Below are 72,089 nucleotides of genomic sequence, written 5' to 3' on the forward strand. Positions count from 1 at the left end.
GAACCTGTTTTATCATTGTCTTGCTGCTATGTCCTAGCTTTGAACCTTACGAAACATATCCATCAGACCTCTTTTTGTTGCTGATGTACTATCTTGGGGCTCTGATACTGGATCAAGAAATCTGACTCATGTTTAGAGTTTGGGGAACTCGATATAGTGAAATTCCATTTCTTAGGTAAAGGACCATTGGGATTGTAGAAAGCAAAATGGACCATACCAGAGATGGCGTGTATTCCTTAGAACATTGAAGTCCTCTAGGTAATTCATTTTATAACACATCAAAGACCAGGTATTATTCTTTTGTCACAGGATATTTTGCCTCAAGGAAGTACTTCCATTTTGGAAATAATATGTTTTCCCAGCTCTCAAGTGACACTATAATATTACAGAGAAAATGTGTTTCTTTTCCCAGGTAGTAGGATTATTGAGGTATACAGCATGGTCTAGAATGTACTTGAATGAATGTCACAGAATCCAGTGTAGTGAGTTTGTGTGGTATAGAGGTTATAGTTTAGGATTAGAATCTAGGAGACCAGAGTTCAAATCCCCACTCAGCCATGAAAGCTTGTTGGGTGACCTTGGGCCAGTCGCAGGGTTGTTGTCAGGATAAAATGGGAAAGGCAGAATTTGGAGTTCCTTGGAGGAATGTACTAGATAGACAGGAACAGTTTGCATAATTCTAGAACGTTTTCATAGTCACCTCTAGGTGCAAAATATCCAAAAATGTTGACATGATATATGCAATACTTACTTTCTTATCAAACCTAATTGTGGTATTTGGCATATTTATGAAATTTAAAATTTCAGCAAGCAAACTTGCAATTGTAGTCAATACGAATGATAGAGCACTGCAGTGCTGCCCCCAATGCTACCTTAAGCACTTGCATTTTAATTTTTGCCATCAGAGAGGCAGGCAAAATTAAAGTTGAAAACATAGAGCACACATTTTGTAGTAAACAAAAGAAAGTGAATTATTTGGTCAGAAATAGTGTCACACAATTGCAGTAGGATCACCACCTTATTTGGATGTAGAGGTAAACTTTATAGCATTGGAATCACCCAGTTCGTCAGTTGTATATTTTCTTCTTACACACTATAGCATATTAAGTGTGGGCAAGATTAGGAACATTTAAACAATAAGCATATCCTTGAAAATATGTTGTATATGTCTGCAGTATACAATGGAATTATCATTCTCTGTTGTTGATAGTCTTACATAAAAGTCTTCATGCTATACATTTTGAGTAACACCTTGTCTTAAAAGCGAAAATATTCCATTGGGGTTTTCCCCCCAGTGCTCCCCAAAATTGCCATTTTTTTCTGTTGGAACATTGGGGGGAGTCCTTGGGAAATATGAGAAAAAACTCCCCCTCCCCTGAATTCTTCTGCCCTCCCTCGCCAACTTTCTATGTTTTGTGCTATGGAATACCCTCTCCCTGGAGGTCTTTTGACCATGGCCTTTGCCTATCAGAAGACCAGTAAAAATACTCCTGTCTGGCCTTTGGTTGTGGAGCCTATGCTGGTTTATTGTTGTATTCTGCTGGTTGAAATAGTTGATATATTTTGACTAGATTTTATTGTTTTAATATTGTTCTTATGTTTTGGTCCTAGACTATAAATTGCTTTATAAAAGTTCTGTAAAAAAAATTCTGAACGAATATTGAGTGGCAGGCTCTACTCTGGAGAACCGTGTTTGATTCTTCACCCCTCCACATGAAGCCTGCTGGGTGACCTTGGGCTAGTTACAGTTCTGTCCAAACTCTCTCAGCCCCACCTACCTCACAAGGTGGCTGTTGTGGGGTTCGGGGGGGAAGGGGAGGTGGTTGTAAGCCACTTTGAGAGCTCTTTGGGTAGAGAAAAGTGGGGTATAAAAACCAACTCTTCTTCTTTGTCTTTTCTGTAATCATTTCAAAAAGGGTATAATGTATGGTAGAAGATGAAGAAGAGTTGGTTTTTATATGCTGACTTTCACTACCACTTAAGGGAAACTCAAACCGTCTTACAATCTCCTTCCTTTCCCCACAACAGACACTCTGTGAGGTAGGTGGGGCAAAGAGAGTGTGACTAGCCCAACGTCACCCAGCAGGCTTTGAGTGTAGGAGTGGGGAAACCAATCCAATTCACTAGATTAGCATCTGCTGCTCATGTGGAGGAGTAGGGAATCAAACCCGGTTCTCCAGATCAGAGTCCACCACTCCAAACCACCGCTCTTAACCAGTACACCACTCTGTACTAGTGTACAGCACCCTTTTGTACTGATGAACACATTAGCCCATAGATGGCTCAAAGAAATCAGCACTGTAAATGATCGGGGGGGAAGGGTGGACGTAAACTTTTGACACTTCTTAAAATTGTACAATTTGGCAAAGTTGGTGTTTCAAATGGCAAAGGGGACACTGAAATTAGTAATGAGTTTTTTTGTTTGTTAAGCGGCAATCAAAAGGAAGGTATTAGCAAGGTGTAATCTTCAACTGCACTTAGCAGACAAAGATTAACTGATTAATAGTGCTTTAGGCCAAAGTACTATTGTAATGGTGCTGGCGGCATATCAGACACTGACATTGTACTGGCACTGGGGAAAAAGTGATCCTGTTGCTCAGTAGGTTTTTTTTAAAAAAAAAAAACACCAGAAAAAGCCCAATTTGGATTGGAATTACAGTGCTATGGGAAGGAGTTTAGCCCTTTCTTCTATGCTATTTTTCTTGAAATCACTCGGGCCCCTAAATACCATTAGTTCAGGTGGGGCAGGGGCATTAGGGTTGCTTCTCAATAATTAGTATTACTGACAGTAGATCAAGGAAACCTGCTTTTTGTTTGGAAAATGGCATGAGAAGAACAGTTCACATGCACACATACATGCGGTGCTGTGGCCCTGATACAAATGCCCCCCACAGTTTGTTTGTTTTTCAGGTTAAGAAACACATTGGAATCGTGAATAATCTCTCACACAGTGTGGAGTTTGTCCTTAAGACTTTATCATCACTGTAATGTAGTAGGTGGAGGGGAGGGGAAATAAACATGCAACACCACGGCACCTAATAAAACCAGGGGAATAGAATTCTAGATGTAATTAAGCCTTGCTAGCCCAGCTCATCCCTAGCTGTACATCAAGCCAGGTGTGTGGAAATTTGCTTCTGCTTTATTTACTTCATTCCTTGCTCCTCCATTAAAGAACCTGCAGGCACATTTGAGCTGTACCAACAAGTCAGTAAATTTAACCAGTAATAATAAGCGGTCCAGGTGTTTCACTAGTGCTCAAATATATCTCAAAATATTTGAGAACCTATTTCTGGTTTATCTTCACGTATCCATACATTATTTATGTCCCACTGCAAGGGGACTAACACCTTCTCACAAAAACTATCAAGTACAGACCATTAGAATCTGCAACAATAGAACAGCAACAATTGAACAAAAGGTTCATAAAATGGGGCAACTGAACCCAGCAGCCACAGCTCAAAAACTGACCAAAAAAATAAAGAGTACTGTTTCTGCTTTACAAACTTTAAAAAATACTATCTGAGGTCCTTGCACATATCCAGTCTGGCAATTCTGAAACATTCACTCCTGGCTTTGTTAGGATTAATTGCAGGTAAGTTGCTGAAGCATGCTTTTATCTCTTTGCTGTGGCTTCCTGGGATGTGCGAGCTTCATTAGCTCAGAGTTACCAGAGCCTTCAGTTAAGTAATGAATGAGCTCCTGGGAGATACGTAAAGTTAAAGGAGCAAACAGAATGCTGAGAGAACAGGTAGATCATGCTTTCTCCCCCAGGGTGTTGGGAAGTGCAGTCTGAGGATCAGGATTTACATCTACCAATACTCTTGCCTCATAAATATATGAATAAGTAAACACAGACATTTCCCGGGGCAATCTTGATGCAAACTAGCCTTTGTTCTTTTATGCACAATGCAAGGAAGCCAAAGAGAAGTAGGTGTAGTAGTAATATGGTTTGCATGCATCATGCAAAAATGTTTTGTAAACAATACTAATAACCCTTCCATAGTGTGTATTGTCCTTTTTGTACAGCTGCCATGTTCATACTGTCTGGGATAGAAATGATTTTTCTAGTTCCTTGTCGAATTGTTCAGTTAATGGAAACTTGCCATGCAGGGTATTCCATACAGGACAGATGACTGTTTTTCAAGCCCCGTGTGATGCCGCTCCATTCCTCATTCACAGAGAACAACTGAGTGGGTGGATTTAGAATATGAAATTATGGTGCGTATATGCAGCTTGTTTATGCAGCCATCATTTATATAGGGACTGGAGATGGGAGATGGGGAAGGAAACCCACAAAATGTGTTTGCTATGAATATACGCAGTAAATCAAGGAGGCGATTCCAAAATATTCCACTCATCTTGTTTCCGTTTTAAAAAAAAAATCAGTTTAACCTTGTGCACAAGGCAATACAGTGAAAGAATTATTGCTCTGAAATTGCACCAGGATTTCCTAACTGTTGGCTGCCAGTTTAGATGAGTTTTCGGACATACAGAAGGCTGTACCTCTCTCAGTGGAAAAGCAAAAGCTGCTTTATCGTTTCTTTTTCAAATTAATTAATGGTTCCAATTCATATATATTTTATCATTTTTTTATCCCACTCTTCCTCCAAGGAGCAAAACCAGCATGTACAAGATTATAATTTTATTCTCCCAACCATCCAGCAATCCTAAACAGGTCTACTCAGAATCCTACTCAGAATCCTACTCAGAATCCTACTCAGAATCTACTCAGAATCCTACTCAGAATCTACTCCTAGGAAAGTGTTCTTAAGATTGCACTGTAAGTTGTGAAATAGTGATGACCTAACCCATGGACAGTTACAGTGTAGTCCTAAACAGAGTTACACCCTTCAAAATCCATTGGATTTAGTAATCTTACAGCTGAGCTTCATAGCTGAGTGTGGACTTACCTTTTTTTTTTTTTTTTTTTTTGCCGACAGGTCATAGCTGATTTATGGTGACCCCCATAGGGTTTTCAAGGAAAGAGACGTTCAGAGGTGGTTTGCCATTGCCTGCCTGTGTGTAGCGACCCTGGCATTCCTTGGTGGTCTCCCATCTAAATACTAACCACTTCTGAGGTCTGATGAAATCAGGCTAGCCTGGGCTATCCAGGTCAGGGCTAGTTACTCACATGGAAATCCACTATTCTACACAATAGATTGCATTGACCAAAGAAGAGTATGTTTGATTTTTACCATTACCCTTTCCCGATTCGTATTTAACATCAGAGTTCTGTAAACGGAAAATACCAATCTGTATTCAAAGGGAAATTGTGCAAATTGAAATTTGCATCTGTTTGCAAGGTAGTACCATCACAACAGCAGATGAAGATAATAGCCATTCATGGTGCTCTTTGGCCTTGTTCGGCTTTAGATGAATGTTTGCTTTGGTTAATGGGACTGGGTTAGGGATGCTTTTCACTTCAACACACAACTCAAACATGCACAATCAGAAAGATAGCCCCTGAAATGTAAGTGAAAACATCACTTGCACAGTCTAGCCTGAATGGATTATTTCTTATTATAAGAAATTTAAAAACCATGTCCTTTCTTTAGTTTTGCTCACTTGCACATGTCTTTTTTACAATACACTTTTAATTCTGGATTTTAAACATTACTTGAAGTCAGACTTTGCAAGGCTTACCCCACTTTCTTGTCTGTGGCTGTCCACACTCAGATTTCCTTGTGCTTATACTGGATGACTCGGGCTAGCCCAATCTGGTCAGATGTCAGAAGCCAAGCCGGGTCAGCCCTGGTTAGTACTCAGATGGGAGAACACCAGGGAAGTCTAGGGTTGCTAAGCAATGGCAGGCAATGGCAAACCACCTCAGAATGTCTATTGCCTTGAAATCCCTATGGGGCATCCATACGTTGGCTGCAACTTAACAGTATTGGTACTGACATGGCTAGTGATTGTTGTAGTGTACAACAACAGGTACAATCACCAAAGTACAAATGGATGGTGGAGGGGCGAGGCGCGGTCCCTCGGCACTCGGCAGCCGGCAGGACTGGCCTTCCTGCCAGCGTAAATACGTGTAATCACAGTTTTACATGCACTTACGCTGGCGGCGGGGTCACGCCACCTCCTGAGAGGTTTTGGGGGGTCCTTTCAGGAATGCACAGTTAGAGTACTTTCCCTCTTTCGCTCTATGATGATGTTTGTTTGTTTGTTTGCTGCTTTAGGTGCTCATGTTCTTTTATTTTGCTCATGCCCATAGCAATATTGCTTCTTATACATGTAATGATGATACATTACCATTCTTATCAAGAACAGCATGGTGCTAAGAGACAGAGGATGTAAAAGAACCAATGTATTTAATGGAGGAAATGCTGCATATGAGTTCTGCTTTGGGGAAATCCAGAACTTTTCAAAATGACCTAAAATGAATCTGTGAAGGAAAACACTTAATGAAAGAAGGGATCTTTTCACTTCATTATTATGTATTCTAACAATCCAGTAATGTCTGTTGAATAATAAAGAATGTGCTTTCAAAAATTCCATTTTTCTGTAATTAAATTTGCAAGGAATATATAGTCTATAATTGCACTGTATGAGTTACAACTGTTATCAGCTTTGCAATAAAAATTATTATTAAATCACCAGTTGTCTTTCTGTATAAAATGAAGGCATTAAAAAAAGTGCCTACTGGTACAATTAAAATTACCTATCATAAAAGTTAAATGCATACACTGTTTTCAGTAAGAATGAGAGGTGGGGTTGAAGAGCTGATCAAGTTTTGATGTGGATTTTCGCATTCTTTTACTGAGACAAAAATGTAATAACATAAAAAGAGCCCTGCTGGATCAAACCAATGGTCCATCTAGTTCAGCATCCTCCACAGTGGCTAACAAGACACCCAAGAAGGACCACAAACCAGCAGCACAGAGGCCAAAGTTGTTGCCACCAAGCAATTGACATTCAGAGGTATATTTCCTCTGATCATGGAGGCTCTATTGTGCCATCGTGCCTCCATCAATGTATCTAATTCCCTGTTAAAGCCATGTGAGGTAGCAACCATCACTATTTCCTGTGACAGGAAGTTTCTCAAGTTAATTATTAGCAAGTTTAAAATACTGTGGGTCAGTCGTTCCTTTATTGTTGATGTGATTTGCTTCAAACAGGGAATCAGTCAAGTGATGGACGTCTGGAAATTCTTCCTTCTTTTCCACCCAGGTACTTGAGAGTCTCCCTGTGCCCCCAAGGTTCTGGGGACCATGTGATCTAAGTCTTGAGATCCTTATGGGATGATCTTAGATAGATAGATAGATAGATAGATAGATAGATAGATAGATAGATAGATAGATAATTTATTTGCGGCATTTAGCCAGTCAAAACATGATAAAACGGAAAGCATGGACTAATAGATTCTTACAATCATAGAATTACAGTCCGAGTCTTAAATTTTTTTAAAAACATTTAAAAAGGAATTACAGCTGGGACACATCTGTCAATTGCGCTGTTCTAAGGCGACGAATTTTCATTGCTGCTAAACAAAATTTCGCAACCTGAAGAGTGGTTGAAGGATTTCCCCCTTGTAGGAGCATCTCAAACCTTTCACCTGCCTTGTCAGGTCTCAATCTCGATAAGAGAGGCTCAATAAACTTCGAACGGGGTAATGTATAGAAATTGCAGTTCAGGAGGGCATGCTCAACAGTTTCTAAGTCCCCTGATTTGCAGGGGCAGAGTCTCTCTTCCCAGGGTGTCTTCTTATATGGGATGATCTTGAGTAAAGATGGATCTGCCTCTCCATAGTTGACAGGGGACTGATTCCTAGCACAGCTGCAGCAGCATCTCAAAGCATAGGCTGTACAGATGCATATAATAATCAGCAGCAAAGTCAAGAGCCCAAACACTGTAGTGTTTAGAAGTCTTCTGCAAGTCGCCATTTTTGATGAGACACATTGTTGCCCACTCACCCAATTTATGGAGATCCTTCTGGAGCTTTTCACAGTCATCTGTGGTTTTCACCATCCTGAATAATTTAATGTCATCTGCAGACCTGGTCACTCCATTGCTCAGCCCTAGTTCCAGATCATTTATGAACAAATTAAATAGTACTGGCCCCACTACTGATCCTTGTGGGACACCACTGCTTGCTTCCCTCGATTGCGAGAACTTTCCATTTATTCCTACTAGGAAAGCATTTTATCTGAGTGTCAATTAGTGTGGTTGTAAATAGTGTCTGAGCATGCTCTAGGGATTTGACTTTCTTGTGTTCCTTTTCAGCTTCCTTCTAACTATTCCAGTTTTGGACTTTAGGGATAACTTTCCATTGTGTGACTGCTGAACTTAATAGCACTGTGGTCACTGTTCCCAACTGGTTCAACAACATCTACACCTCTCACCAGCCCTGCCTTACAATGGCTCCACCCACTTTCTGATAACCAGTAGGCACCAAAGGAAGTACAGGCAGGAACAGTGTTGGGTAACCCTGTAGTAAGATATTTAACAAAGGAGCTTTGGATTATGCTTCTTGCACTGTTACAAAGACTTAGGGGGGAGGGGTGTTGTGTATGTACATAGTTGGCAGACAGGCAGGGGAACGGAGGAGCTTGAGTCTTGGACAAAGGATCCTAACCCCTGCACATGCGATTGGCCCCCTGCCGGCGAACGCCATTGGTCCTAAGCCGGCACGTGCCATTGGTACCCCGGGGTTGTTACCCCCTATCACGGATCGGGGGGGAGTGGCCGCGGGCGGCCAGGGTAGCATATAAGCGGGGCCATTTCCACTGTATGCCCAGTTCTGTTCTTCACTACAATAAAGTGTTGTTGTTGGAACTCCGTCTCGACCTCGTGTGTCCTCCCCACACGGACTTAACAAACCTGCTGAAGCTAATTGAATATACACACGCCATTGTGCTGTAGGCCTTTCTTTACAGCAAGTGCCCCCAATGTGATGCCTACGAAATGCTTTTAGAAAGTGGGTGGGGCTAGGTGGGGCTTTTGCTCAGCAGAGCTTCTGATTTGCTGTGCAGATGAAAAGGCATCCTGCTAAACAGAGCTTCAACATTTTAGTCAGAAGAGGTACTAGCAGAGTTATATATAACCTTGCTCCCTGACATTTTGTTGTTGGTTCCGCCTCCTGTGGCAGCCATTTTGTGATTGTGCCCATCACCCTGTGTCATAATCCCAAAGGTGCCTGCAGGCTCAAAAAGTTTCAGGACCCCTGGTTTATACAATGGTGGGGTGACAGCAGCCTCTACCTGCTATGCACTACTGCATGTCAATCTTCCTGGGTTACAAGCATAATAGCTCCTATTTCCCATACTCCTAATACTGCCTGTCTTCCTGGGGGTTCCTAGTGCCTACTCTGTTGTACTCCTTGCTCTCTTAGCGGTGCCATACACAAGTCACTGCCTGCTCTGTGACTCTCCCTGCTATTTTGAGATGACCAAACATCTCTCACTGCTTGTGTTAATTCTTCATACTTTCTGAGGGTGCCAAATATGTACCTCTGCCTGTTCAACCATGAGAGAGTACTCTTGGGAATATAGATGTCTTCCCACATTTCATGATAATTAGCTCTCTATATGCTGTTTTTAATAGCTTTTTTGTTGTTTAAGAATTTGATTTAATTGTAAATCTGAGATTCTTTATCCTATTTCTCCTGCATTTAGTAGAAATAATCCCTTGTGTATGTGGTTCAGCCTCTGTAAATCCTGTCCAAATCAGATGGAAAACAAAGCCATGAATGTATTTTCCATTGAGAAAAAAATCCCAACCAGAAACTAAATAAATGTAATAATCAAAGTAGTTGTGTGTAATAAATTCAATGAAAACAAATGACACATTTAAAATAAGAATAAAAGCTACACATCCTTAGTTGAGTGAGGGAGCCATTACTTGTAGAAGAGGGTAGTCCCAGACCTGTCTGATTCTCTAGCTAGATCCTCTAGTATCTTCCTTGAAGTTGCACCTATTCAGATTTGATGCTAGGTTAAAGAAACTGTGTCCTATAGAAACTGCTCTTTTAGGATCCACTATTATGACAAGTAGAGGGGTCTCCATTTATTTGGAAGAATTAGCTATGGAGACAATATGAGCTTAGTGAGAGGTTGGTGCTTGGGACCTTTGAACCTATTTTTATGAGGATGAGCACACCAGTGGACTCTCAATAAAGAAGCATTGTGTAAAGTTTAAGGGTTTTTATTAAAAATACTCAAATTGCATATACACTCGGCAAAACACACAAACCCGATACTTTCAAGAACTAGGATATAAAAGGAAGGAGGGGGTGGACACAAGGATGTGAGGTTCCCAGAGGAAATATGTTTACCAATCAGATGAGCGATGTCCAAAGATGGCAGCTGTGTGAAGCGAAGAATGGCCAGTTTCTCAGGAGAAAGCAAGAAACGCTGCACTGACAGCCCGGGGTGTGTGTTTTGGATCCAGAAAAATTGATACACTTAGCCATTGTTAGAGGAGAGATACTTATACCCAAAATTATACTGGTCTACGACCGTAACAACAATAAACTAAACTAAACCCTAAATGTATCCTGAGGTGACACGACTTCACCAGCAACACTGCCAGGGAAAAAGGCTTGATTACTCCATGATTATTTTAACTGCTTTAATATGAATGAATAGGAGGTAGAGGCCAGTGAAGAAGAATACCTAGATTTGCTTGATTAAGTACCAGTACAGATTTTTAGATGTGAGAAGATTTCAGGAACCCTCCCAGGAAGGAGATGAGATGACAATTTAGGTAGTTTTGCAAGTACGATGTAGCTAGAGGGTAATTTAGATTTGCAGAACAGGCTAGTTGGTATTAGAAGAATAGGTTCTGATTGCAGGCAGGATTAAGTTGCTGATTATAGGAGTGCTAAGTGTCTCCTCTAGGGCTCTTCATTACCTATGCAAGAAAGGCTGGATTCTTCTTATTGTCTTGTAATCTGTTGCACCTTGAAGGCCAGGAGAAATGCAAAAATTGCCCCTCCTGTTTGACAGCAATCAAAGCTTTGCCACAGGTCCCAAAATGGTTTCCCAGAGCCCTGGAAACTCTGGTTCATTTTGAGAAAGCAGTGCCTTGCTCTTTCCTGTTATGCCCTTATGACATACTGGAGTGCTGAGACAGATACGGGGCCTAACACCACAATCCCTACACTTGTTGTTTCACCTCTCAATATATTCTCAAACTGTTTGCATGTTAGATCACAATGGGTAGCAATATTAGTCTGTTTGTATCAGACTAACTGCCAGAAATTTTATTAGTAGGGTTGCCAGGTCCCTCTTCGCCACTGATGGGAGGTTTTGGGGGCGGAGCCTGAGGAGGGTGGGGTTTGTGGAGGGACTTCAATGCCATAGAGCCCAATTGCCAAAGCTTTCATTTTCTCCAGGTGAACTGATCTCTATTGGCTGGAGATCAGTTGTAATAGCAGGAGATCTGCCACCACGTGGAGGTTGGCAACCCTATTTATTAGTCTTTAAGGTGCTACTGGACTCTTGCTCTTTTCTACTGTTCATGTAATAAATAAGGTTCCAACTCACAGAATCCTGTGTTTGCCTGTCTCTGTCTATTGTTGTCTTCCACCATCAAGTGAATACTTTTGGTGTCCCCCCCTCACTGTTATTGGCCCTCTTCCCTGGTTGTGTTGTTTTGTGTGTTTGTGTGTTTATATGTTTTATTGAATATGTTTAAATATTTTATATATACTTTATGTTAAATGCTGCTTTAATGTCTCAAATGTTTTGTGTTGAAATGTTTTAATGTTTTGATGTTCACTGCCATGGGGACTCTATCTGGGTGGAAAGGCAGCATGGATTTTTTTAAAGATAAATAAATAATTGAATAAATATATAACGAACTTGCTTGTCAGAAAACAATATCACACCAAGCTTAGAAACAGGCATGTATATCAGTTAAACATGCAAGGATTGGGGAAACAATTAGTATGAATAAGGAAGCAGAAATGGGATGGGAGAAACCATTATCTGGATCTGAATGTCACAATGCAACATTTGTATGCTGCTGGTGGAAGTGAAGATGCAAAACAACCAGCTCTATCATAGCTTAAAGATCTCTTGTTAATTCAAAATTCAGTAAATAGTAATGCCAGGATGTTCTCCATGTTGTACGAATGAAACAGGCTTTAAGAAAACTTGAAGCATCTTCGTTTCCAGGATAAGAAATAACATTCCCCCCCCCTTCCTCCTGTCCACAAATTAGACCTCATCTTTTCTGGAAGAAAAGCTTGCTGTTCTTATTCCTAATTTACTTCTGCCTGAAGCACTAGCAGCTTCATTCTATAATTTGGCAACTCATAGAAAGCACAAAGCAAAGAAATACATTAAAAGGCTTGAACCAGCCAACAGTGTAACTCCTATGCCGCCAGGCAAATGCCACAGTAGGATGTATTGACAGAAGTATTACGGCCCAGGATAAAATTGCTCTGCTCTATTCAGAGCTCAGCTAAACTCTTCCATAGCACAGACATTTGTAAAACCAGAGCCAAACTAGAGAAGCTGGGGCAGGAGAGTTAATAGTGATAACAAAGGGGTTACATGAAAAATCTAAGAGAACAAAAAGAAGAAAGATATGTAAGCTGAGCATTAGAAATGCACAACCTGCTCTATGAGGGTGGGACTAGCTATTACCTGCAACACATGACTGCCACCCAAAATGGGAGCCCTGTGTCTAGTTAGGCATACTTAACCATGGTGTGATTTCAGCACATTATTTCTCATCACCCGCTATATGTCACTTAGGCATTTGGAAAGTGACGCATCAAAATCCAGCCCATTATTTACCATAGTTATAATAGCTAATCCTAATAAGAACATTAACCATAATTTGAACCAGTGGCTTGGATCCTAACGTTGCCACTCTGTCAGTGCGTCAGCAGTTCCCCCAACATCTGTCTTTGGAGGAGAGGAAGGAGATTTTTGCTGATTTCCTCCTGCTGCTGCAAACTCCCAACTTGCTCCCCACACAGTTCTTTCAGTTCCACTGACCTACAGGAGCACAATTTTAAGGTGCAAAGAAGGCTACAGTAGGAGGGGGAACATTGTGTCCCTCTGTCGTGACTCTGTTTAAGCCAGTGAGGGAAAGTAATTAATCCTCTGCCTTTTCTAGTGCTTTGCTGACACTGTTTCAGTTACACGAGGCCGGAAGAGGAGAGAGGAAAAGTGTGACTCAGCAAATATGTGCTTGACAGGAACATTGTATTTGCCAGCGTTCCTACCAAACAGGATCATTCTGATAGGGATTTCTGTACACAGACTTCCTACTTTTCACCAAGCATTCCACCATCTCATTGCAATGGCCTGGGAAAAGCTCTCTGATTTGTGTGTGTGTCGGGGGGGCTGTTTGGATGAGCTATTTCATTACTGGGGACTGTGCTTGCTACTGGGTAGGGGACCAGGAGCAAAGCTTTTTGTGTACCCACTGGATGGCAGGCAAGGCTGCACAAACTGTTGAGAGGACAGAGGCCCAGACTTTTTCCTCCAAACAACAAACACATCCACACCAAACTCAAGAGATCATTGATTTATTGTGTTTATTACAGTCCAATTTGGGTTATAACTGAGTTTCTTCATTAAGAAATGAAGAAAGGAAGATAAGAAGAGAAAGAAAGAAGACAGGACAAGAAATGTTGAAAACATCCAATATTTTTAGTAGGTAGTTTTTAATGTTATAGTGAGTTTATCATAACATATTCTGGGTGCCAAGGAAGAAAGGAGAAAAGAGTGTATTGTATGTAATTCCTCGTTGCCTTTTCCTGATTTCCCACCTTCCCCTTTCTTTCTTTTTTTTTTTTTTTAAAAACTATTAAAAAAGATCACTGATGAGGAAGGATCTCTGTGTGACAGAGAACCACTAATTTAGGATCGGAGACATCATCCACCTGTTTAATTTCATATGAAAATAGCTGTATGCTCCCCTCTGCCCATGTGGTGGAAAGGACAGCCCCCTGTTCACACGCAAATAAATTAGGGAGTTTATTTTTAAATAAAACTGCGTGGTACAGGAGGGAAACTAAACCTTGCCCTGTGCCATGCCTGTGCAGGTGATTGAATCATCTTTCTCCCTGCTGGCTCTGATGCCAAAAGCCAGCTGTGTTAGGAGTAAAATGCTGAAAACAACTAAGCAAAGCAAGGTAAAGAGGTTGGGGGGAGTGGGGGAGGGATTTAGCTCCTTTTGCCTGCACACTCCATTGAAAAAACATACTCATACACATTTTGGGAAAGGAGGAAAAACATACTCAGATGACAATGCTGTTGTGCCTGCCTGTGTCAACTGTGCAAGTAAGATTTCCTATAAAACGGGAATACTTTCTCACGTGTGCCTGAAATACTGCACAAAGGATCCAGTGGCTGAGCCGTAAAAGCTTGATAATTTCATTCCAGTTGGGTGGAAAACAAACACAAAAGTTATGCAGAAGAATGTGTTTCCCACCGAGCAAACAGAGAAAAAAAGAATCTGGACATGTACGATAATGATAATGAAGAGACTGAATAAAAATATAAAAGGACAAACTGGTTCAAATTTCTGGACATATCTCGAATGTCATTGTCTTCCACTGGCAGGATGGGGAAATGACCCAGGTAAATTGGTTCTTGTAGGTTATCCGGGCTGTGTAACCGTGGTCTTGGAATTTTCTTTCCTGACATTTCGCCAGCAACTGTGGCAGGCATCTTCAGAGGAGTAACACTGAAGGACAGTGTCTCTGAAGATGCCTGCCACAGTTGCTGGCGAAACGTCAGGAAAGAAAATTCCAAGACCACTGTCACACAGCCCGGATAACCTACAAGAACCAATGAACTCTGACCGTGAAAGCCTTCGACAACACAGGTAAATGTTCCTAAACATTTCAGGAAGGGAGGAAAGTAATGTTATTTAAATCAATGAGCTTACTTCCAAGCAAATGACAACAGGTCCAGGCTGCAATAAGGGAGTCAGCCTAAAAGCAGTCAGCTTTTGGTTCCATCCCTGTTGCTATTGGCACCTGACAACTGGCTATAATTTCATTTCATCTTATGGCTGTCTCATAACTATATTCAGAAAGGCTTTTTATCTCAGTCATAAATCTGTGACTAATTGAGACACTGGAAAATGGGAACCCGGATTTAATTATTTAACTTTTAGGATTTTTTCCCTTCCCTTTATCAACATCAGCCTCCCCCTCTGTTCTGCCGGGCATACTCTGTCAAATCAGATGGTAAGAATAAAACCCAATGTGGAAGGGGTAGACAAACCAAAGAGCGGAGGCACAAGCAGGACAGAGACAGCACAAGAGCACGAGGCTGTGCCAGGGTGCCCAGAATGCTTCTTCCCGTGGGGAGGATGATGAAATCGTGCATTGCAATGAACCCAGATGACTGGGACGCACACCTGCAACACCTACTGTTTGCCTACAGAGAAGTCCCGCAGGAGAGCACTGGGTTCATCCCCTTTGAACTCTTGAATGGTCAGTGTGTGTGAAGACCTCTTGACATCATCAGAGACACATGGGAAGGATCAGTGTCAGTTCCAGGCAAGGCTGGTGGCTGGCGACCTTGTGACACACATATGACACCCATGAAGCTGCCTTATACTGAATCAGACCCTTGGTCCATCCAACTCAGTATTGTCTACTCAGACTGGCAACAGCTTTCCAGTGTCTCAGGCAGAGGTCTTTCACATCACCTCCTACCTGACCCTTTTAAACTGGAAATGCCAGGGATTGAACCTGGGACCTTCTGCATGCCGTTCAGATGCTCTACCACTGAGCCACAGCCCCTCATAGAAGCCTCTCTGGAGTTAGGTCTGAGGAAAGGGGGGGAGAACTGTCTGTCTTGGCAGTTATCTCTGTATGAAGTGGAGGAGAGGAGAATGATAGATACCATCTTGGGTTCCCATTGGGGAGAAAGGATGAGTATAAATGAAAGAAACAGGAAATCTGTTGTGAAGCATTCAGTCCCCACTGGCAGTGTGAAGTGGTAGAGCCCAAGCAGAAATTTATCACCTCAGTCAGGCAGAACTAGACCTCAGTCTGGTGTTCCAAGCCTGCTTGTCATTCTCATTTTAAATGAGGTTCACTGAGGCGAACAAGGACTATATGAGGACAGAGCCTCTGAAAGTTGAATACACTCTGTAAAGCCAAAATTGAATCCAGCTCGTTCTTAGCCTTATTGGTTCAATAGGTCTAGCAAAGGCTAAAAAACACTAAATACCAGCGGGAGGGTGTTTGAAAAGGGTACATGGAAATATATACAAGGAATGCATCTCTTATGTAAGAAGGGTTATCTGTTTCCTTTCAGAGAAGAGATGGTTTTTAAAATATGGTGTGAGGATTTTATTCATTTAGCAGCAGTGTCCTAAAGGCCCTTTCCCTGGATTATTTCAACAGCATATGCAGCAGTTTTATAACTGAGGGCTAAACTAGACAATTAAGCAGCATGTATGTTTTATTTCACATGTCTACCCCTAAAGAAGGGGTGTGTGGGAAAGTCACTCTCTGGCTACATGTGAAAGAAGCCCTCCCACTCCCATGCATGACCACCAATGTTGAAGCTAGGAAGGAGGGAAAGGGCTTAACTATGGTGAGATAAAGCATAGGGAAAAGTCCACAATCTTCTTCAAAAGGCATTTTTTGCTGCCAGACATTTCCAGACTCCCACTTCATATGCAAACAGAGCAGTTATAAGAGTAACAGCCTCAGAGTCTAGATCTGTACTGTCTGCTCTGACTGGGAGTAGCTATCAAGAGTGTACACAGCCTTTCCCAGCTGTATTGCCTCAGATCGCTGGCGTGGAGATGCTGGTGTTTGAACCCAGATACATGCACAGCATGTGGCCGGCTACTAACTTATGGCTCCTGCTCTTCATTGAAAGTCAAGATACATAGTCCAGAGAAGATTATTAAATATAATGATTTTTCCTTTGCCCGCCTAGGGTTGCCAACCTCAAGGGGGGGGGGGGGCTGGATAAGATTGCCAGTTACCTGCAGTAGAAGGCAGATCTCCCACCCCCAGCTCCTGTTGCCTACTGCAGCTCTAGCAGCTGCCAGGCAAAAATAAATAACACATTTGACACAATGGCATTACAACATTTCTGACAAAAACCCAGAAGTGATATCATGCCTTTCTAGGAACTGCCTGAAACCCTGTGGTAAAGCCATAGAGTTGCTGGTGATGTCTAGAGAGGCATGACATCACTTCAAAGTTTTCCCCAGAAGTGATGTACCAGCAGTGCACCAATGGCGCCCTGATGTGCCTGTCTCCCAAATTCCTCCCAACTGTCACTGGTTGGCAACCCCAGACCTGGAGTTCTCCTGGGATCACAACTGATCACCAGACCACAGAGATCATGGAGAAAAGGGCAGCTTTTCCCATGGAGAAAAGGGCAGCTTTGGATGGTGGATTCTACAGCATCACATCTGCGCTGAGCTCCCTTGCCTCCCCAAACTCTGCCCTCCACAGGCAATGCCCACAAATCTCCAGGAATGTCCCGAGCCATAGTTAGCCTCAAAGCCCTGCTTACTTGAGCACTGGGGACAAAGCACTCTGTACATGCTCGAAGTATTATACTTTCCTTCATATCTTTTTTTAAGGGACATTATTTCCTGCAGTTGGTACGGGGACATAGATAAAGGAAGAGAAGGAGGAATACAGTGCTCGCAATATTGGTGATTTAAAAAAAAAATGTTTTCAAATAATGTACAGCTCATATGCATTTATGTCATTCATCAATTTAATATTCTGCTCTGTCCTCCAAGGAGCCCATAGTGGCATAGCAGTTGTTATATCCTCACAGCAGCTCTTCAAAGGAGTTGATCTGAGAAACAGTTATTTATTTCAGGCTACCCAGTGGGTTTCATGGACCCAGCTGACCCCAGACCAAGCCCTTTCTCCACTATACCACATCCTCTTGGATGGCACGGGGAAAGTAACAGCCTCTAAAAACAATGTTTAAAACAGCACTGTCTATGAAACTAAACTAATATAGAGTATATTTACACTAGTTTTATTATTGGTTCACACATAATCGGCAGTAATCGTTTGTAGCTGTTTCCCTGGCATGCTTTAAAAAGCCAGTTATAGAAAAGAGGGTAGCTGCTACTGCTGTACTGCTGAGCAGAAATAGCTGTCTAGAGTGCCCTTTTCCAGGTAGCAACATCCAGGATCCCTCGCTCAGAGTAAAGGAATATGTCAGAGGCGCTGCTTTTCATCTCAGCATCGCAGCACAACAATGCACAACAGTGATATCACCTCCAGTGAAGTAGCAGCATCATAAACAGAAGAACCCAGCGTAGTTAAATTGGAATGTCTTGTATACATCCCAAACGTCTTGCTTCTAAAAGACGTTTGTATGTATTGACCCCTGTCAGTAATTAAACATAGTTCCTATTTTGCCTTTTGGGGGAAGATGTGTGCATTAGAGTTCTTTGGGTTTTGCTCCATCCCTCTTCTTATTCTCCAGAAGTCAAATATCTAAGTAACAGTGTGAAATTCCTGGGGATCTGGAGGTTGTTCCGGGGGAGGGCAGAGTTTGGAGAGGGAGGGAGCTCAATGGGGTTCTCATGCCATAAATTCTGCCCTCTGAAGCTGCCATGTTCCCCAGAGGAACTGATCTCTGTAGTGTGGAGATAAGTCTGGAGAGACTACTCTCTGTAGTCTGGGAGACCTCCCGGCCCCACCTGATGGTTGGCAACCCTAGGTCACATGCATGTAAATAGATGCCCACGGTCACAAAATGGCAGAGTATTGCTTCCCTCCCATTCCCCTATAATTTCCTGTCTAGCCAGTAAATGTGTTTAATGTGAGTTACAGTTATTCCATAATAAGTTCAACAAGATCTGTTATAAGATTAAATATCCTGATGTACAGTCTTTCATATTTTTTAAATAGGAAATTGTTATGATCAATTTGCTAACACATCCTCCTTTGGAAAACAGTGTAGGCTACTGCAGATTAAATGAACAGCAGGCAGAAAAGAGCCTTCGGCAACACGCAGCAGCAGGGGGCAAAAAAGGAACCTTAACATAATAATATGTGCTGCAAACAAACAAGTGTTCTTATTTTTCCATTATGGAAGTTACAGACTCCACAAATGGATGTAACAAAAATCTGACCTTTATATATTTAAGGTTGGTGGAAGCTACCTCTTGGGATATCTCTTCCTTTTCTCTACAGTAGTGGTTCCCAAACTTTTTCGGGCCATCCCCCACCCCCACCCCCAGTTCCATAAACTCATCCCCAGTGCCCCCTACCCTACTTTACCCTATAAAAAAACATTATTCAGTGTGGTGGTTTGCACAACCCACTAAGGAAGATAATAATACTAATAACAATTAATTGCAAATGTATTCAAGTCCAGTTAAAACTGTTTCCTGTCTACACATATGAAATAGCAGCTTGCTATTCCTGCCAATATCACACTAAGTGCTTTCCCAGTCTGAATGGATTAGGCAGTTTAATTCAACTACCTATGGTGAGAGCAGTGTGAAGCCAGAGAAAAAAGGCTTGCCTCCGTGCCATTCTGATGGAGGCCCAAAACATTCCTGCTTGGCCTAAACTAAGTGACCAGTTAATCTTCCATTGCATTTTTAAAGGTTGGGCAGTGGGCAGTTGCCACAATGAATACCTGCTCTTGAGATGCAGAACGGCCTTTATACAGCCATTCCCCACCTTTTGCATATTTACCAGAGAACACAACTCACCTTTTTGCTGTCTCCCTCCTCCTCCTTTAGGTTGCCAACCTCCAGGTACTAGCTGGAGCTCTCCTGCTATTACAACTGATCTCCTGCCGATAGAGATCAGTTCCCCTGGAGAAAATGGCCGCTTTGGCCATTGGACTCTATGGCATTGAAACCCCTCCCTTCCCCAAACTCTTCCCTCCTCAGGCAATCCCCCCAAAACCTCCTGCCGGTGCTGAAGAGACTGGCAACCCTATCCTCCTTCCTGCCGGAGAGCGGGGGTGGGGGTGGGGGCGTAAAATAAGAAAATTAATCCGCTGGGCCTATTCAGGGTAGGAAACAGGCTTCTCACCTGATCAGCTTCTCCCTTGTCCTCTGTTTATGCAGCTGTGTGAGATGAATAGCAGCTCACTAAACAGTTAGAGAGGAAGACAACTTCACAGGCCATACAATGGCAGACGAGAAAGGGAAAAAATCTGGGACACCTAAAACACCTTCATTAACAATGACTTTTTTGGATTCACCTCCAAAACATTGCACACTTTCCCTTTTAGATTCTCTTCCACTGTCTGTGCTTGTCTGCCCATACAGTGATCAAACTGGTCTACAGAAATTGTAGCAGGAGAAATTACTTTCTGTTGGTACGTGTGAATCTTAACTCGGGACCATCTTCAAAAGTATATCCATAATTTCTTTGCGGCCCATCCTTTTTGCCAATCCTCAAGAAGCATTTCTCTCACTAAATCATTTGCCATTGTCACAATCAAGAAATTCTAACCAGTCTCAAATTAGTCCTCATTAGGCCATTATATAACCAGTCACTAGCAAAGCAGGTTTGCCCTCACCTAACACTATTTCTTTGTGGATGATGAGCTCTTTGTCAAGAGTCTGTGTAGAAGGACCTCACTCCTCTGGCAATTTTCTCTGTTTGTCTAAGGATGCTGAAATGAATTGTATCTCAATGAAACTGTCCTTGATTTGCTAGCCTTGGCAGGCATTTCACAGTCCGCCTCAAATCCTCTGCTAATTCTGCAAAGGGTCTCCCTTTCTTCCTTCTCCTGCTCTGGTTCTTCATTCACCCCTACTCATAGTCTGATTCAAATTTCTGTTCTGAAGGTTGCATCAAATCTTTTACTGAGGTTATATTTTGCCAGTCCAGCAAGGCAGTCCTAATCCTGTCCCCTTCTTCCTTATCATCCCCGTCCAACTGCTTTTATTGGATATCTAGATTTGAGTCCGGTAGCACCTTAGAGACTAACAAGATCTTTTGAGCATAAACTTGTGGGAGTCAAAACTCCCTTCATCAGATCTGACTCTTGAAAGCTTATACCTAGGGTTGCCAACCTCCAGGTGCTAACTGGTGATCTCCTGCGATTATAACTGATCTTCAGCTGATAGAGATCAGTTCACCTGGAGAAAAGGGCCGCTTTGGCAACTGGACTCTATGGCATTGAAGTCCCTCCCCTCCCCAACCCCCCGGCTCCGCCCCAAAAACCTCCTACTGGTGAAGAGGGACTGGGCAACCCTACTTGTACCCAAAAGATTGTGTTGGTCTCTAAGGTGCTACTGGGCTCAAATCTAGCTGTTCTACTGCAGACCAACATGGCTACCATCTGAAACTAGTTTTATTGGATATGATCTCAGGCTGAGGCAGTGGGCATTCTCATCGGTTCTGCCTCATTAATTTGTGTGTGTGTGTGTGTGTGTAAAGTGCCGTCAAGTCGCAGCCGACTTATGGCGACCCCTTTTGGGGTTTTCATGACAAGAGACTAGCAGAGGTGGTTTGCCAGAGCCTTCCTCTGCACAGCAACCCTGGTCTTCCTTGGTGGTCTCCCATCCAAATACTAACCAGGGCCGACCCTGCTTAGCTTCTGAGATCTGACGAGATCAGGCTAGCCTGGGCCATCCAGGTCAGGGCCCATAATTTGTACATTTCTGCATTTCACAGTAGCATATTTCTGGAGAACAGCAGATGTAGGAATCTGATCCCTACTACTAAGTCCCTCATGGGGTCACATACTGTGGCAAAAACAAGCTTTTCTTTACCCACAGCTTCAATCTGCAGCTGATCCCCTTCTATGTCACTCACTTCCAGTGTGGCTGCACTTCTTTTGCTCTTCCAGTTCATGGAAGAGTTCCTCTGGCTTTTAATTATCTCTGTTGATAGGCTCTTGTGTGTGGGTAAAGTGCCGTCAAGTTATACTTTCAGTGTATATAACCAGGACATCACCATTTCTCCCCCCCACCCCCAGTCAAGTCACATCTGACTTATGGCGACCCTGGTAGGCTTTTCAAGGTAAGAGACTGACAGAGGTGGTTTGCCATTGCCTGCCTGAGTCACAACCCTGGCATTCCTTGGAGGTCTCCCATCCAAATACTAAACAGGACTGACCCTTCTTAGCTTCTGAGATCTGATGGGATCAGGCTAGCTTGGGCCGTCTAGGTCAGGGCTTATAGGCTCTTAGACAGAGAGAGATTGTTGATTCTCACCTGTGCTGACTGCAACAATCTACCTCCTTGGCTTGCCAGCTGTTCATCTATCTCCCAGACCAGGGTCACATCTGCTGGGCTTTCGAATCAGCTTTGACCCCTTATGTTAGGGAAGGAAGGAACCTTTTCTGGCTGGGAAACTCCCTCAAATCAAGAGTTCCCTGGAAAGCCCTCGGGGTAATCAACCACCATCCCTCAGGGATTCTTGAGAACATCTGACCCGCTGAGAAGGTGTCCTTCTAGTGCAGTACTAGACCAAAGTGAAATAACAGGGTGGAAACCCTGTAAAATACCTTAGAACGAACTACATAGCGCCTGTGCTATCTGACAGGTAGGGAAGAGATTAACAGAAATATCCCAGAGAAATAGATTGTACTAAACAAAGCCAAAACAATGTCTTTATAAAAAGAAAGTTTATTATGGGGGGGGGGAGGAAAAAGGAGTTGGGTTAAAAATGGGATATAAAGGGGAAAACACAAAACAAGGGAAGAAAACCACACAACACACAGAACACAGGCTTTCTAATAAAAACCATAAAGTTTTTCTAACTCAGATGAAGTATTCATTTACATCCACAGGACTCCAGTTTGCCTCTTGCTGGCAAAACCCAGAATTCAGAACTGTCAACTGCTGCTTCTTTGTCCTTCAAAGGAAGGAGTGAGAGATACCCAGTCTTAATGTTTTTATTAAAATCTCTTATCACTTATTATTTGTACAGTAATAAACCCTTTCATGGTAACCAAGACAACCAAATTCCTAACATTGCACCATAAGAACAATTCATTTTTGTTGCCATTTCGATTTTGTTTTTTGCACCATTTGGATTACATTTGAAATAATTATGATACAGGGTTGTCAAACTTTCAATATTTTGGTGGCCCAGTCAGTAAAACAAAGATCTCTTTGGCAATCAGTGTTGGGGGCTCAGATCTGGCCTTTACCAGTGGTGCATCTCCATCAATTTCTAGTGCTGTTGAAAGGTAGAAGTTTGGCACTTAGGACCATTAAGGATTATGTAGCTGCTTTAGCTTTCAAAGTGAAAACTAAGGGTTATAGGGACACCACAGGTGATTTTAACATTAGGAAGATGCTCAAGGATTGGGCGGATGGAACACCAGCGCAAAAGGATTCATGGTGACCCTTTACACCTGAGCTTCTGAGGCTTTTGGTACATTGTGCATTGTGATAGGGTTGAGGCTGAACTTCTTTATGCAGTAGCATTGACTGCCTTCGACGCAGCGTTGCACATTGGGGAGCTCTTGGCCACTTCTCGGTGGAATGTGTCTCAGGCAGCACTGCAAGTTTTGGATGTGTAGTTGTGGCCAGACAAGGCATAATTGGTGATATATAAGTACAAAATGGATCAGTTGGGAAAGGGGCATCACCTATGCCTGCCAATTTGTGCCACTGCTGGCTGACACTCAGCTGGTCAGTGGGTGGATCAGGCCAGTGGAAGAGAGGAGAGATCTGCATCACCTGCACATTGACATCACTTCCAGCTTGACGCGGAAGCACCAGCATTGCACCACGGGGACGCTCTAGCACTCTCCCCAAAAACTCTGTGGAAACCAGAGTTTGGGGAAGTGCCAGAGCGTTCCCCCAGTGCAATGCCGGCGCTTCCACATCAAGCTGGAAGTGACGTCATCACACAGGGGATGCAAATCGCCACCCCCAAACCTCCCTCCCTAAAGCTCCTGCTGGTTGCCAGGAGGGACCTGACAACCCTACCTGGCAGATATTGGTGGCTAAAGGGCTGCCTGCTTGGGAGTTTTGGACCCATTCATTTAGAATAGGAGCTGCATCCACCGTTGCTAGGCTAGGAATGCTGGGGCAGGCCATTCTATGAATTGGCAGGTGGCGGTCACAGGCTTTTAAGGCTTGCGTTAGATAAGCAGATTATTTTTATTTTTTGCAGGCATGAGCATATCAAGAAACTCGATCATGATGCTGGTGGTGGGCCATTCCATCATCATCTGGGCAAGCAAGAGAGCAGCTGCCTGTGAGACGGGATTGTACCTCTATCCCAGGTCCAGCATCCAGTGGCAGGGTCTTCAGGGTATGTTATGGGGCCAGCTTCTTAACTCCCTCCACCAGGTTTTGAGGGAGGGCAAGTGTCCTGATACTCTCATCCTGCATCTGAGAGAAAACAACCTGGTGCAAACTAAAGGAATGGTGGCGATGTGAGAAATACATTGGGACCTAAAGCAGGTTAAAAGTTTGTTAGCCAAGGGTATTATCATTTGGTCTGATTTTCTACAGAGGAGAATTTGGAAGGGAGCCCTGAAGCCCGCTCGGATCGAGAACACAAAGGCCATGATTAATAGTTCAGTGCGTAGGGTGATTTTGGATGGTGGAGATGCGTGCGTAGCACACAACTCCATTAGATATGATATGCCACACCTGTATTGGGAGGATGGTGTGCATGTTCCTCTGGAAGGGTGCAGTGTCTATTTGGCAGATCTACGTTAGGGCCTGCAGGACGTCACAGTCAGCAGGTGGGGCAAGGGGTGTTAAGCTAGACTAACCCCCTTGTGTGGCAGAGATAAGACGGGCTGATCACAATAGGAAGGGATGACTGGCCAGCGCCCCAAGGCATCAGCAGGGATGGAGGGTGTGTCCAGAATAGTGCATCACTGGCCATGTGGCGGGGTACAGCTGGGAAGGAGTGTCCTTGGTGCTGAGCAACATCTTTCTGAACCAGGTAGTGGACATCTGGTACATCAGGGGAGGGGCTGGGCACCTCTCCGCACATTGAGTGCTGGCCAACGCTGGAGTAAAGGTTGGATCTGCCCAACAAAGACAGCCATTGCCAGGCTACCTAGCACAGCCCACCCATTTAAATGCGTTAGCATATTTAATGATATGACATAGATCCGCGTAATTACTTAATTAAATAAACTAGTTAAGAAGAATAAGAGTTGGTTTTCAGATGCCAGCTTTCTCTACCACTTAAGGGAGAATCAAACTGGCTTACAATCACCTTGCCTGCCCCTCCCCACAACAGACACCCTGTGAGGTAGGCGAGGCTGAGAGAGCTCGAAGAGAACTGTTGACTAGCCCAAGGTCACCCAGCTGGCTTCATGTGTAGGAGTGGGGAAACCAACCCAGTTCACCAGATTAGCATCCGCAGCTCCTGTGGAGGAGTGGGGAATCAAACCCGGTTCTCCAGATTAAAGTTCACCGCTCCAAACCACCGCTCTTAACCACTACACCACGCTGGCTCTCATTAAATCCAATGCTGTTGTCTTGGGTCTTCCTTGGGGGTGTGGGGCAAGAACTCTATTGCCAGCATTTCAGTATCATCATGCTACACCAAAACAACTAAGCTCATCAAAGGATGCTTAATATCCTAGTCAAAATAATAATTTATTATAATACAAAAATGAAATATACACAAGGAAGCAATTTTACATTATTTGATGCAACTAAAGTTATAAAACTTTTTGTATATAACATACATAGTATAGATTTTTTTTCTTATAAATATTTCCTTGGGCAAACAAGTGATCATACTAGGCTGGGTTTGTGAACATGAAGAGCATGTTTCATGGGCAATCTCTACTGCTGAAGACTGACTGCGTTGATGGGACATGCTAAATATTCCCCTGCATGAGTCCATTCATTTCAGTGGATCTTCAGTCACAAAAAGCTTCATGTTTTTTAGAAAAGAAACAAGTACTGTGATCCCGCCCCCCCTGGTGTAAGCCACATTGAAACAAATTGGAACGAAATCCATTCTATAGGATTGCTTTTAGGAAAGCAATAAAACCTCTTAACAGCACTTTTAGGTGACCTTTAAACATTCTATTTCCAACAGAATTCTATTTTAATTAACTGCATTGTTTGTAGTATATATTCAACATAGGCAGTACAAACCAATAATAAACATTTGTACAGCTGCTTTTGTATATAATAACCACAACCTCTCCTTTCCGACCAGGCACTGTGAAGAAGTAGACATTAACTAGAGAACTAGAAAGATGTGGAAGAATGTACAAAAAAACAACAACGTATTGTACTATGCCATAAACAGAACTTCTCAGTGTTTAGATATTTATCACTGAGTTGTTGTTTTCTAATGCCCCCCTGTGTTCGTTTCTAAAAAAGATTATTTAATTAAGAGACTATAAATTAGGTAAACCTCAAGAAAGAACACAAGGGCACAACAGCTGCAGCGTCCAGTTTCCAAGATTTCTGTCCACATACACTTGCGTAGCGTGGTAAATTAAGAACATATGTCCCTCTGGTAACTGGTACACATTTGCAGTGCAACCAGGCAGCTGTACTAAATTGGTTACCAGATGTTTAGATGCTGGATTGCTAGCTCCTTTCCTAGAAGGGACTTGGTGTCTTTAAACAGATGTCCAATAAGAAACTGAACAGGTATGAATCTCCCCTTCATAGAGACAGTGATGGGAAAGCTACATCTGTTGCATTTCATACTGACATGTGGCTGTAACTCTACAAGGAATTGGATGGCTGGATGTGTGTTGCAATCATGGCACTGGCTGACATTAAACAATACAATCCACATAATGCTTTTTATTAGGGCCAACCGAAGTAAGCTTTGTTACTAAATCCTTCAGGGCTGAATAGGGCCCTATAAAGTGATGATTATGAGCAAGGCTCTGCACTTAATGTTACAAAAATATGTCTGTAAATGTTAAGAATCTACTTTTTAACCTTTCACAAAACCTGATCCAACAGGAAACAAAGCTGTAAGCAAATTTGTTCTGAGGAACAAGAGCCTATGACTATTTTAGTCACCATGGTGGCTATTAAACCAGTGCTGGGGCAGATTTTTTTCCTTCTTGAAGTGATTCACACTCACAACTGGACTTAGTCCGGTCATGTCTGACCTTATCTACTTTTGGGATACACAGTCCTTCATACATGAAACCTTCCCATAGTCCCTGGCGACTCATCCAAATATATCATATCCAGGAAAGTAACTACCAGTGCCTTCTACACAGAGAGTTTTTCCTGCAGTTAATGGCATGGGGTAGGATGTTTGGTTCTGACATCATTGAAAATTGCAGAATTGTGCTGGAGGTGAAGGAAAACTTGGCTTTAGTGACGGAGACTTATATAATTTAAAAAATATTTCTAGGTGATAGAAGTTTTCGTTCACATTTTCTGAAGCTGGTCAAATGGAAATATTCCAAAACACATTCACGGTAAACATTTTACCAAGTTGGGTTTTTTAAAAGTTAAACACATCAAAGTAAAAATATATGGTAGGTCCTGTCTGAAGCAAACAAACAAACAAAAATGTGTCATGTTGATATCTTTCAGCAAAAAATGTACTGGCTTAACTGTACCTACATTTAGTGTTTAACAGCACTTGGCTATATGGCAGCTTTTAATGTCATATTAACAAGGCCACCATTAAGTAATACTACATAAGATCACAAATTCTCTTATTGTGGTTCTATTATTTACAAGATAGTACATACTGCCTTTTTACATAGCACAATGGGCAAGCCATTCCTGAAGGGGAGGCGGAGCCGCAAACTGGCATGAACGTTGGCACAGGGCGACTTACGCCAGTCCCCCTAGACCCCACCAGCAGCGTGGTGCTCAGGCGCCGGTGCTTCCTACTGATAGCATTATCCCAGTATATCTCCCCACGCCGGCATCCATGGGGGCATTCTCAGGGCTTTGGGCAGCTTCCTAAGCCCTCCTGGCCTGGGAACACACCATTTTGCAGGTGTTCAGTTAATCCTGCAAAATTGTGGCACAGCCCTGCGGGACTCTATGAGGAGTTTCACAGGGTTTTTTCGACTTGCGCTTTTCCCGCCCGGCTTGCAGCGTTGGCAGCAAGTTGCACTGCGCTGCCTCCGGGCACCACTTAACTCCCCCTTCAGGAATGGGCTTTCAGATTCAGCTAAAGAACACCTTTTCCATATCAGTGGAGTGCTACTTTATTTTTTATTTTTTTAGTTCAACCACGAAAATATATCAGTTTACACTGGCTTTCTTCAACAAGGGCCATTCAAACAGAGACATAACAAATCCCATTTTGTTATGCCATATAAACAAAGTCTGCAAATCATGAATCATAGCTGATGCTAAGGTTCAACACAATCTAAGGAGTCTCAGGTTTTTGTTTTAAAAAAGCTTTTTTGTGCCTGTGACTGCAGAGATGTCCAAACGTGGCTAGTGTCTGCAAAACAATCAGAATCTAAAGGATTTGGGGAGTTTCTTCCCAGAGTTTGTCTAGATAGAACTGCTGTACTTCGCAAATTTCTTATTGTCTTGTCTCCTTTCAGTGTTTTAATTAGAAAAATATTCCACAGCTCAGATATGAAACTCAGATGATTTCATTGGTTCTTGTAGGTTATCCGGGCTGTGTAACTGTGGTCTTGGAATTTTCTTTCCTGACGTTTCGCCAGCAACTGTGGCAGGCATCTTCAGAGTAGTAACACTGAAGGACAGTGTCTCTCAGTGTCAAGGGTGTAGGAAGACTCTTCCTACACCCTTGACACTGAGAGACACTGTCCTTCAGTGTTACTACTCTGAAGATGCCTGCCACAGTTGCTGGCGAAACGTCAGGAAAGAAAATTCCAAGACCACGGTTACACAGCCCGGATAACCTACAGGAACCAATGAACTCTGACCGTGAAAGCCTTCGACAATATTCAGATGATTTCCCTAGGAAATTTGTTTATCATACTTGTATCCTGCTTTTCCTCTAAAGAACTCATGGCAGAATCATCCCATTTTATCTTCCCAACAATCCCTGAACAACCTATCTTGTCAGACAGTTTGGCCTGAGATACTTGCATCTCATGCTTTATCCATTACCCTACTCTGGCTGTTGAAGTATAATAATTAATAAACTGTGAGGAGGGTAAATCAAGGCTGTTGAATAAATGCCTTCATACTGAAGGAACTTAGTTGGCAACATAACTCATTCTCATCTATTACTCACACAACAAATCTCCACTAAAAATATTAATCATGTTGTCAGCAGCAGCGTTTTTCTCTGCTCTTTGTAAAATTTAATATTACCTTTCTACCATAACTTATCTTTGTCTCTGCACCTAGTCATGTTTATTTGGAATGAATTTCCATGTAATCAGTAGGTCATTCCTGAAGTGTTTAGGGCTGGAATGCCAGCCTCTGAAAAACACAATGCTTGTGCTACAGAAAACATATGGCACAACAGTGCAAATTTGCATTTCTTTTGTAAACTGTGAATCTGGTAACTCTGCTGACCCCACTTTTGTTAATGCAGATTTACTTGGCTTGAACAGATTATGTCCTCAACTGTATACCTGGGGAAATGGATGGACCTGGGGAATAAGAAGAATTAAATATAGCAATGGTTCTGCTCCAGTGCTGTTAGATCCTAGCGGATAAGAGGGCAGGGACTCAGAACATCTTTAAATTGGTTTTGGTCTATTGACCGCAATAAATGAATTGAATTGAATTGACTCAGAACATCCATCTACCAGTTCCAGTCCCTTTTTATGTGCAAATAGATGACAAAGATTACTTTAGTCAGTCACTCATGTATTTTTCAAACTTTTCAGTTTTCGGAAAACTCTTTCCACATTTACATATCTGCCAAGAAACTCTTTGAGTTATGCAGAGCCTTCTGGGGGAGTATTTTATTTATTCATTTAATTTAAAACTCTGCCTTTCTCCCGAATGGGGACCCAAAGCGGCTTACATTATTCTCCTCCATTTTATCCTCACAACAACCCTGCGAGGTAGGCTAGGTTAAGAGTGTGTGACTGGCCCAAAGTCACCCAGCGAGCTTCCATGGCATGAGTAGGGATTTGAGCCTGGGTCTCCCGGATACTAGTTCGACACTCCTAACCACTACACCACGCTGGGGCCCATTTCACATTGGCAACTCTCCTGTCTAGGTTCTTTGTGAGGATGATTCAGCCTGTCACTGCCATTTCACTGGCCTTGTCACTTGTGGGCCTGGTTATTTAGCACTGCTTAGCTAAGAATGTCAGGAAGTTCTTGCAGGTTATCCGGGCTGTGTAACCGTGGTCTTGGAATTTTCTTTCCTGACGTTTCGCCAGCAACTGTGGCAGGCATCTTCAGAGTAGTAACACTGAAGGACACTGTCCTTCAGTGTTACTACTCTGAAGATGCCTGCCACAGTTGCTGGCGAAACGTCAGGAAAGAAAATTCCAAGACCACGGTTACACAGCCCGGATAACCTACAAGAACTAATGAACTCTGACCGTGAAAGCCTTCGACAATGTCAGGAAGGTTCCTACCCTAATCGTTTTTAGGAAGCTTGCTAAATCTGCATTATTCAGGGAGGCTTTTGAACAAGATTTTCATGAGGAGATTGAGATCCTTTAAGAACTTAGATTTATTTAAAGTGGGGTGGTCTATACTTACAGTTTCATGCTATTTTTTCTATTTTAATGTTTCATTATTGATTTGAGCGATAGCCATATTTTTTCTAGATGTCTGCGTTACATAAACCACCACACTGGAGGGAAAAGTGGAATAAAAATAATAAAGAGACACAATTGTAAGGGGAGAACAAATAGTTGCATGATGTAAACTATCACTTCTCATGCTCTGTACTCTTGTTTCTTTGTTCCATTGATATTTCTGGCATAACAGTGGGTTTTTAGGCTTTGCAAACAGAGGCACTAGTGGGAAGGAGCAAAGGTGACTTACCACCTTGCCTTCAAAACTTCTCACACATTAAATGTCTGGCTGAGTACATGGACTATAACCCAGTGAGCTTCTTTAAGCCTGCTCAAAGAGCTGCTCATGGCTGGGGCGAGGTCTTTTGATCCCTCCTCACCCCAAACTGTAGCCTTCCTCACTCATGAGAAATACTTTTGAAATTTTATCAGGATTGGTTTGTAATGTGACTCCACAGGTTAATGTTTTAAAAAACAAATAAATGAAACCACACCACTCGTAAGTGCAGTTAATATCTTGGATCTTTGGGCTGCGTGTACATTTCATTCTTGAAATCTCAAGTTAAAATTGACATTAAAAAAAAGAAGATTTGGGAACAGGGACTGGTTTATTTCAAGTGCCGATGCTTCACCCTAATAGCGCAGAGCGCCCACAAAGATTTTGCATGGGCCAATACGGCTCTTTACAACTTTCCCTCAAATATCAAGCGGCCATTCTTCAGGTGGACAAATGCCTTCCTCCAAGGGCACAGGTCTCTCCGTTCATCTGTTATCGAGGAAGGAAGGAACAAAGATTGGCCTTTCAATGGCTGCCATCAGGATGTGCAATACAGAAGTGCTCTTATGCAATGGGATTGTGCTACTTAATCTAAGAACTCGGCAGAGAGGCTTCTGCCATACCTAGCAGATCGGAACTTGAGCTCATGGTAACATTGCACAAAGCTGTGATAGATGAAAGTAATAGGCAGGGCCAGTAAAACAATCCCACTGACCACGCAAATCCCTCCAAGAATCCGTCCAGGTATAGTGATGGGGCAAACGTCACCGTAACCCACAGTGGTCATAGAGATGATTACCCACCAGCAAGCAGCTGGGATGCTGGAATAGCCTTCATTTGGTTTTCCCAAGTTCAGCCCGTGTTCAAAGAGCTGGGACAGTGCGCTGAAAATCGCCATAGCAACGCAGACGAAGACAAGCAGCATCACCATCTCCCTATAACATCGCTTTAAAGTCAGGCCAAGCGTCTGAAGGCCAATGAAGTGACGGGCAAGTTTAATCACCCAAAAAATCCTCATCATTCTCAGGACCCTCAAGGTGACGCCAGCCCTCTGGAGCTGAGAATTCTCCCCTGTAAAAACTGTCATCAGCACAGAGATGTAGTAGGGAGTTATTGCCAGCAAGTCAATGATGTTCAGAGGTCTCTTCACAAACTCACACTTGTCTTTGGAGATGATGAACCTCACAATGCACTCTGCAGTGAACCAGCCTATGCAGACAGCTTCAATTATCCTGTTGAAGGAAACACAAGCACAACAATTTATTTCCTGTATAAACCTTCCCAGGGAGGAGATGGGAGATAATTTGGACTGAGACATTATTATGCTTACATGAACTCAGACCTGTAGTAGACAAGCAAGCCAAACAGTTGATTTGGATACTGTTGATCTACACAGGATTGTAGAAACTGTTAACAGAATCAAATGGATCCTAATGTATACACCTCCTTGGTTGATCATGTTTTATTAAAACTTTATTTTATATGCCATATTTGGGGGAAATTACAATATTTCCTTAGTCAATACAGTGCAGATGGCTGTTATTATTTGCATGCATTTATCATTCTCAGCTATGGTAGGAATGTCCTCTACAATTTAGGAAAGCAATGGATCTAGAACTTCAGCCCAGTTAAGCTGCTTAGGGTGCAATCTTAAGAACACTTTCCTGGGAATAAGCTCAATCTTTTTTGGGGGGAGAGGGAGGTATTTGGGGTTTTTTTTATTTACGGTAATTTGCAATGTTTTAATTAAGCAGCCTTGAGCCAAGAGGAAAGGCAGGGTATCAACTTTTTAATAATACAAAAATAAAAATAGAATAAAATGGAATTTACTTCTGAGTAGACCTGCTTAGGAGTGCTCCCTCGCATAAAATAAAACTAACAAACTACATTAGTAGATAGTGCTGGAGGAGTGGGGCAAGTGGTTGGAATAGAATAAAAAAATAAAAATGTATGAATGTGTGTGAACGTGTTCTCTGCCCGTTTTAGTGCTGAGGCATTCGGGACTGAACTGTACCTCACTTTTATTTCCCTTCAGGACTCTAATCTGGGTCCTTTTAAAAAATCTTCCCCAGGTGAATAATTACCAATCAGCTTCAAAAATTTTCCCCAAATGAATAATTATAACCAGGTGCAAAGCTCCAAAGCATTCCTCTTGGAGTGGTTGGAGTCACTGAACTGAATAGAACAGTGTGTTACCACATCCACATTTTAAAATCAGAGCACCAGGAAAAGTTATTATCAGATGACACAGAGGTTTTAAAATAGCCCTGAGTGTATAGGATGACTGATTCAAATTGCATGCCATGTTGAAATAAGTTGCAGATTTTGAATTGAAGACTGGCATTTAATCATTATCAACATAAAACCATTTGTTAAAAGAAAAAAAAGCTACTTCCATTCATTCCATCATCCTCTAGTCCACTAATATGTTTTCTCTCTATAGCCCTTATCAAGTTTATTTATTTAAAAAGCTTCTACCCCACCTTTCTTCTAACAGGACCTAAGGCAGCATTCTAAGTGAGTATAATGAACAAGCATGGGGAGGAGAGAGAAGCAGGATCCCAGCGTCACCTCCAATGAGTGTTCACTGGAATATATGGGCCAAGCCTATGTTTACATAGACATCAAAAACTCTCCTGGAAGGCCCCCCTGGAAACTGTAAAACCCACAGTTTTTTGCACACTGGGGACCAATCTAAAATTCTGTCACACCAAAGGAGGCTTTTTTACTTGATGCTGCCCTGAGATTGTACCATAGCAAGGCCATAGCCCAGCTTCTACATGCAGCAAAATTTGGAGCTGGGATGATGATCAACAACCTAGAGACTGATCAAAATCTTTTAAAAAAAAAAAAAAAATCCTAGCTCTGCCTAAGGGCACTCCGACTGTCTTGATGCAGCCCAAACTTGGCCTTCCTTCAGTAAGGGCTCGGGTACATGTTGCTTTAATTAATTGTTGGTGTTAGCAGATGAAAGTCCCAGCCTTCCATCTCTCAAGGCAATGTTTCACCCTTATCCAGAGTGATAGTCCCTGGGTCGCTAGATATAATAGCATAACTGATTTTTTTTCTAATTGACTCCCAGGGGGTTTCCCATGTTAGCTCCAAACTCCATGAATGGGTGGTACCTTTGATGCCTTGATGGATAACTCTCTCTCTCTGGTACAAATGGGTCAAAGTGGATCACAACACAATCCATTGCCTGTCTAACATCATGTTTTACAACAAGGGATGCCAGCCTCCAAGTAGGACCTGGGGATCCCCTGAAATTACAGCTCATCTCCAGACTACAGGGATCAGTTCTCCTGGAGAAAGTAGATGTTTTGGAAGGTGGACTCTATGGTATTGTACTCCACTGAGAGACAGTGTGGTGAAGCGGTTAAGAGCAGCGGACTCTCATCTGGGGAACCCGGTTTGGTTCCTCAGTCCTCCACATGAGCGGCAGACTCTAATCTGGTGAACCGGATTGGTCTCCCCACTCCTACACATGAAGCCTGCTGGGTGACCTTGGGCAAGTCACAATTCTCTCTGAACTCTCTCACAGCCCCACCTACCTCACAAGGTGTCTGTTGTGGGGAGAGGAAGGGAAGGAGATTGTAAGCCAGTTTGATTCTCCTTAAAAAGTAGAGAAAGTCGACATATAAAAACCAACTCTTCTTCTTTTTCCCTATCCTCACCAAACTTCATTCCCAAATCTTCAGGAGTTCCCAACCTGGATCTGGCCACCCTATCCACCTCCCAACCCCTACTGGTGGCACCTGACAATCCTATTTGCAACCTAAGATCGGCCTTTACAGCCATTCACTTCAGACCCTGCAATCTGCCATGTTTACAGGAGATGCTGCTCATACAAGCAGGTTTCTCAGTGTATTTGTGTTTGTGGTATAGTAGAGGCTGAGGATTTCCTCATAACATGCTGCACTGTCCTCTATATTGGAATCCCAGATATAAACTCCCAGTGGCCATCTTATCCAATATGACTGCTTGTACAGCTGAGGAGAAAATAATATACCTTCTTGCGGATGTAGACCCCTATGTTATGTACATGGCAGCGCTACATGCTCTGGCTGCCAAGAAAATATGTGCGAAAGTGGTGTCTGAAACTTAAAATCTGTAGTTTTGTAATCTGCTTTAATTGTGTGGCATCTTATCTTGATGATTGCTTCTATTCTTCCTATGTTTTATCTATGTTTCATTTAGACCAACTTTGTAATGGCTTTCGGCCACACGCAATAAACATTTATTACTATAAAGACCTCTGCTTGCACAATTCTCCCCACGTGACTGGAAACCCGTTCCGACATATATGCTCCACTAAACTTGTGCAGGTAGGAGGGGAGCTTGCTGCTGAAATCCCATCACCCCACTTCCATTGAATGCACAAAGTGTGCTAAAAGGGGCTCATGTTCTCAACACACACACACAAAAATTTAAATAAAGTTAAAGCTGGAGTCTCAAAATTCAGGCCTGCACTGTGCCAGTGGCAGTACTGATCACATAAAAGAGTGTTCTTCACTGCAAATTTGGGAAATGCTCCATATGTAGGTTGGGAAAGAGAATGTCAATATGGGGCAATTTGAAGAGAACAATGCAGGTTCCAAAGGAGGATGCTGGACCTCTGGCCTGTACCCTAGGTGATTATTCCAGTCAGGGATAATCCTATCTGGCACTAAGCTTCACTGAACTCTGTGGTGCTTATCAGCTGGGTTAAACATGTGGTTTCTTAGAAGTAAACTGATAAAAGGGTACTGCAGCAGAAAAACTATCTTATGTGAACAACAAATTTAGTCAGTCATGATAGGTCGCTTTGTGAGCTGAGGAACACAGACATTCCAGCAAGGAAGATTAATATGGATGCACATCCACACAGTAATATTCTTCTGAGTCCCACTGAAATGAATGAATGCTCTTGTTCAAGAGGCCAGAGATATGCCTTCCCATTAGGGCTGCCAGCTTCAGGTTGAGAAATACCTGGAGATTTTGGGGGTGGAGCCTGAGGAGGGTGGGGTTTGGAGAGGGGAGGGACTTCAGTGCCATAGAGTTCAATTGCCAAAGCTGCCATTTTCTCCAGGTGAGCTGATCTCTATTGGCTGGAGAGCAGTTGTAATAGTGGGAGATCTCCAGCCAGCACCTGGAAGTTGGCAACCCTACTCCCCATCAAGAATCCACTGGTCTTGTGTGACACATTGGGGCCTATATATTTTTCTTTTGATTTTAAGAATAGCAAGAAAGAGGAAAGAAAGCAAATCTGGGGGTGGGGGGGGGAAAGTACACCAAGATTGTGTGCATGTGTGTGTGTGTGTGTTAAGTGCCGTCAAGTCGCTTCCGACTCATGGCGACCCTATGAATGAAAGTCCTCCAAAATGTCCTATCTTTGGCAGCCCTGCTCAGATCCTGCAAATTGAAGTCTGTGGCTTCCTTTATTGAGTCAATCCATCTTGTTGGGTCTTCCTTTTTTCCTGCTGCCCTCAACTTTTCCTAGCATGACTGTCTTTTCCAGTGACTCTTGTCGTCTCATGACGTGACCAAAATACGACAGCCTCAGTTTAGTCATTTTAGCTTCTAGGGTCAGTTCAGGCTTGATTTGATCTAGAACCCACTGATTTGTTTTTTTGGCAGTCCACGGAATCCGTAACACTCTCCTCCAACACCACATTTCAAAGGAATCTATTTTCTCCCTATCAGCTTATTTTCTTCCTATCAGCTTTCTTCACTGTCCAGCTTTCACACCCATACATAGTAATAGGGAATACGATAGCATGAATTAATCTAGTCTTGGTGGACAGTGACACATACTTACACTTCAAAATCTTTTCTAGCTCCTTTATAGCTGCCCTTCCCAGTCTCAATCTCCTTCTGATTTCTTGGCTGCAGTCTCCCTTTTGGTTGATGGTGGAGCCAAGGAATAGAAAGTCTTGAACAATTCCAATTTCCTCATTGTCAACCTTAAAGTTGTGTAATTCTCCTGTAGTCATTACTTTTGTTTTCTTGATGTTCAGCTGTAGTCCCGCTTTGGCACTTTCTCTTTTAACTTTTAGCAGTAGTCGTTTCAAATCTTCACTATTTTCTGCCAATAATGTAGTGCCATCAGCATATCTCAAATTATTAATGTTCCTCCCTCCAATTTTCACTCCACCTTCATCTAAATCTAATCCAGTTTTCCTAATTATATGTTCTGCATATAGATTGAAGAGATCATCCTTGTCTGACACCTTTGCCAATTGGAAACCATTCCGTTTCTCCATATTCTGTTCTAACTGTGGCCTCTTGTCCAGATTACAGGTTGTGCATCAAAACGATCAGATGTAGTGGCACACCCATTTCCTTCAAAACCAGCCATAGCTTTTCATGATCCACACAGTCAAAAGCTTTGCTGTAATCTATGAAACACAAGCTGATTTTCTTCTGAAATTCTCTCGTATGCTCCAGTAACCAGCGTATATTTGCAATATGATCTCTAGTGCCTCTTCCTTTTCTGAAACCAGCTTGAACATCAGGCATTTCTCGTTCCATATATGGTAACAGCCTTTGCTGTAAGATTTTGAGCATCACTTTACTTGCATGAGAAATTAATGTGATGGTCCGATAGTTGCTGCAATCTTTGATGTCTCCTTTCTTGGGAATTGGAATGTAAATGGATCGTTTCCAGTCTGTGGGCCATTGTTTTGTTTTCCATATCTGTTGGCATATTCTTGTCAAGATTTTGATGGACTCGGTTTCTGTGGCTTGGAATAGCTCTATTGATACCCCATCTGCTCCTGGTGATTTGTTTCTCCCGATTGCTCTCAATGCAGCTTTCACTTCACTTTCTAAAACTGTAGGTTCTTCTTCAAAAGATTCTTCTTGGAAAGAATCTTTTATCCTTTCGTCTCTTCTGTATAGTTCTTCAGTGTATTGTTCCCACCTTTTCATTATTTTGTCCTGTTCAGTTAATGTATTTCCATGCTGATATTTCAGCATGCCTAACCTTGCTTTAAATTTCCCTTTGATTTCTTGGATCTTGTGGAACAGATCTCTTGTTCTTCCTTTGTTGTTGTTCTCTTCTATTTCTTTACACTGGTTATTATAATAGGTCTCTTTGTCTCTACGTGCGAGTCGTTGGAACGTTGCACTTAGACTTTTGATTCTATTTCTATCACCTTCTACTTTTGCTTCTCGTCTATCTCTGGCAATTTTAAGAGTTTCCTCAGTCATCCATCGAGGTTTTTCTTTTCTTTTGGCCTCAGGAATAGTCTTTGCACATTCTTCCTTGATAATATCTCTAGTTACCACCCATAGTTCTTCAGGTTTACATTCACTTGAACTCAGTAATGCAAATCTCTTCCTTACATGGTCTTTAAACTCTTCCGGAATATTGCTTAGATTGTATTTTGGTGATATGAATGTTTTGGTATTTTTCTTAAGCTTTATCTTGATTTTCGATATTAACAATTCATGATCTGTACCGCAGTCGGCTCCTGGTCTTGTTTTGGCTGAGAGAATAGAGCTTCTCCATCTTCTGCTTCCAATTATATAATCTATTTGATTTCTATACTGGCCGTCTGGTGATGTCCATGTATACAATTGTCTTTGGTTGCCTGAAACATGTGTTTGCAATGAACAGGTTGTTGTCCTCACAAAATTCTACGAGGCGTTCTCCTGCTTCATTCCATGCTCCTAGCCAAGATTACTTTAAAAAAATCAACATGTCATCTAACTTGATTTGAGCATTCATTCCTTTTCAGAAAACAATTATATAAGTCAATATCGATAACAATAATGAAACGTCTTCTCAGCAGACCAGTTCATTTGCAAAAGAAATGTAAAATCACAGAAACACCTGAAGAGAAAATATTCTGAGAAGAGTTCATTATTGCTATCATTGCAAGTATAAAGATTGCTTTATTGTATTGTATAAGTATTGCTCTTTCCCCTTGAGAAGGGTGTGTGATTGATTTTTTAAAAAATGTTGGTGTTCTGTTTTGCACCCATAGTTTGTGTTTCCTTCCCCTGTTCTCACTTTGGTTTTCCTTTTTTGATTTTGTCAAAAGATGGCTTTCTCATCTTCTAACACAATAATAAATATCTGAGGTTCCCACAACACACAACACAATGTCCTCCAGCAATAAATGGCAAACTTCTCTGTGCTAACAGATTAGTAGTAACAAGATGTGAGCTAACTTGATTAGAGAGGAATTAATCTATGCTCTTTGCTATTATGATTTAAAAGCTGATCTTCCTGTTATTGATTTTCTTTCCAGTCTGGTTTTCCAGAACAGATTTTGGCCACAACTGCACCTTGCACGCACAGAGAGCAGGATGCAATGTAGCCCCCACATGCGTCCGTTGTAATTCTCTCCTCCCTTGTTAAGCTGCTGCTGTGTAGCTTCTGCTGCTGCTACATGCTCTGATGCAGTATGGCAATTCATGTGAATTGGAAGACCTCCCATGCTTATCTAGAAGCATAGCCGCTTGTTCTTCCCCAGCCTCCTGCACATGGATCTACCCATGTTCCTCCTCACTGTAGAATGTGTTCCAGAGAGCTTAGGAATTGAGGAACTGCTGATATGTTCCAACTGAGATGAAGTACTTGACTCCATTGGGGCGTTCCTGGCACAGCAGCAGCAGGCACTGCACAATGGCATATTGATAGGGGAGAAGAGGTTTATAATAGATCTTTGTGGGAGTTGTTCCATACCATGCTGTCTATGTATGCAGGTTTGCAGGCTTTATCTCAGATTATACATATTTCAAAAGGCAGCATTATGAAATTCGCCATGCTTCTATTTCTGGGCAATTACAGCAACTAGATTGGTCAGCAAGCCATTCTAAGGTAGAGGGACCAACTCTCTTCTTCCCTGCCACATATTCATTTTCTTCCACCATAAGCGGAAAGTTCCAGTTCAGAGCTAGGCCTCTATGTACTCTGCATTTAAAAAGTAAAATTATGTAACCCAAATTCTAAGCCATGAATATCCAAGGCCATGGAACAACTCAATCCAACAGGGATTTTCAGTGGCTCTGTTTCTCCACAGGGATATGCGTTTGTAAGAATCCCACAAAAGATTTATGGGAAACTGTCATCTCATGTTTATATTTCCTATCCAAACTGCTCTTAGAAATTCACTGGGGTGTTTTGAGTAACCTGAAGGCTGGTACATTATTTTCGCCAACAAAGGTGAACAAACAAGTTACCTATTCTGTGCCTCATGCTAGTTTGCATCCCCCTTCCTTTTGCCCAAGAATTCCAACTGCTCTGGTCTCTTGTTTCTCCTTTTGACCCCTAAGAATTCCTGGTTCTATTAGAATTATCTGCAGGGCTACAAAAAGAATGAGATGCAAGTGTGCTAAATAGTTAAATGATACTTTTATCGACAAATAAATACTGTGATCCCAGTGTACTAGTTCAGAGCAAAAGGTTCACTCGCAGGTGCAAAGCTACCAGAAGGGCACCTGATCCCTAGGATTGCCAGCTACAAGTCGGGAAATACCTGGAGATTTGGGGGATGAAGCCTGACGAGGGCAGGGTTTGAGGAGGGGAGAGACTTCAATGGGGTATAATGCCACAGAGTCCAACTTCCAAAATGTAATCTGTAATCAATTGATCAAATAGTTTGTACTGCTCAAACATGTGTGCATGTAAAATGTCCGCATTTTCCTAAGCAAAGGGCAGGAAAACAGAAGGCTAAGAACACAGCTACATCATAAGATAATCATGCAATGGCTTCCTATGTTTTTCTGCAAGCTTTGTTATGTTCAATAGTAGACACAGGGAAAAAATTGTTCTGTTTCAGGACTGATAATGCTCTCCATCACAATTCAGCTAAACAGAAGTATTTGTGTTTAAGTATCCTTGATCTGAGAAGAACTAATCTGATTTCAGTCTTGCCATGTTAAGGCCATAGTCCAGGGTTTAATAATTTTTTTTAAAAACTGAAAGGTAGCTGAAATGCCAGATTGTCATCAGCAACTAGATATTCCAACAAAAATGGCCATTCAATTTTCTTTTGTATTCACTGAACCCGAGTTGCATGTTGATTTAGTCCTCATATAAAAACTCTCTAATTGAGGGTATTTATCAGCTTTTGTGTGAAAGTTATTTGAATATAATTCTTTGTCTGAGGACTCAAAATCAAGGTCTTCCACAGCTCCCCCCCACTTCTATAAACCAATCATTTTGTTTAATTTTCTGCTCTGGCTGATAAATCTACACAGACTAGTCTATTTTACATATAGACTGGTTTAGACAGATTCAGAGTTCTTTAAAATTACTAATAAAGCTAAGTTTGTTGCACACAAAGTAATTACATTCTGAACTGTCAAAGCATCTTTCAGTTGCAAATTGCACATTTTTTTTCTTCCAAAGTTGTCTAAAATTCTTCAGTGAATTGGTTGAGCACTAAAAATAGAAAAATCAAAGGATTGGCCTCATCATCCACTAAATGTCTGAATAAAACATAGTATACAGGACAAGAAACATGAAGGGAAAAACAGAAGACAAGACAGCATGTGATTAAACTTGTCAACATCAGTTTGTGCAAAAGGATGCTTTTATTGCTTGAATCAAAGAAGCACTAAACTAGAAAATATCTGTGCACTGCCCCCACTTCTACATTTATTTCCTGGACAAAGTCCCAATGAATAGTGTGTAGCATTTTCTCAGTTGCTTAAAAGTGCCAATTTGGGCTGAATAATATTTTGGTCTTCGGCTTTCTTAAGCAACAGCCCCCCAAGCCCCAATATTTCGTTCTTGGAATGGGTCAGCAGATGTTCAGGAATTACAGTGGAGTCTACAGAAATCACCATCCCTTCTTAAAACAACTTAAGAGCCCTCAAATCTTCAGAATGTGTGGCTGGATGCAGACCATTTACTTGGAAGGAAGTCCCATATACAGTATGGTGGTATACTTAGTCTACAGCACAGAGCTGCATTGATTTCTCATAGGATGGTCACTCATCCCATTTTCTACTCACATCATCTCTCCTGCCCCCAGTATGGTTACTCCTACTACCTCAACCCTACATCTAATAGGGCTGTATAATGTCCTTCAAGCACCAAAGAGCCAGTAATTTTTTTAGATTTAGATGGGATGTAAGAGAGCCATGTAGCTCTTTTTCTTTGCACAGGAACAATTCTGGATTCAATTTTGGATCCTGGAAGCAATTTTGACTCGTTACAGGTAACCTGGTAATTGGCTAATGGCAAGCCAGATCTATCATGTAATCACAGAAATGATACTGAAAGAACCAAAAGATGATTCAATCCAATCACATCCCATAATGCAGGACCATTAGCCCTGTCCCCAAAACCCATCAATATATGTTATCCAGGCCATGGTGTGCAAAAAGCAGAAGGAATACCACAAATAAAAGGTGTGTTTGGGAGAGATAAATGACAAGCCTTTATGCCAGCCAACCTAACTGCAGCCTCTCTCTCTATTCTGACCTTGGTGCAACAGATATAGCTATGATGGATGGGTAAGACGTAAATGCCATTCTGCTCATTCCTATTTTTGCCTCAGCTTGGTTGAGATGGGCACCCACTGGAAAACCAAATTTTTTAATTATAGCAACAAGTGTCTTTTAGAAAAGCACATTCCTACCTTTGGTATAAAGCAAAAGGTTTAAAAGTTAGAAGATTATGATGGAACTTGCTTAGAAAATACAGGTCTCTGCTATTTCTTTGGTCAAGCCTTTAGAACTGCCAAACTGACAAGCCTCATTGATGCAACATTGTTTAGAGAACATCTTGTTTGAAAAGTGTATTCGAAACTTCACTGTTGTTTTGGAATGTAAAGAACAAGAAGAACTCTAATTGTGAACTGATGCTTTAGGGTCTTAGAATTGTGACATGGGAGTGATATAATCAAGATAAGAGGGTAGTGGTCTCCAGTTAGACCATGAAGTTCCAGTTGAGGGGAAACCAGAAGACAACATCAAACAACGTAATAAGCATGTAAATCACAGATGTCAACATTCCAACTTGGGGCTACTCTCGGGACTCATTGTAATACTAAAAGTCACACCCACAAGGAACAGCTAATTACTTTCACAGGACATGCCAAGGACTATTATGAGATTTCAGCTCCAGTACACATGTGTAATGTATTCAAAATGATGTAATGGGATGTCAACTTGTGTGCAACCATTGATGTTCTGTTCTGTATTATGCCTAATCTACTTGTAGTGTATACAAGCAGAAGCTTGACATTTGCTTGGGGTTACTGCCTTTTGCTACTAAGCAGTAGTTAGCCTTATTTTGTGCACAAACTAAACTTTGTTTGTTTCACACATGCCATTCCTTCATCTAAAAGAAACCCCACGCCATAAGAACCTGATAACCTACAATGACGGTTACATGGTTACCAGTGCCGTCAGACAACACCCCTTAGAAGGAGGGAAGTCAGATTTGTCCCAAGGGGATTTAGTTGCAGCTCCCTAGTGTAAGGTCATGATCAAAGCACAACCTTCCACTGGAATCAGACGAAGCAATGGGGACAGCACAATGAATAATACAGGCATGCTGTGCCAAAGGTGCAGTTTGATCCCATCCAAGTCTGTCTGGAAATCCCACCAAGTTCAGTGGGACTTGTGTGTGTGTAAAGTGCTGTCAAGTAGCAGCCAACTTAAGGCAACCCCTTATGGGGTTTTCAAGGCAAAAGACTAACAGAGGTGGTTTTTCCAGTGCCTTCCTCTGCATAGCTACCTTGGTATTCCTTGGTGGTCTCCCATCCAAATACTAACCAAGGCTGCCCCTGCTTAGCTTCTGAGATCTGATGAGATCAGGATATACCATGTTGACTTCCCTCCTGATTCAGTGGGACTTACCTGTCTGGTAAATATACTCAGAACCGACGCTTAAGAATTTTTCAGTGCCACTGGCTTTGATGCATGAAATTTATAACTCAGTCCTATGCATCTTTGAGAGCCAGAGTGGTATAGTGGTTAAGAGCGGTGGACTCTAATCTGGAGAAGTGGGTTTGATTCCCCACTCCTCCACATGAAGCCTGCTGGGTGACCTTGGGCCAGTCACAGTTCTCTCAGAATTCTCACAGCCCACATGGACGCAGGCAATGACAAACCACCTTCAAATGTCTCTTGGTTTGAAAACCCCAAAGGGTCACCATAAGTCAGCTGTGACTTGATGGCACTTTCAACCACCATATATCTTTACTTAGATTGCCCCACTGAATTAAACTGAGTTTATGTCAAGTAAGTATGCATAAGAATGTTGCCTCAAGTATATGCATAACCCTTCTGCTGAAACCAAAAGGACTTCAAAGACTTTCTCTTTAGCTGGATCCAGCCCTATAAGTGTTACTCTTGGGACCTAATCACTTAGTTGTGTGATTTAAGAACAATAATTTGACTGAGATTGATAAGCATGAACTTTCTCTCTGTAGCAGTCCTGATACCCTAGACTAGCCTGATCTTATCTGACCTCAGAAGCTAAGCAGGGTTGGTACTTGGATGGGAGGACTGGGGCTGCTATGCAGAGGAAGACAATGGCAAACTACCTCTTCTCATCTCTTCCCTTGAAAAATCCATGAGGTCAAATTTCATGCGGTCATCAGGAGTTGGTTGCAACTCAATGACAAACTTTACCTTTTAATTGTATGCAAGTTTCTCATACTCCTAATTGACACGTATAAGCATTATCTTATAAAATATGGAAGACTAGTCATATTTGTATGTTTAAAGTTACACCTATAGTTTGTATAACCTACCCAGAAACCTCTATTTAGAGGAGTTTTGAACTTAGGTCAAAAAGGGAGATATAGACTAGGACTTGCCAAAATGGCTGCTAGCTTAGAATAGTTTTTAAAAGATCATGTTTGGATGTTTTGAAGTTCTTCCAGGTCTCTGACATGTTTACCGGTGCTCTTAAGAATGCCGAGCAATCAGCTGAACTTTCATAAAGATAAATTTTACAACAGGAATAAATGTTCTCTAACAATCAGTAATGAGGAAATGCTCACAGTAGCAGCTGTTTGGGCTTTAATTCAGCTTAAAAGTCGAGAGACTTATCATTCAACAAGTGGTTTGCCAGACACAAACTTAAAAATCACAATTCCCACATATGGAGGTGAGTTGGGGCAGAGTCTGTTCTTGACGCTAATGACTTACTAAAGTTCATCCCTGGGGAAAATCTTCTAGAAGAACAGGACAGTTTTATTGGCATATTTTTTTTTAAATGACTCCAGCGTCAAATGGCTCAAAATGACCTGTTATGGCAAAGCTTTAAAACAACGACCCCAAGATGGACTTTGCATAGCATGCATTTCAGCAAGTCATATCCATAATTAATTTAAAGCACTGTGCACAGGTAAAAAAAAAAATGCTAAGAAGCGACGTCAACTGTCTGCTATGTGGCAGCAAAGATGATACCAAACGGGGAGTTTAAATTTCCAAAGACTGAAGTTAGAGAAAGTCAAACTAAGCCTATTGAGTAGAATATTCAGCTTTGGGGCAGGAAGGCAAAAGGGAATCCTTGAAGTTCTCAATGCAGAAAATAATATATACAAGAATAACAACTTCTGCTTGATGCTCCCCCATCCCAAGCAAATCTTTGTGATACATTTGTAGCAAATCTATACTGGTTTGACTATGTTAAGGTTAGGACTGCCAACTTTTTAAACTCTCTCCTTCAATAGTGTCTTTAAGAGTGGCAATGGATAATTCCATAGCATGGGAAACTTCATCTGATAATTTGTACCTATCAAACTGGTACTTACAGAAGAATTTCAAAGCTGGAAACCTTAACTATGAGTTCTTCAAAAATTTCTGGGAAAAGTGGATGAACATTAAACAGTTGTCTGTAATGTAAAATATGCCACGAGACATCTTGCATAGGGGGATTTTATCATCTACAAACCTGGGTTCCCCCTTTCTGCAAAATTCCTATAGTGTTAGATTTGAAAGATTTAATCCTCACACAAATAGGTCTGGAAGACTTCATTGTCCTGCCTTTAAGGGATACCTCCTGATTGAAAGAACTTTAGTAGGTGAGATTTCATGTAGCACTGAGATCAACAGTAAAAAAACTTTATTGCTGAATTTCTGTGTGAGGCTCTTCTTAAAGGCACAAAAGTGGATCAGTAGAAAAAGTTTGCGAAGTATGATGGATATTTATAGGGCCAGAGTAGATGAAATGCTGAGGGTTCTGTGATTGGAGCTTTTGCTGGCTTTTTAAGTTCAAGTATCAAGCGTATGAGGACCCAGATCTAACCGATGGATGAGCAAACAGATGATAACTGAGCAATACCAGTACTCATGTCATACTTCTTGCTGAAACATTATGCATTACGTGCTGTTTCTGATGTATTTATATTTTTACGGCTGAGGGAGAATGGTATTTTTTTAGATGATAAAGTAGTGCCACATACTGATCCTCAATACATTATTTGGAAGTCATTTCTGCTCCACTCAGTGGAACTTTTTACAAGTTCCTTGTAACATGCCTACTGTATGTTAGCACTCACAGAGAGAGACCCTGGAAACACTCAATTTGCTCTCCACAGTAGGACAACTCCAAAAATATGTATATTAACATGAACTTGAAATGTCATAAAAGTTGTTTTTCTTTCACTCATCTCCATGAGAATCCATTACACTGTATATTAAAGAAGGAAATCACTCCCATTTGTACAAGGGGGAGACAGGACAATTTCTGCTGATTCGCTCTCCTCTGTGCCACATGCCATGCTCTTCTGGAGCATCCCCAGCCCTTTAGAGCTGCAGTGGGAGGCAGGAAAGCCTCTTTACTTGAGCAAAGTCCCACTCACAGTTCACTGGATCCAAACCTATGAACTGAAGCTATAGAATCATAGAACAGAATCACAGAATTAAAGAGTTGGAAGGGGCTATGTAGGCCATCTAGTCCAACCCCTTGCTCAATGCAGGATCAACCTAGAGCATCCCTGACAAGTGTTCATCCAGCCGCTGATTGAAGATTGCCAGTGAGGCGTAGTTCACCACCTCCCTAGGTAGCCAATTCCACTGTTGAAAAACAATGTCTTCCTAATGTCTAGCTGGTGCCTTTTTGCACATAGTTTATACCCATTATTGTGAGTCCTATACTTTGCTGCCAAGAGGAATAGCCCCTTGCCCTCCTCTAAGTGACAGCCTTTCAAATCATGTTGCTCCTCAAATCTCCTCAAGTTGACTTATCCTGAATAAGACTAGTCCATCCTTGCCTACACTGACTGGCTATAGTTCTCCAAGGTCTCAGGAACAGCTCTTTTCCCAACCCTGTTAACTGCCAGATTCTGCAGCAGGCAAAAAAACAAGGAACTAATTAAGAGGAGGAGAGCAGTAAGCAAAGAGCCAAATATACAGATATTTATACTCATTTGAAAAAAACTGCACTCAAATATACATGTGATCAGCTTGAAGGCTGCCATCCTAAAAACAATTTCCTGGCAGTAAGCCCCACTGAGTAAAATCTGACCTACTTCTAACAAGACCTGCTTAAGATTGCTCTCTTAGACCTACCAGTGAAATGGCAACAGAAACCTACTCATTTGTAATGGTAGTCACATTTTGAATTGAGCAAGGACCAGCAACTGCTGTAGAAAACAAGACATAATTTGTATTTTGCCCAGGGCTGCTGAGAGTCACCATGGGGGGGGGGGTCTGTTCCCAGGGGGCAGGGCTTAGGAATCAGGTCCACAAAGATTCTCCCTGGGCTTCAGATTTAGACAGTGCTTGATAAGAAGAGAAAGGCTGCTACTATGTCCCGGACCATTCAGGTTTCCCTCTTTGGCAGGCCTGGTTTTGGCCTGCACACACGTTGCATCCAAATATATGGTAGTAAATACACATTTTGAGGTGTACATGAGGGGAGAACTGTGACAGAGCCTCTGAACATAAGATCAATTCACAGATTAGCAAGATTCATGAAAAGAACTCCAACAGAATCGTTGTTCTTGTTCATATTGGTGGAAGAATTCTTAAAGCCTCTTTTACGTCTAAAGGCTGTTCTTTTAATTTACCACGACGGCGGCTGGCACTCCCTTTTGCAAACTCCCCATTTCCAGTCTGTCTATTAAGACTCATCAAGGGAATCAGGACCATCATGCTGTGAGATCCCCCAGCCCTAATAAACATCAAGAGCCCTCACTGGCAACAGTTTTAGAGGATAGCCGCGTTGGTCTACAGTGGAACAACTAGATTTGAATCCAGTAGCACCTTCGATTTTCAGGGTATAAGCTTTCAAGAGTCAAAGCTCCCTTAATCAGATCTAATGTGCTATTGGACTCGATTCTAGCTGTCTCACTGGCAACAGATCACGATGGGTAGCCGTGTAAGTCTGTCTGTTAGCAGTAGAAAAGAGCAAGAGTCCAGTAGCATCTTAAAGACTAACAAAATTTCTGGCAGGGTATGAGCTTTCGTGAGTCACAGCTCACTTCTTCAGATACCTGGCAACAGATACGGATCTCCACAGTGACTCTAATACAGGGTTCCCCAGTGTGGCACCCATAATGCCCACCAAGCTTTACAGAAAATGGGCTTGACCATTGTAAGGCCGGGCTTGTTACTGGCTTACCTCATTCAAATGAAAAGGTTTTCCACCGGAGGATCAGAAGACTGGTAAGCACTTGGGCTTTCTAGCAGCAGCCATCTGAGGTTTGGCTCTGCTTCCTGTGGCAGCGATTTCTGAGGGGTGCACACCACACCCTCTCAAAATTCCCAAGGTCCCCACAGGCTCAGAAAGGTTGGGGACCCCTGTCCTAATGCTTAGATCAACTCTTACAGAGAGAGCAGCTGAAGGGAAGAATCTAATGAAGTCCCTCACTTTTTATATGACTGACTTCTTCAAAAGTTGGCCTGGACACTGGTGTTACAACGGAGAGCACCAATCCTTGGCAGTGACTGCAACTGATGAGAGTTACAAGGACAGAGCCCATGTTTTAGTTCACATGTTCAGAAGAAGAACATGCCACTGAGGCATAACCAACTCATGGCTGCCCCATCCATGGGTAGGGTTGCCAGCTCCAGGTTGGAAAATGCCTGGAGATCCTGGGTTTGGAGTCTGAGGAGGGTGGGGTTTGGAGAGGGGAGGGACTTCAGTGGCACAGAGTCCAATTGCTAAGGCGGCCGTTTTCTCCAGGGGAACTGATTTATATCGTCTGGAGATCATTTGTAATAGCGGGAGATCTCCAGCCACTACCTGGAAGTTGGCAACCCTATCCATGGGGCATTCTAGACAAGTGATGGGCAGAGGTGGCTTGAAACTGCCTTTGCATAGCAATCCCAGTCATCCTTGTAGGTTTCCCATCAAAGTACTGATCATGGGCAATCCTGCTTAACTCCCAACCTCTAACGAGCTTGGGCAAAGCCAGGCTATTTGAGCTGCTCACATGGTCGAGAGTGTGTGTGTTAAATAACACATGTCGGTAGCTACAGTGATATAATCACGAGATGATTTGACAGAACCTCTGATGCGCTCCATGGTGGAGAAGAGAATGTTAACAAGGCTTTTGGTTTGTATGGCATAAAACTGCTGACTTGAGTACTAAGAGAGACTGAATTACTGGGGTCTGGGATTTCACAAGGGGCTGGATTTTGTCACTAACAGTGTAATCCTATGCAGAGTTAGTTCAGATCAAGCCCATTGAAATCACTGCTGATGCACTGTAATTGCTTATCATGCAAGTGATACCCAGTACTTTGGATCAGTGGAGAAGCGAGCTTGAGTCAGAAATACACTGTGCTCTCCTGAAAAACAAATAAAATTGGGTAAATGTGTACCTTCATACTGGAATTTGTGGGGGGGGGGGGAGAGCAGCTTTCAAATAACTAAATAAAACATCAAAACTTCAAATATTCACAAAAAGGCAGGTCACTGTTACAGACTGACCACCATTTTAAAGAGCTGGATGAGTCCTACTTTAGCGTAAAAATAATTGTTAAAAATAAGAAAGAAGGAATAGACTTGCTGGCCTGTTTACTTGCTGGTCACCAGTCTGTTTAAGGACTGGCTTAATGGCACCATGATAAAACTCTTTAAAGGATATGAAATAAAGTAGGAGTTGTGGCAGGGCATTTACAACACAAGCCTATGCAGGTTTACTTAGAAGTCAGTCCCTGTATTCAATACAGCTTACTCCAGGGACATGTGCACAGGATCGAACTATTCGTCCTTAAAGTATCAAAATAAAATAACACTGACAATCCTAACAAAACAAAAAAATTAAATGCCAGAAATAGTGCAGACACTGAACTAATTTACAGCAATGTCAAAGGCATTAGCCTATGGGGCCTGTGACATTTACACAGTAAGGTTTAGTGCAGCACTCACAATAGCAAAAGATGCACTGGCAGTAGGGCTGGTGTGTGGGGAGGGAGAGAGTTGCATGTTCCCACCCACAAGTGAGCTCAATTTTGAGCTATGTAAGAACTCAGTTTAATGAGTTGTAGACAGACTCGGGTTAGTGCCTCATAGATGAATTCTCAAAATGTATATGGAAGAAATTACTGATTTTGAAAACCTGTGGATAGTACAAAAAAGATGGTAATTTAATCTGGAAAGAAGGGAGAAAGCTTATTAATGTGTGGTCAATTTTTTTCCTTTGCCTTTTATTTATTCTATTTTATTTAAAATACTTATACCCTGTCTTTCCTCTTGGTTCAAGGAGGCTTACAAATGCATATGACAGTCTCCAGCCAGTGAAGATATTCTCTTCTACACTACAGTGGCAAAGGGCAGTAGATGAATATTCTCCCTTTAAAAAGAACACTTTACTTTTGTTCTCTTTAAACAATCTTTTTTCTTGTGCCTATAACTCATTAAAGTTGCTTAAATAAAGGTCACTTCACATGATACAGAGGATATGGGCACATTTTTTTTTTTTAAAAAAAACCCCCACTACATTTATGTTCTTGTCTGGAAGGTATCTATGTGCCTTTCTTTCACTTAATGGATACAGCAGACATAGAGTTAAAACCAACTGTGGCTCTCTGTAGGATATAGATGACATTAAAAAGAATGGCTAGTTGCCTCTTACAGGGAATAAGAGGATAGTTCGTTCCTGGCATACGTGCCAAACAACAGCACACCAGACCACTTTGCTAGGTCTACGCAGCTGGTTCTCCATCCAAGGGACTGAGGCAAACATCTGCGGCACTGGTAGGGCTGCTCCCATCATGTCTATTAAGTATAACACTTGTCTCTTCACAAAGCTTTGTTTGCTGACATTTTACAATATTTATTTTCACAGTAGAAGTTGCATGGACCCCACCCCCCGAAAACATTGCCTAACCCTGGGCAATACACTAAATTTTAAATGTATGCTCACTAGGACTGTAACATGTGATTTAGCCTAAAGTTAGCTCTTCTATTTAAGTTTTTAAAAAATCACAATCTTGAGTTTTAAGATAACTTTCATCCATTCACCTACTCTGGAGCATCCACATAGGCTCCCAAAAGCATATCACATTTTGTATTTCCTTAGAACATACTAGTAGGCATGAATACCCCTCTCCTCCATGAACATGTCCTTCCCCCTTTTAAAGCCTTTCAAGTTGGCAGCCATCCCACATCCTGGGGCAGGGTGTTCCACAATTTAACTATGAGTTGTGTGAAGAAATGCTTCCTTTTATCGGTTTTGAATCTCTCACTCTGCAGCTTCAACAGATGACCCCGTGTTCTAGTATTATGAGAGAGGGAGAAAAGCTTCTCCCTATCCACTCTCTCCATACCATGCATAATTTTATAGACCTCTATCATGTCTCCCCTCAGCCACCTTCTTTCCAAGCTAAACAGTCCTAAGCGTTTTAACCGCTCCTCATAGGGCAGTTCCTGCAGTGCCCTGATCATTTTGGTTGCTCTTTTCCTTGGTTGAAAGAGCTTAGGGTGGGATATGTGGCTCTCCCCTCCCCACTGAAAACTCTGTCAGGCACATTAGGCTGTGACGGGTCTAAGGTAACGTGAACTCCATATATGAGTGGAAATCTAAATCTAAATCTTCCCAGTCCTAGTCTAGCATACAAACGATTGCACCATACATTCTTCCACTACGGTTATTTCAAGAATAGCTTAAATCACAAACATGACCGGAAGCTAACAAACTTACAATACTGTAAACCACCACTGATTCAGTCAGGTTCAATAATGAAACCTAATATTAAAGACAACAGCCTCAGGATCCATGTGTTAGATCCTACCGTCCAATAAGGACCAAGGCTGAGGGAACATTACATTTCTCCCAGCCTATGGATTTTTTGCTACTGTACATGATGACATGTCAATATGATATTTTGCTTGTATTTCTCTCATAAAGGTTACCTGCCAATGGCTTAAAGAATGTTTTGCCTTAGGCTAAATATGTCCCTGACGTAGGCTTAAATATATTACGATATCTACTGGGATTATACTGGAACTTTTTAAAGACCATCATGCTCGTACCAAAAATACAGTTTGAAACTGGAAATACGGTATATGTATATACTGCAACATATGCATGGATGTCTCACGAAGGATATTACAGACTATTATAAGGGATTACGCAGAATATCACGCGCTCAATTTCACATATATGCTTTGTGGTAATTGTTCTTATTGCAAAATAAAACAGAAGTCCCACAACCTAAAAAAAATAAAGACTATCATGTTTTTTTTCTAGAGTAAGTTGTCACAATGGCCTCAAGATGGAATAAATTTTGTTAGTCTTCAAGGTGCCAACGAACTCCTGCTTTATTTTGCTGCAACAGACTAACATGGACACAGCTCTGGAATTACTCATATTGCAGGATCATTCCAGTAATCTTACTGCTTTGAAAAAAGATTACTCACTGAAGAGGGATATTTCTAGAAGTGAGTATTGCTGGCTCCAGGGAAAGAATGATATACTGTAAAAGTCTGAGAATGGAGTCAGAGTGTGGCAATTCTCTCAGAAATATGAGAGAATTTCTTCCCATCTACTTCAGGGGAACCCAAATAAGAACATCTTTTTTTCCAGCTGGAACGGGATTCTGAAGCCTGCTTATGAGTAAGAAATACCCCGAGAAAGTTTTCTCTAAAATGCAAACTTTGCAGCTACCTACTTAAGTTTGTATCTCAAGATGTGGGAGGATTATTTAGGTAGTTTTCACACCCTCTCACAAAATGAAATATCATTTTATAAAAGTGCTTATATGAGCCTCCAATTGCTTTGATGTTGCAGAAAGAGGGGAAACATGAAAAAAAATAAAGCAACTGAGTCTGGATATAGAAGGCACCTACTTCCTTTGAATGGTAAGAAAACTGACCAGTGAAAATAATACTTGGCTGACTACAACTCTGGTGGAATCCTCTGACATCAAAAATTCAAAAGTAACCGTAGTGGTTTCTCAACCTAACCCCTAGAGCTCTGGTTTCTGAGGATTCTCTTCTATTTTGCAATTTTATGTGATAACAGGCAATCATCTTAAGCAAGCAAATCTGGCGTCTTTCCCCTCCCAGCTGGGATTCAAAATAATTAAGGTGATATCCTTTTTGCTGATAGGACCAAGCCATATTTCACAGACCTCTTTACCAACCAGAATGGCGTGTGTGGTCTCCCTCCAAAGACTAAAAATTCTTACACTGACAATATACAGTACTTTTTACACCACAGGGCCAGCTAGCAAAAATATGTTAATTTAGGAAGAGAATCGGACATTATATTGTGGGACAGAGACCTTGTAAAACTAGTCCATTTCCTTGAAATCTTTCTGAAAGTGTCAAGAAAGCCAAGAGGCTAGACTAAAGACCAGGTTTCAGCAGGAAGCCTTCTCAACTATAAAATCACAGGCTTTAAAGTAGGATTTCCAGATTGAAACCTTGAGATCTGTACACTGTGCCTTTTTAAGTCCCCCTACATTAAAAGGACTGAGGATGAATGGTCAGGAAACACTTTTGCTTTCTGAAATAATTTGAAAGTGCAGTCATATCTTTGGGTTACAATTAAAAGAGACTTGGTGTGATCCTAAACAAAGTTACACCCTTTGAAGGTAACAGGTTTGGAATGATGTAACTCTGCTTTGGATCACACTTTCAGTGAATCTAATGTAACCTGAGGTATGACCATATATAAAGAATTAAACAGCACTTTCTACTTTCACAGAATCCTCCTACAGTAACTCATCTATAGAAGAACCTCTACATGTCTGCTACAGATCCCCAATGTATTTGCATAGGATACTGGGCTACATAATAAGACTATATACACCGTCAAACAGGGTGCTGGGCAGGTATTAGATGTTTGCACAAACTGCATGTGTAGCCTAGGTCATCCTGAACATATTTGTATAGATGTGTAATGCGACATTGATATTGGTGGGCAAGCTGTCTTACAGGAAAGCTTGACAACTATTAGTCTAATTGAAGACCACCTGATAAGCTCTGAAGGAACAACAGAGTTCCTGGTCACAGACCTTGAAAACCAGCACCTAAAGCATTCCCAACAGATGCTTAGCTGTTCTTGAAAAACTTCCAAGAAAAAGGACAGTGCATTCTTCCATGTTGCCAAAGGAGCTGCTTCTTATTTCAGAAGCACCCACTCAGATCCATAAAACGTTGTAGGTTTTCTTTTTAAAGTATTAAAAAAAAACACACCCCACAATTCTTAAGCTTGTGTAGGTTGAGCAGTGCAGGACTGATATTGGATTTGAAACTGGCAGTCTGGCAACCCAAGGTGACCACTGCCCAAGGCTCATGCAGTGCATTCTCTATTCTTAAGCAAGTTCCCCATTTACCTTAATGGGACACACTTCATAGTATGGATGCCTTACTGGGACACATTTCCTGGTAAAATGCTTAGGATTGTCGCATTGGCCGAGTCATGGGAAAACTCTAGGGATGTGGTCGCTCGGGTGCCTAAAAAAAACGTTGGCACTGGCAAGTTTGGCACCGGCCGTCGCCCAAATTTGGCCCGGAAACCTCCGACGCCACCTCCTGAAATACTTAGAATCATCGAGTTGGAAGGGACCACCAGGGTCATCTAGTCCAACCCCTGCCCAATGCAGGAAATTCACAACTACCTCCCCCACACACCCCCAGTGCCCAGAAGATGCCCCCCTCTCATGAACTGCCCAAGTTCATAGAACCAGCATCGCTGATAGATGGCCATCTAGCCTCTGCTTAAAAACCTCCAGGGCAGGAGAGCTTACCACCTCCGGAGGAGGCCTGTCCCACTGAGGGACCCCTCTGACTGTTCCATCTAATGTCTAGATGGAAACGCTTCTGGTTTAATTTCCTCGTGCCCATTTCCTTGTCATTGGAGTGTCTCCCCGCCCCCCCCCCTTCCAGGCTCGCTCTCAGAAGACCCCGCGCTCTCCGGGCCGGCGCTGGCGGGATGCGCTCTGGCCGTCTAGCCTGCCCAAGGCCAGGTGCGCGCCGGCGAGGAGCGAGCAGCGGAGGACACACTGAGACGGGACACAGCGGACGGGACACTGGGTGGTGGTGGGGGGGGAAATAAGCGGTTCCTCCTACCCGGAAGGCTCCCTCACTGAGTCGGCCGTGTACCTGCTGTGCTCCTCCATGCTGCGGTTCTCGGCCGCCCGCCACTGGGGCATGGTGCTGGCGCACAGCACCACCATGGACACCACGACGAAGACGACGGAGACGGAGGCCAGGAGCTGGGCGGCCCGCGAGGAGGCGGGCTCCTCGAAGGTGCGGCGCATCCGCTCCAGCCACGGCTTCCCCTCGCCGCCGGGCGGGGGCGCTGCGCCGCCGCCGCCGCCCCCGCCGCCCTCCTCGGCCCCGCCCCAGGCGTCCCGGGCCTCGGCGCGGAGGTCGTCGGCCGAGTAGCAGGTGTAGGTGTCGGCCATGCGGTCGTCGAGGCGGCGCTGGCAGCAGTGGTCGAGGTGGGCGCCCTCGAGGCCCCAGTAGAGCATCTCGTGGTAGAAGGAGAGCTCGCACATGCGGGGCGCGAAGCGCAGGTGGCCGTGGCGCACGTACAGCAGGATGAAGCCGAAGGCCTCGGCGTGCCGGTCGAAGAAGTACTCGTCCCGCTCGCCGTCGTAGTCGTCGCACACCTCCAGCACGTCCTGCTCCGAGCGGCAGCCGTGCAGGCGGCTCACCCGCCGCAGGGGGAAGTCCTTCAGCCCCTCCCGCGCCAGGGAGTAGCGCGTCCCCCCCACGTTCAGCACCACCGACGAGCGGACCCCCCGGCCAAAGCTCATGGCGCGGGGGGGGGGGGGGCGGGCGGCCGGGCTCCGGGGCTCGCTTCTCGCGCGGCTCCCTCCGGCGCCTTGGGCCCCCCCCCCCTGGCCCGACGAGGCGCCTCCCCGGGCCGGCGAGCCCCGCCGAGCCCCGCGCTGCCCAGCGGCGGCTTCAGCTCCTCGGGGCGGCCGGCGACGCCGCTCCGCGAGCCCCCGGCGCCTCCGGGCGGGGAGCGGCGCGCCTCCTTGGGCCGCCCGCGCCCGGCGGGAGGAGCGGGGCGGCTGCGCGGGGCATAGGGCCAGGCAAAGTGCCGCCAAGTTGGGCACAGCGCCGCCCGCCCCGTCCGTCCGTCCCGTCCGCCCGCGGCGAGCGTCGCAGGCGCCGGGAGCCTCTGGCACCGCCGCTCGGCGGACGGGAGAGAGGCGGCGGCTCCTCGGAGCCAGGGCAGAGGCGGCGGGGAAGGGACACGCCTCCCCCCTCCCCTCCCCTCCCCTCGCGGGCTTCCAGCGAGCCGGGCTGCGTGCGCGGAAAGGGGAAGAGGAGCACCGGAGAGGCTGGCTTCTTTCTTTCTTTCTTTCTTTCTTTCTTTCTTTCTTTCTTTCTTTCTTTCTTTCTTTCTTTCTTTCTTTCTTTCTTTCTTTCTTTCTTTCCACAGTTGCGCAGACTGTCCTCCCCCCCCCCCCCATTAACAGTGTGAAAGAGGCCCCTTCTGCCAGCATTACCGCAAAGGCTCACAGTGTGGAGAACCTTTCCGCTGGCCAAGTGTGCAGAGGTTTCAGTGCAAGTAGGCTGGCTTAGGTTGTTTGGTGATGACAGCCTTCATACCCTTCCTTCCTTCCTTCCACACTCTCTGTACCAACCCTCATAGTATCTGCCAAGCAGTGCAATTTACACAGTGCAAATAACTACACTTTTTTTTTGAGTCAGTTGCCCTGTCTGTCTCTTCCCCCACCCCATTAACGGTGTGAAAGAGGCGCCCTTCTGCCAGCATTACCACAAAGGCTCACAGCATGGAGAACCTTTCCACTGGCCGAGCATGCCGGGTTTCAGTGCAAGTAGGCTGGCTTAAGTTGTTTGGTGATGACAGCCTTCATACCCTTCCTTCCTTCCTTCCTTCCTCAAACACTCTCCCTACCAACCCACATAGTATCTGCCAAGCAGTGCAATTTACACAGTGCAAATAACTAAACGTTTTTTTTTAGTCACTTGCACAGGCTGTGTCCCCCTCCATTAACAGTGTGAAAGAGGCGGCCTTCTGCCAGCATTACCGCAAAGGCTCACAGCATGGAGAACCTTTCCGCTGGCCAAGCATGCAGGGCTTCAGTGCAAGTAGGCTGGCTTAAGTTGCTCGGAGATGACAACCTTCATACTATTTCCTGCCTCTCCTGCCTGTAATGGAACTGAGTGGAGAGCTAGATTCAGCCTGGGGAAGGGCAGCCCTGGGGTTTCTTGCAAAGATGGTGGCTCTGAGCTGGTCCCAATACTGTGTGCATTCGCTGAGGGAGGGGCAGGGGAGGTACCTGTTAAAACACATTGGTTTTCTAGCAGCGCAGAGATTGAGGAAATGTCATCAACAAGGAGGAGCTGCTATTCTGAAATGTCTTTAAAAACTCATGAAGCAGAAACATCTGATCACTACCTTGCCTCTTGCTTGATTAAAGTATCTGGGAGTGAGATGTGTTTGTACATACTGTGGTTTCATGTTAATAATTCATCTGACTTGCATGCAACCAAATGGAGACAGAGAGGGGTCAGCCTCCTTTATCTGCCTCTCGCATGCACGCACACACACACACAAGAGTATTTACTATTTCTGATTTTTTTCTTCATTCTAAGATGCCCTTTCCTCCTTTTCAGCATACCCCTGAAATGTGTCTTGGAGGACAGACAAAATCTTCAGTACCTTTTATAAGTGCGCCCAGTAGGGAGAGAAAAACGTTCAGAAGTCTGCTTTCTACCTTGCCTTTTTATTTATAGGCATTGTAGCATCCTATCTTTGTGCGTTTTGTCCTTGCTTTTTTTTTTAATTATACCCACTGACTTCCTTGCTTATCTTGTTTTTACCATCAGTTTCCCTGAGAATACTATCCCTTACTGTAAATTATAACAGTGCTTATACTGTGATGGGTAGCCGGATTAGTCTGTCACTAACAGTAGAAAAGAGTAGGAGTCCAGTAGCACCTTAAAGACTAACCAAATTTCTGGCAGGGTATGAGCTTCTGTGAGCCGCAGCTCACTTCTTCAAATACAGAAAGCTCATACCCTGTCAAAGATTTTGTTAGTCTTTAAGGTGCAACTGGACTCTTATTCTTTTCTACTGCTAGTGCTTATGCTGGTGATAATCTGTGTGGTTTCTCTGTTGGGGCATGTACATTGTTTCCAACAATATAATTTTTAAAAAAAATTATAGCTGGAAACTCGATAGAGAGCTACTGTGATCTAGTGGACAGTGTGCTTGGTGGAGACTTGGGGTTGGACCCAACCAACTTGTCCACTAGTGAAGAGGGCATCTCCTTTGATGACCCTCCCCCCAAAAAAAGACTTTGCTGGAGCCTGCATTGACAAAAGGCATGTGGGACCTGGGCTGTAGCAAAGAGGAGGATTAAGTGAGACAGAGTGAAGATGCTGGCTAGATCCCATCTATTCCTGCTCTGCTTAGGGCTGTTGATTCGGTTCGGCCCGAACTGAAAAACAGCTGAATCTCCCCTGATTCGGTGGTTTTTAGTTCGGGACGAACCGAACTCAAAAATGGCGGGCAACCGGGGAGCCGAATTCAGCGAGTTCGGGAGTTCACGAATAAATCTGGCCAATTCAGGGCATCAGTAAGCAGCATAACCGTCAGTAAGCAGCATTCTCCTCCCCCAGCCAATTGGTGGCCAAGCTGGGTCGTCTTCTGGCCAATCAGTCAGGATTGAGTACTGGAGGAATCAGCTGATGTGCGGCCCGGCCGGGGAGAGAGAGAGGGAAATCCTCGTGTGTGTGTGTGGGGGGGGGTGCTTGTGCACATTCGCTCCTTTCTGTGGCTGCAGGGGATGTATTTTTTGGGGTATAGACCCCAAACTTTCAGCAGAGATTCAGACAAGCCTTCTTAAGAGACCACCCACGTTTTGTAAACATTGGGTCAAGGGGTCCCGAGATATGGGCTCCCCCTTTTTTCTTTCCATGGCTGCAGGGGGCGCATTTTTGGGGGTACAGCCCCCAAACTTTCAGCATAGCTTCAGACAATCCTTCTTAAGATACCACCCAAGTTTTGTAAAGATGGGTTCAGTGGGGGCAGAAATATTGGCTCCCCCCTTTTCTCTTTCCGTGGCTGCAGGGGGCGCATTTTTGGGGGTGCAGATCCCAAACTTTGAGCGGAGCTTCAGACAAGCCTTCTTAAGAGACCACCCAAGTTTTGTAAACATTGGGTCAGGGGGTCCCGAGATATGGGCTTTCCCCTTTCCCCTTTTCCCTATTGGGATGAATGGATCAGTATGCATCTCCAGAGCAAAACGTCCCGTGCCTAAATGGAATCGTCTTGGATTACCGAGTCCTCCCCAGCCCCTCCTGATGGAACAGAAGACAGCCACAGTAAGTAAGACCCCATTGGGGGCTTTAATCTATAATTTTTCTCCTGTGTGTGTGGGGGGAAGCAGAGTCTGTGTGTGTGTGGGGAGGGAGCAGTTTCTGAGGGTGGGGGGGAAGCCAAAGGGGGCTTTTGCCGGTTCTGCCAGGGGTGTGTGTTCCCCCTCGAGTCTCTCTCTCCCTGGTTTGAGGGGGGATTTCAGTTTTGTGTCTTCAGGTTTTCCCTCATTCATAAGAGCGGTTAGGTCTATTTGAATGCTTGCTCAAAACTTGTTTTCAAATGGTGACTTAAAGAATGCATTTGGAGTCCGATGCAAAAGGGGAAATTCCACCCCTCCTGCTCATTATGCATAGCTAGCTGCCTCTGTCTCTTTCCATGGTTTGCAAACTCCCAGGTGTCAGGTGTTGCTTTGCACAGTTGCAAAGGTGTTGCTTACAAGGTTGTGTTGCTTTTCAGTCGTGTTGCTTTTCAGTCTGTTGCAATGCTTTGCAAACTTCTCAGCTGTTTGTCGGGGCTGGGAGCTTTGTGCGTGGGCGGCAAGCTCTGCTCAGAGATGCACATTAAGGGTGGGGGGACCCCTTTCGGGGCCCATATCTCAGCCCCCCCTGACCCAATCTTTACAAAACTTGGGGGGTCTTTCAAGAAGCTTCCTTTGAAGCTCCGCTGAAAGTTTGGGACCTCTACCCCCAAAAATCCCCCCCAGAGCCGCGGAAAGGCGCAGTTGTGTTTTTAATGGCTTTATTCGGCCGAATTCTTTTCCTGAACTTTGAATTCCTGCCGAATTGCACGGACCCGAAGCGGGGGAGTTCGGACTTCGGCATATCCCGAATCTAAACGGGCCGAATTCAGCTGAATCCGAACTATACCGAATTATTTTTAATTCAACAGCCCTAGCTCTGTTCACAAGACAGCACTAGGCAGATTGTGCTCTGTCTTTCTCTCATCCTAACTCTCCTATCAGAGTAGTTGTGAGGATAAAGCTGGGGAAACCCTTGAAGGAAGGGTGAAGTCAAAATATAATAAATTATCTCCTGGGATAACTTCTTTAGTTACTTCTACCAGATGTTTAGCTTGATGTCTTAAGAAGAAAACAATGCTTTCCCGAACTGATGCCAAGCCTTCTTGGATGATTTCCTGATACGTGTAATGCAAACAGCTACCTTTATTGATTTTATTTGGCTGTTCTCCTATATGGCTGTCTAGATATTTATACAGTTGTGCTGTTTTGTTTGTTTTCTTTTGAAAAGAGACATGACTGACATGACTTGACATCAAAGAGGGATGTGGACTTATAGTGTATATAATTCCCTTTCATGTCTGGTCAAAGGTTTGGTAGGTTTTGTTTCAATATACTAATATAACAAAAAGAAACACAGCAGTAGAAAGGAGCAACAGTGCAGTAGCACCTTAAAGACTCAAAATGTCTGGCAGGGTACGAGCTTTCAGGGTATCTGAAGAAGTGCTATCTGAAGAAGTGAGCTGTGGCTCACAAAAGCTCATACCCTGCTAGAAATTTGGTTGGTCTTTAAGGTGCTACCAGACTCTTGCTCCTTTCTACTGCTATTGACAGATTAACACGGCTACCCATTGTGATCTATCTCCAAAAAGAAAAATGTGCTTCTTGTTCAGGTGTGATATTATCCCTGGATACTTTCAGCACTCTTAAAAAATTGTTTGCTGCTGACGTGAACTAAGGCAGACTCTGCTGAGTCACTTTGCAATACAGACAAAAAAATCCCTTTCCCCATTCTAGGAATGACCCATTTATCCAGGTCACAGTGAGCAATATCAAACAGAATGCTGTCTGCCAGATCAAACTATGAGATCCTTCTGGAAAGAATTCAGTAAGACTAGTTACTTTCATGCTTCATTGCATTATGTCCACTAGAGGTCACAGTCAGAGCCTTTTTTATCTTTTGCTCTGTTAATTTAAAGTTTATCAATTTGAGGATTGATTTTGGGTTGTTTTTTTAGAAGGAACAAAACTCTGCCCTCTTAGAAATGTTATTTAATCAGATCTCAACATTCATTTTCTGGCTTTGGAATATATCAAAAGCTCCACACATTTTCAGCTGATGGGGGGGAAAGTTAGATTTCATTTTGTCAACAATGAAGTTTCTAATGAGCAACAATTGATCACATAATCCCCCCCTCAAAGTCCAAGCTTATATATTTAAAAAGTTTAGGAACAACCATCACACAGATTAAGAGACATTTTTTAAAAGCTGTAAATCACAGCTGACTACATTTCACCATAGTGGTCATCCAGATATCACTGACTTGATAAGACTGATGTGAGTGAAATATAAATCACATGGACTAGCACAGCAATTTTCAGTAATACATGCAAGGAGCCATTGAAATGGTTCTTAGCAATGCTTTTTTGCATATACATTATGCACTGCCTGTGGGACAATTCTATCAGCACATTTCTTTGTGCCCAGATGGTCTCACACTGTCAAATGCTGCAAGCATTTGGTTCTTAGTTGTGCTAACATTGAGAAGGAATTAGAACTTAAGTACATGCTCTTCAACCTTAGAATTAGAACATAAAACTTCTATCAGTCTAGTAATGAGTGGAAATGCCCAATGGGAACTGTGCCAAATCTAGATTATAGCAATATGCTTTGATTTTCAGTGAATAAACTACATATCAATGTGTGACCCTCCCCCTGTACCTATAGTGGAGAACGTTGAGCAGAAGCATATGACATTTCAGTTGTTAGTGTTGGGTATTAAGTGGCAAGCTTTGTTACATGCAGACAGTCAAGAGTTAATGTTGAAGATACAGATACTGACCAGTTCAAGGAAATTATGTAATGTGTTAATTAACCAAGTGGTCAGCAGAGTATCCATTGCAGACGTGTTTGCTTGTCACGTACACAAACAATCTACGTGTTTACTGCTCTTTACATCCTTTGTTTGGAAGTGAAAGCAGTATCCAGTCTGAGTTTCGATACCAGCCTGTAAGGATGGAGAGGCGATCTTGTCCTTTAAGAATGCCTACTCGAGAGTAAGCTTAGTACCTGCCAGAGGCTTCTGGCAAGGTTAGGAAACTTAGCAATGTAGAAAGGATTATTTGTTTTACCTCCCAGTGAACCCCACCTTTGAGTTTAGCTAGTAAAGATTGTTTTTACTAAGACAAACGACTTTGTTTCTTTTGTGCGTGTGTGTGACTGAACTTTACTTTCAATAAGCCATAACCACGATCCCATCCCTCTGAATGGTAGCAGTATTAATTAATAATCCCTCAGAACCCTAACAGTTAGTTAAATTAGGGAGTTCTGGCAATTAAATATGTAATCCTGACATAAAATTGATTTTGCACCCTTTTGTAAATTTGTTCCACATGATACTGTTTAGCCTACTTAAAGCTACAACCGCTTTTCAGGTAGTGATGGGTGCACAGGCTTGTGTTTGGCCTGAAACTGCTTTTGTTTTTGGAAACATCTTTGTTTGCAAATACTTGAAAATGTTCAATCGGCATTTTCCTGTGTTTGATGGGATTCCCACAAAATGTACTGATGCATAACCACAGAGGCAAATGCTTGCTAGGTCCCTGTCAGTTCTCTTTCTACTAGTTTTCCCCTCTCTAAGTCACACACCACACTGTTCCTGCGGGGCAAAGTGTGAAGGATGGCTCTTTAAGGAGAACATACAATTCATATATATTACTTTCCCCTCTCTTCTGCAACACAACTTCCTGCCAGGGAATGTGGAAATTGTAGTTTTTACGCCTCCCCAAGTTGAAATCAAGGCCAGCAATCAGTAAGTTCTGAGGATGTATTAACAGCAGCTGTATCTATGTAATGATAAATACTGTCAATTGCATAGATGTCCTTGAACTAGTGCGTATATTAAATTGCTAACAAAATATCAATGTGACTGTATGTGGTGGTTCTCAAGAGAAAACACACACATTGTGAGTAGGCTAGGTTCAATTTCTCAAGTATTAATGTAGTCCATTCTGCTTCCACCCCATACTTTATAGTCTATATACAGATGAACATGAGGAATGTGCATTCAGAATATAATTTATCAAAATCTGACCTGAACATGACATGAGACATTAATCTCAGAAAGATATAGAATTGGAATGCAATTACCTCTATGATTTAGAAACATTCAAAGAAGTTTGGAAATCCTCCACGATTGGACACTTCACTTATTGTTGTGACTAGGGCAGAAAAGGGCTGCATCCAATGTGAATGAAATGGAAGACGGTGAGTCAGCCACGCCACACCATTCAACCGAAAGAGTTCCCTGAGCTAATTCTGAGTTGTCCCTGACTGGTGTTTTTGGGTGCAGCGTTGGGAGGGGGGTGTCAATTATGCATGTATCCAGGTAGGCACACATAAAGTGGGATGTGTGTGAGGGGGTTCTTCTTAAACGAAGCATGCCGGGAAAAGTAAAGTCTACGTCTCTACTCTTCCTTACTGCACTGTGCTCTGCTATTTGAAGCATTTATTTTTTCCCCCAAGCAAGCTTCTGGGTTCTTTGATTGATACCAAGAAGTAGGCTTGCTAGGTAAGTCCTGGGAGAAAAATGCTGCCATGAATTATCCTAGACCTTTTCCTCATGGTTGACTTCTGATTTTCTTGTCAGTCCATCCACATGCACTGGAATCAGTTGTGGAAGAATTCCTGCCCCCCTTCCCCATCTCCTGAATCAGGATTTCATCAGCAGGAAAGGAAGGAGCAAAAAATCTCTCTCGCTTGTATACTATGCAAGTAAGAATTTTGATGGTCAGTACAACAGGGACCCTTTCGTGTCTCTTTTTGCAGGTTGATGGGGAGGATTCCTTGGGTGAGGGCTACAATCCCTGAGGATTTGTGTGCTTCACTCCTTATGGACTGAGGTGGTTTTCTACTATCTGGCTCAAACGTGGAAGGAAGGTAAGGGGAATAACTCTTACTAGGAATTTCGGAATTTCACCCTAATTAGAGGGGGAGGGAGTTTACAGGCAGAAATGTGTTTCCCATTAGAATAACTACTGAACTGATTAATCTTCATATTCGAGCGCTACTCAGATAAGGGGGCTGGGAGCTGCTATCCAGATGTGTCATTAGATCTCCAGTACCCCAATATGCTTTCATCTTCTTATATAGCACACAATTGCTACAAAGCTCACTCCAGGCATCAAAATATTTTTCTTCTTCTGAACTTATAAATCAAATAATCACACGTTTTTTTCACACACACCCAAAAAAACCTTAAGCTGCAACTTGAAGAAAATAAACATCAGCCTCCTAGTACTTCCTCTTTGAGTCTCAATGTCTTAGTTGCACATTAATGAATTCGCAGGAGGAAAAGAGCATCAGCTAATGGGGCAGAAGCTTTTTTGTTGAGAGGGTTTCTGTGCTCAGCGGAAACTCTTGTGCTCTTGTTATCATTTTAATTGGCTCACCAAATGTGCTAATGGCTCTGTATCCACACAGAAACACAGGACAAGAGGCTATCCCACAAGCACTGCAGGCATAGGAGGGAAGCCTAACAAACTATGGAAACCAGTCAATTGTGATACAGTGAAGAGAAAAATAAACAGAAAGTACCTCTGAAAAATCATAAGCATTGGATAGCTGCGAAAGAAGTACAAGATTCTATTTTCTGTATCATAGTTCATATTTTCAGGAGGTAGTGGTCAGCAGTAGAAGAATTAGATCTGAGTCCAGTAACACCTTAGGGACCAACAAGATTTTGGGGGGCGTATAAGCTTCTGAGAGTCAAACCTCCCTTTGTCAGATGTGATTCATACTGTTCATATTGTCACTTAATGGGCCGCTCATTCCTGAGCCTCTTTCCAAAGAGGGTCTCCGACTGCCTCAAAAAGCCTTTTAAAAAGGTTTTTTAAAGGAAAATGGGGCATTTTCCCTCATAGAGAACAGCAAGGCTGCACCAGGAAAAAATTGGCACAGCAACACTGTTGCAGGAGGGGGCGTTCCTGGGCTGGAGGGGCTTTGGAAGCGGGGCTACCATCAGCTCCACCCCCAGGAACATCCCCCCATGCCCAGCGCCGATGGAACTGTCCACGCCTCCAGCGTAAGTGCCTCTCATCACGGAATAAGAGAGCACTTACGCTAGGGTTGTAGCTTGGCTGATGCAGCATAGTTTCTTTTTGTTCATTTGGAACCTCCAGGTGGTGGCAGGAGATTTCCTGCTATTACAACTGATCTCCAGCCGATAGAGATCAGTTCACCTGGAGAAAATGGCCGCTTTGACCATTGGACTCTATGGCATTGAAGCCCCTCCCCAAACCACTCCCTCCTCAGGCTCTGCCCCAAAAACCTCCCGCGGGTTGCAAAAAGGGACCTGGCAACCCTAACTTACGCTGGCAGCAGGGTCACACCCCCTCCAAAGCACTTTCAGCATATTTCTTAGGAATGGGCTGTTAATCTTGCTGAAAGCCTTTACTATGAGAGCACATTTGTATGGAAGCTTCCCATTCTTTTGATTTGCTATTTTAGTACTAACCAAAAGCAGTATTTTAGGGGGTGGCGAGTACTCAGCCCCACCCACAGAGTCTCATAGTTGCCATTAATGGATTCTTTAAGCACAGGCTGCCATGGGTGGGGGAAGGAGGTCAATGTGGTTGTCATACTACAGAGGAAGATATAATGAATATCCCAGCCCTCCTGGGAAGGGCTGATGATGTTCTACATGAACAAACAGCACAGGAGTTAGGGCATATTCCTGTTTATTTTATATATACACACTCCGTCTTTACAGGTTCATGAAATGGTTCAGGATCATAAAACATCAAATACAATATAACAAATATTACCTCAGTAAAACCCTTTAGTTTAAAGCTGAGGTGAAGAGGGGTCATTTTAGCCTGACACCTAAAAGTAGCCAAGGCTGGCACCAGGCAAACTGTCCCTTTGCATTCCTGTTTCTTCCTCACTTGGACTCTGGTGCTGTGAGCAGTGCCTGAGATCAAGAGCTTTGAGGGTTTGCTAAACCGAAGGCACTATAAATGTGAACTTGGCCTTTCTGTCTGCCTCCCTTCTTTCATTTTTAATGCACTTTGAGCTTGTGAAGACATCTGGGTGGCTGGCTACATTTCAGTGGAACCAAGTAACATCTTTGCATTACATCTTTAGTGCAATGTGTTCTTGCCAAAATCAATTCACTATATTACATTCTGGCTTCCTTTGGTCTTTTATCTAACATTTTTTTTGATAGTTCAACTCCTTCAAATCTAATCTTCATTCCAGAAGAAACAAACAAACATGTTTTATGCTGACACCAGGGACAAAGACTGTAGGTAACCATGTTGGTTCAAAGAAAAAAAAATTCAAAATCAACAATAATAAAATGTCTTTTTATTAAGATCAACCAAATAACATAAAGCAGTGAGTAAGCTTTGAGTTCTCAGAACTTGTAACTGGGCTAGATGTTCAGTAAATAAATAAGGGGGGGGCAGAGCATGATGTTTGAGGAAATGGCAGAGGTGACCCTAGAATGCAGATTGCCCCTAGAGCCCTGGAATCAAGTACAGTGTTGCAGATTCAATTGGGGTATACGGTGTTGGTAGAAAAAACAAATTTTAAGGTTTATCAAAAGTTACTGGGACAACAGGGGAAAGTATTGAAACCTTGTGGTGTAGTGGTTAAGAGTGGTGGACTCTAATCTGGTGAACCGGGTTGGTTTCCCCACTCCTACACATGAAGCCAGCTGGGTGACCTTGGGCTAGTCACAGTTCTCTCCCAACTCTCTCAGCCTCACCTGAGAAGAGGAAGGGAAGGAGATTGTAAGCCAGTTTGATTCTCCCTAAAAGGCAGATAAAGTCGACATATAAAAACCAACTACTTGTGGAAATCCTTTAATTTCTTTTATTTTCCTTCTTTATAAGTTAAGATCAGTTAAAACTGCTCCAGATGCGATATCATAAGAACATAAGAAAGGCCCTGCTGGATCAGACCAAGGTCCATTAAGTCCAGCAGTCTGTTCACACAGTGGCCAACCAGGTGCCTCTAGGAAGCCACAAACAAGATGACTGCAGCAGCACCATCCTGAAAGCCATTATCCTAGAAAGTAATCTCTGAACAATATATCTGCATCCTAGCTTTGGCAGCCAGTTTTTGTTAACTGAAGTTTCATACCTATTAACCTACCATTCGGCCTTTCATTTATATTTCTGTCAGAGGGGAATGAGGGGGCGGGGGCGGGGGAATGAGTACAAATTTCAGGAAAAGGTGGATTTTGGATACATCATAGCATGTGATGATGATCATTTTGATGCTGTCTTTCCCCACAGTCTGCGGTACAACATAGAATGTTGGACCAGGATCTGGGAGACTCAGGTACAAAACCTTAGTCTGCCATGGAAGCGTGCTGGGTGTCTTTGGGCCAGTTAGACACTCTCAACCTAATCTACCTCACAGTTTGTTTTGAGGATAAAATGGAAGAGGGAAGAATGATGTTGTAAGCTGCTTTGGGCTCCCATTGGGGAGAAAAGCAGGGCATAAATATCTAAATAAATAAAGGTTGTATGTGTGCATTTCAGTGTTTAATGCAAGACTTTCTCAAGGATAATGAGGGCCCTTTTAAGATACAGGAGTTTTACCTACTTTGCCAAGTTCAGACAAGAGAGGTCCTTAATCAAACAAACTAGTCCCTCTCTTTCTTCACCGGCTACCGGAAGAGCCGTGCTGTCATTTTTGACAGTGCTGATCCCCTGTTGATGGTTGGGAAATAAATGGGGCATATGGCCAGCCTGGTACTCACATCATACTCTTCCTCCTTAAAAGATGTTTGTCACTATGAAAATAGTTGTTTTCCTAGCTAGAGGATGCTGGGGAGGGAGAGGGAAAGCTGAAGAAGTAGGGGCAGATAAATGTAGGTTGGCTGTTGGGTGGGAAGGAAAAAAGGAGGCAGGAAAAGGGAGAGGCTATGGGGGCTTTCGGGAAAGGGAAAGAGGAAATAGTGGGGGGGATTCCCACTTGTATGTTCTGTCCCTGAATAAAGCAAGTGTGTGTCACTCCTGCTTGTATTTACAATAAATTGCCTGTAATTCCCCATTTCCTATGTCAAATAGCCTAATGTATTTTCCATCATCCTGCCAAATGCAGGGAAAGGTTTGTTCTGAACAATCCTTGTGGGCCTGTAAGCTCTTTGTGTAATCGATCAGGTAAGCCTGTACAACACACAGCCCACGGGCAAATTATAACTCTGCCTGTACCTGCATTTACTGTGGCAAGCAGGGCACATCGCAAGTTATTTGTGCAACGAGCATAAGAAGCTCCCCCTTCTCCTTCCTTTGAATAGCAGAATCAACCATAACCTCTGTCTGTTTATCTTACACGTGTCTGGATCTCATTTTGCAGCCCGTAGCAGGAGTCTGCATCATGTGACTCTATCATAAAGGAAAAGCTGCAGCAAAGACCTCAGCCAGTCTTGAGCACAATGACATTTTAAGGAAGAAAAAGGAACTGTGTACACCAAAGCAGGTAGGGTTACCAACATTAAGGTGGGGCCTGGAATTCTCCTGGAATTACAACCATTCTCCAGACTGCAGAGATAAATGGCGGGAGTAAAAGGCAGCTTTGGAGGGTGGTCCCTATGGAATGCCATAGAGTCTAGGAGAAACAGAAGTCTTAGAGTGGCATCGTATCCCTACAGAGCTCCCTCCCTTCCCAAAACTCCACCCTCACCAGCTGACAACCCCAGATCATCAGCATTTTCCCATATTCAGGTTGGCAATCTAGCTGCAGGTTATGACCAGACCAAGATCACTTCCACATGGAGGTTTTGCTTCAATTTGGCATCCAAACTGGACTGGTGTGTTTTTTTGGACGCATCCATGCTATGCCATCCCCTAATCATCCACTTTTGAGGTTTTCTTCTGCTTTGCTTCGATCTTTCCCAAACATGGTCTAATACAATCTTTTTGGAACGACTGCAATCAAAGTGTATTTGTATGTCATATGGATAGGAAGGAGAGTGTTATTGAAGGTCCCATACACATTGGTGCCATTTTTTCTCTGGCATTAGCCTCCACAGCTGCCATCTCTCACTCTATGGTATTGGAGGGCTTTTTTTTTTTAAGTCAGCAATTGTTATACCTATTTATTTATTATTTATGTCAATTTTTCTCTCTCTGGGGGATACCCAAAGTGGCTTAATACATCATTGCCCCCTCCTCCAACTTATTCTCACAGTAAACAGCCTTGACAGGTAGGCTTGGCTGAAAGATTGTAATGGGCCACGGTAATCTGGCGAACTTCCATGACAAACAGGGATTTGAACCCAGTTGTCTGAAGTACTAGTCCAACACTCTAACCACTACACCACACCGGCTCTCTTGCTAGATTCCAGACTACTATAGTACAATAACATTAGAACAATCCGTTGCCATGATCTTCTCACCACTCTGAATCTCCAGCAAGTCATGGCAATGGATTGTTCTAATGTTATTGTTCTATCTATCTATCTATCTATCTATCTATCTATCTATCTATCTATCTATCTATCTATCTATCTATCTATCTCACCCTTTTTATTGCAAAGATATGAGGAGAAAGTTGTACCCACTTACATCATTGAAACAGATCTGGCTACAGACTTGCTTTTAAAAAGAAGAAGAAAGAAACCTGAAAATTAAGAGGAACTAGTAGATCACGGCAACAGATCATTATATTTTTAATGAGCTACAGCAATGTAGCAATTAACAGTTTTAGAAAATGCCCTCTAGTGGGGGAGAATGGTAGTTGTAGGGAACTGAGGTAGAATTTCGGGGAGGAATGCCAAATGGACAGTGTTGCTGCTGCCAATGCCTTTGCCGTCTGAAAGGAGAATTATGTGGAAGCACCTAAGAAAAGGACACAGGGCTGGAGCCGGTTAGCTGTTAGGCAAGTCAAGGCACACTTACTTGGATGCATGCCTCCCCTGAACATAGTGAGACTTGCTGCATGCCCTGATAAAATCAACGGGACCCAATTTCATTGCCACCAAGTCTAATCCCATTGCTTCCAGTCACAACATTTTTTTAATGTTTAGTGCGCTTCTGTTGATAACAAGAGAAAGTTTGTCTAATTTATTATTATGTTTATAACTTGTTGTTCTTCCATCACAGAACAGATCCATCTGTGGCCCATCAGATCCAGATCTGTTTAACCTCAGTAAAGCTGCTGATTCATGGGCCTCTGAAACCATGCCATTAACCATTAACAATGATCATGTTTCCTTTCTAAAATTGCGAGGATTCATTAGTCCTCTTTCAGTGTTTCCCTATTCCTCCCAACTCTTGCAGTTCATGAATTCATGAATGCAAATTCACTCTTTTGAGGTAATTTTTGATAGGCAAACAAAATGTCTGCCTGATTAGTCGGTATTTGAGAAGGTGCCGCTTCCTTCAGTTGGTGAACTATGGAATAGTTTCAGCAACAGGATCTTTTGATAATTAATTCTGCAGCAAATGTTTCTTCCTGCCCTTTGCTTAAAATATTTTTTATCCACTGAATTTAAAGGTTAATGAGAAATCTGTTCATTAATATGATTTCTTTCATAAAAGAGTAACTGCAACGATAGCTAAATATTTTGTTAATTTTCCTTTTTTACATTTTGCACTGAAATGCCATGTAGAGGAGCATATTAACACATGAAAATAAATATATTATTTGCAGCGAGGAGCAGCTTAACAGATGCCATTATGGCGTACACACCCAACTGAAATGCATGATCCTAATGTCTTTCTACTTCCAAGTTCTCTCTGGATTCCCTAATTCAGTAAGGCTTAACTTCATCAGGACAAGTTGTAGTGAGGGTGAGAGAAAGTGAATGAGTGGGGTATTGTTCAAACTATGTAATGTGAGCAGACTGTACTGGAATTTCACCTCGCTCCTAAGCAAATCAATAAATCATGCCTGCTAAAGAAGATGTGCTTGCAGTGTTATGAGAAACAAATCCAGATGTGGCTAGTTGAGGCAGGTGGGAAAGTGAACTGGGTGGAGAAAAGCCAAGGCAAAAACCAACCTGAATGGTATTGCAAAAATAATGCTTCCCAAGATTCGAGCAGGGAGCTGGGATTGAAGAGGAAAACAATGAATCTATTTGCTTAGACTGAGGGTGTAGCACTGTGTCATGCTTAGTAACCATTTTATTACATTCTTAAAGCTTAGCCTCAGCAGCGATGGGGCAGCAGCTAAACTGCAAATTATTCCACGGCATTTCATGTCACTGAATGGTAAAAATGTGATTGATGGGTACTTTATTAAAAGTAACCCCAAATATGTAATTAAACTACTTTTGTTGCTACTTAACCACTGAAACCAAACTACTAACAATAATAATTGCTTTCATCAATTTGTAAAAAACCTGTTATTTAAATAATTCCATAATCTGTTATCATGCTGAATCCTTGGTATAAACACCAGCAGAAAGACCAATTCACTCTCTGAAAAGAGGTATGCCTTCAATTACTAGCAGGGCCCTACAAGTAGTTGCTAGGATTGTAGGGAGGGGCCATGACTCAGTGATAGAGCATCTGCTTGGCATGTAGAAGGTCTAGGGTTGCCAACCTCCAGGTACTATCTGAAGATCTCCTGCTATTACAACTGGTCTCCAGCTGATAGAGATCAGTTCACCTGGAGAAAATGGCCACTTTGGCAATTGGACTCTATGGCATTGAAG

General features: G+C 42.9%; 1 protein-coding gene across 2 annotated transcripts; it reads right to left on the minus strand.

The window, feature by feature from the left end:
* Positions 1 to 31,378: 31,378 nt before the first annotated feature.
* KCNG3 (potassium voltage-gated channel modifier subfamily G member 3) lies at positions 31,379 to 55,923 on the minus strand. Of its 2 annotated transcripts, none has more exons than XM_056852990.1 (2): positions 55,223 to 55,923; positions 31,379 to 32,024 (listed from the first exon to the last, which is right to left on the minus strand). In XM_056852990.1, the coding sequence occupies exons 1-2, from the start codon at positions 55,912 to 55,914 to the stop codon at positions 31,379 to 31,381; spliced, it is 1,338 nt and encodes a 445-aa protein (XP_056708968.1). In that variant the 5' UTR covers positions 55,915 to 55,923. The 2 variants fall into 2 exon arrangements, with proteins under 2 accessions (XP_056708968.1, XP_056708967.1); XM_056852989.1 differs by having other exon boundaries at positions 55,256 to 55,914.
* Positions 55,924 to 72,089: the final 16,166 nt, after the last annotated feature.

This window comes from Euleptes europaea, chromosome 7 (genome assembly GCF_029931775.1).
Source record: "Euleptes europaea isolate rEulEur1 chromosome 7, rEulEur1.hap1, whole genome shotgun sequence".
NCBI classification, from domain to species: Eukaryota; Metazoa; Chordata; class Lepidosauria; order Squamata; family Sphaerodactylidae; genus Euleptes; species Euleptes europaea.

Bases quoted from the DNA above. Each gene is read 5' to 3' on its own strand.
- KCNG3 (XM_056852990.1), bottom strand. From the start codon at position 55,914: ATGAGCTTTGGCCGGGGGGTCCGCTCGTCGGTGGTGCTGAACGTGGGG. The intron at 32,025-55,222 runs GTAGGAGGAACC...TTCCTTCAACAG, and splicing joins TCAGTGAGGGAGCCTTCCGG to GATAATTGAAGCTGTCTGCA.